This window comes from Dendrobates tinctorius, unplaced genomic scaffold, assembly GCF_039654945.1.
Source record: "Dendrobates tinctorius isolate UK_male_01 unplaced genomic scaffold, ASM3965494v1 ptg000019l, whole genome shotgun sequence".
Taxonomy (NCBI): Eukaryota; Metazoa; Chordata; class Amphibia; order Anura; family Dendrobatidae; genus Dendrobates; species Dendrobates tinctorius.
Window position 1 is genome coordinate 11,520,032 of NW_027361687.1, and position 72,089 is coordinate 11,592,120.

The following is a 72,089-nucleotide window of genomic DNA, read 5'->3' on the forward strand; positions in this document are numbered from 1 at the left end:
TGATGTCATAATCATTGGATGATGTCGTAATCATTTTGTTGATGTCATAATCATTTGATGATGCCATAATCATTTGATGATGTCATAATCATTAGATGATGTCATAATCAGTTTGTTGATGTCATAATCATTTGATGATGTCATAATCATTTTGTTGATGTCATAATCATTTGATGATGTCATCATCATTAGATGATGTCATAATCATTTTGTTGATGTCATAATCATTTGATGATGTCATAATCATTTTGTTGATGTCATAATCATTTTGTTGATGTCATAATGATTTGATGATGTCATAATCATTTGATGTCATAATCGTTGGATGATGTCATAATCATTTGATGATGTCATAATCATTTGATGTCATAATCATTGGATGATGTCATAATCATTTTGTTGATGTCATAATCATTCGATGATGTCATAATCATTTTGTTGATGTCATAATCATTTGATGATGTCATAATCATTTGATGTCATAATCATTGGATGATGTCATAATCATTAGATGATGTCATAATCATTTTGTTGATGTCAGAATCATTTGATGATGTCATAATCATTTTGTTGATGTCAGAATCATTTGATGATGTCATAATCATTTTGTTGATGTCTTAATCATTTTGTTGATGTCATATGATTTCATGATGTCATAATCATTTGATGTCATAATCATTGGATGATGTCATAATCATTTTGTTGATGTCATAATCATTTGATGATGTCATAATCATTAGATGATGTCATAATCATTTTGTTGATGTCATAATCATTTGGTTATGTCATAATCATTAGATGATGTCATAATCATTTTGTTGATGTCATAATCATTTGATGATGTCATAATCATTTTGTTGATGTCATAATCATTTGATGATATCATAATCATTTGATGTCACAATCATTGGATGATGTCATAATCATTTTGTTGATGTCATAATCATTAGATGATGTCATAATCATTTGATGTCATGATCATTGGATGATGACATAATCATTTTGTTGATGTCATAATCATTTGATGATGTCATAATCATTTTTTTGATGTCATAATCATTTTGTTGATGTCGTAATGATTTGATGATGTCATAATGATTTGAGGTCATAATCATTGGATGATGTCATAATCATTTTGTTGATGTCATAATCATTTGATGATGCCATAATCATTTGATGATGTCATGATCATTAGATGATGTCATAATCATTTTGTTGATGTCATAATCATTGGATGATGTCATAATCATTTTGTTGATGTCATAATCATTTGATGATGTCATAATCATTAGATGATGTCATAATCATTTTGTTCATGTCATAATCATTTGATGATGTCATAATCATTTGATGTCATAATCATTGGATGATGTCATAATCATTTTGTTGATGTCATAATCATTTGATGATGTCATAATGATTAGATGATGTCATAATCATTTTGTTGATGTCATAATCATTTGATGATGCCATAATCATTTGATGATGTCATAATCATTAGATGATGTCATAATCATTTTGTTGATGTCATAATCATTTGATGATGTCATAATCATTTTGTTGATGTCATAATCATTTGATGATGTCATCATCATTAGATGTTGTCATAATCATTTTGTTGATGTCATAATCATTTGATGATGTCATAATCATTTTGTTGATGTCATAATCATTTTGTTGATGTCATAATGATTTGATGATGTCATAATCATTTGATGTCATAATCGTTGGATGATGTCATAATCATTTTGTTGATGTCATAATCATTTGATGATGTCATAATCATTTGATGTCATAATCATTGGATGATGTCATAATCATTTTGTTGATGTCATAATCATTTGATGATGTCATAATCATTTTGTTGATGTCATAATCATTTGATGATGTCATAATCATTTGATGTCATAATCATTGGATGATGTCATAATCATTTTGTTGATGTCATAATCATTTGATGATGTCATAATCATTAGATGATGTCATAATCATTTTTTTGATGTCATAATCATTTGATGATGTCATAATCATTTAATGATGTCATAATCATTTTGTTGATGTCATAATCATTTGATGATGTCATAATCATTTTGTTGATGTCATAATGATTTGATGATGTCATAATCATTTGATGTCATAATCATTGGATGATGTCATAATCATTTGATGATGTCATAATCATTTGATGTCATAATCATTTTGTTGATGTCATAATCATTTGATGATGTCATAATCATTTGATGTCATAATCATTGGATGATGTCATAATCATTTTGTAGATGTCATAATCATTTGATGATGTCATAATCATTGAATGATGTCATAATCATTTTGTTGATGTCATAATCATTTGATGATGTCATAATCATTAGATGATGTCATAATCATTTTGTTGATGTCATAATCATTTGATGATGTCATAATCATTTTGTTGATGTCATAATCATTTGATGATGTCATAGTCATTTTGTTGATGTCATAATCATTTTGTTGATGTCATAATGATTTGATGATGTCATAATCATTTGATGTCATAATCATTGGATGATGTCGTAATCATTTTGTTGATGTCATAATCATTTGATGATGCCATAATCATTTGATGATGTCATAATCATTAGATGATGTCATAATCATTTTGTTGATGTCATAATCATTTGATGATGTCATAATCATTTTGTTGATGTCATAATCATTTGATGATGTCATCATCATTTGATGATGTCATAATCATTTTGTTGATGTCATAATCATTTGATGATGTCATAATCATTTTGTTGATGTCATAATCATTTTGTTGATGTCATAATGATTTGATGATGTCATAATCATTTGATGTCATAATCGTTGGATGATGTCATAATCATTTGATGATGTCATAATCATTTGATGTCATAATCATTGGATGATGTCATAATCATTTTGTTGATGTCATAATCATTTGATGATGTCATAATCATTTTGTTGATGTCATAATCATTTGATGATGTCATAATCATTTGATGTCATAATCATTGGATGATGTCATAATCATTTTGTTGATGTCATAATCATTTGATGATGTCATAATCATTAGATGATGTCATAATCATTTTGTTGATGTCAGAATCATTTGATGATGTCATAATCATTTTGTTGATGTCAGAATCATTTGATGATGTCATAATCATTTTGTTGATGTCATAATCATTTTGTTGATGTCATATGATTTCATGATGTCATAATCATTTGATGTCATAATCATTGGATGATGTCATAATCATTTTGTTGATGTCATAATCATTTGATGATGTCATAATCATTAGATGATGTCAGAATCATTTTGTTGATGTCATAATCATTTGGTTATGTCATAATCATTAGATGATATCATAATCATTTTGTTGATGTCATAATCATTTGATGATGTCATAATCATTTTGTTGATGTCATAATCATTTGATGATGTCATAATCATTTGATGTCATAATCATTGGATGATGTCATAATCATTTTGTTGATGTCATAATCATTTGATGATGTCATAATCATTAGATGATGTCATAATCATTTTTTTGATGTCATAATCATTTGATGATGTCATAATCATTTAATGATGTCATAATCATTTTGTTGATGTCATAATCATTTGATGATGTCATAATCATTTTGTTGATGTCATAATGATTTGATGATGTCATAATCATTTGATGTCATAATCATTGACTGATGTCATAATCATTTGATGATGTCATAATCATTTGATGTCATAATCATTTTGTTGATGTCATAATCATTTGATGATGTCATAATCATTTGATGTCATAATCATTGGATGATGTCATAATCATTTTATAGATGTCATAATCATTTGATGATGTCATAATCATTGAATGATGTCATAATCATTTTGTTGATGTCATAATCATTTGATGATGTCATAATCATTAGATGATGTCATAATCATTTTGTTGATGTCATAATCATTTGATGATGTCATAATCATTTTGTTGATGTCATAATCATTTGATGATGTCATAGTCATTTTGTTGATGTCATAATCATTTTGTTGATGTCATAATGATTTGATGATGTCATAATCATTTGATGTCATAATCATTGGATGATGACGTAATCATTTTGTTGATGTCATAATCATTTGATGATGCCATAATCATTTGATGATGTCATAATCATTTGATGATGTCATAATCATTTTGTTGATGTCATAATCATTTGATGATGTCATCATCATTTGATGATGTCATAATCATTTTGTTGATGTCATAATCATTTGATGATGTCATAATCATTTTGTTGATGTCACAATCATTTTGTTGATGTCATAATGATTTGATGATGTCATAATCATTTGATGTCATAATCGTTGGATGATGTCATAATCATTTGATGATGTCATAATCATTTGATGTCATAATCATTGGATGATGTCATAATCATTTTGTTGATGTCATAATCATTTGATGATGTCATAATCATTTTGTTGATGTCATAATCATTTGATGATGTCATAATCATTTGATGTCATAATCATTGGATGATGTCATAATCATTTTGTTGATGTCATAATCATTTGATGATGTCATAATCATTAGATGATGTCATAATCATTTTGTTGATGTCAGAATCATTTGATGATGTCATAATCATTTTGTTGATGTCAGAATCATTTGATGATGTCATAATCTTTTTGTTGATGTCATAATCATTTTGTTGATGTCATATGATTTCATGATGTCATAATCATTTGATGTCATAATCATTGGATGATGTCATAATCATTTTGTTGATGTCATAATCATTTGATGATGTCATAATCGTTAGATGATGTCAGAATCATTTTGTTGATGTCATAATCATTTGGTTATGTCATAATCATTAGATGATATCATAATAATTTTGTTGATGTCATAATCATTTGATGATGTCATAATCATTTTGTTGATGTCATAATCATTTGATGATATCATAATCATTTGATGTCACAATCATTGGATGATGTCATAATCATTTTGTTGATGTCATAATCATTTGATGATGTCATAATCATTAGATGATGTCATAATCATTTGATGTCATGATCATTGGATGATGACATAATCATTTTGTTGATGTCATAATCATTTGATGATGTCATAATCATTTTTTGATGTAATAATCATTTTGTTGATGTCATAATGATTTGATGATGTCATAATGATTTGAGGTCATAATCATTGGATGATGTCATAATCATTTTGTTATTGTCATAATCATTTGATGATGCCATAATCATTTGATGATGTCATGATCATTAGATGATGTCATAATCATTTTGTTGATGTCATAATCATTTGATGATGTCATAATCATTTTGTTGATGTCATAATCATTTGATGATGTCATCATCATTAGATAATGTCATAATCATTTTGTTGATGTCATAATCATTTGATGATGTCGTAATCATTTTGTTGATGTCATAATCATTTTGTTGATGTCATAATGATTTGATGATGTCATAATCATTTGATGTCATAATCATTGGATGATGTCATAATCATTTTGTTGATGTCATAATCATTTGATGATGTCATAATCATTTGATGTCATAATCATTGGATGATGTCATAATCATTTTGTTGATGTCATAATCATTTGATGATGTCATAATCATTAGATGATGCCATAATCATTTTGTTCATGTCATAATCATTTGATGATGTCATAATCATTTGATGTCATAATCATTGGATGATGTCATAATCATTTTGTTGATGTCATAAACATTTGATGATGTCATAATCATTAGATGATGTCATAATCATTTTGTTGATGTCATAATCATATGATGATGTCATAATCATTTTGTTGATGTCAGAATCATTTGATGATGTCATAATCATTTTGTTGATGTCAGAATCATTTGATGATGTCATAATCATTTTGTTGATGTCATAATAATTTTGTTGATGTCATATGATTTGATGATGTCATAATCATTTGATGTCATAATCATTGGATGATGTCATAATCATTTTGTTGATGTCATAATCATTTGATGATGTTATAATCATTAGATGATGTCATAATCATTTTGTTGATGTCATAATCATTTGATGATGTCATAATCATTTTGTTGATGTCATAATCATTTGATGATGTCATAATCATTTGATGTCATAATCATTGGATGATGTCATAATCATTTGATGATGTCATAATCATTTGATGTCACAATCATTGGATGATGACATAATCATTTTGTTGATGTCATAATCATTTGATGATGTCATAATCATTTTGTTGATGTGATAATCATTTTGTTGATGTCATAATGATTTGATGATATCATAATCATTTGATGTCATAATCATTGGATGATGTCATAATCATTTTGTTGATGTCATAATCATTTGATGATGCCATAAATATTTGATGATGTCATAATCATTAGATGATGTCATAATCATTTTGTTGATGTCATAATCATTTTGATGATGTAATAATCATTTGATGATGTCATCATCATTAGATGATGTCATAATCATTTTGTTGATGTCATAATCATTTGATGATGTCATAATCATTTTGTTGATGTCATAATCATTTTGTTGATGTCATAATGATTTGATGATGTCATAATCATTTGATGTCATAATCGTTGGATGATGTCATAATCATTTTGTTGATGTCATAATCATTTGATGTTGTCATAATCATTTGATGTCATAATCATTGGATGATGTCTTAATCATTTTGTTGATGTCATAATCATTTGATGATGTCATAATCATTTTGTTGATGTCATAATCATTTGATGATGTCATAATCATTTGATGTCATAATCATTGGATGATGTCATAATCATTTTGTTGATGTCATAATCATTTGATGATGTCATAATCATTAGATGATGTCATAATCATTTTTTGATGTCATAATCATTTGATGATGTCATAATCATTTAATGATGTCATAATCATTTTGTTGATGTCATAATCATTTGATGATGTCATAATCATTTTGTTGATGTCATAATGATTTGATGATGTCATAATCATTTGATGTCATAATCATTGGATGATGTCATAATCATTTTGTTGATGTCATAATCATTTGATGATGTCATAATCATTAGATGATGTCATAATCATTTTGTTGATGTCATAATCATTTTGTTGATGTCATAATCATTTGATGATGTCATAATCGTTTGATGTCATTATCATTTGATGATGTCATAATCATTTTGTTGATGTCATAATCATTTTGTTGATGTCATAATGATTTGATGATGTCATAACCATTTGATGTCATAATCATTGGATGATGTCATAATCATTTTGTTGATGTCATAATCATTTGATGATGTCATAATCATTTTGTTGATGTCATAATCATTTGATGTCATTATCATTTGATGATGTCATAATCATTTTGTTGATGTCATAATCATTTTGTTGATGTCATAATGATTTGATGATGTCATAACCATTTGATGTCATAATCATTGGATGATGTCATAATCATTTTGTTGATGTCATAATCATTTGATGATGTCATAATCATTTGATGTCATAATCATTGGATGATGTCATAATCATTTGATGATGTCATAATCATTTGATGTCATAATCATTTTGTTGATGTCATAATCATTTGATGATGTCATAATCATTTGATGTCATAATCATTGGATGATGTCATAATCATTTTGTAGATGTCATAATCATTTGATGATGTCATAATCATTTGATGATGTCATAATCATTTTGTTGATGTCATAATCATTTGATGATGTCATAATCATTTTGTTGATGTCATAATCATTTTGTTGATGTCATAATGATTTGATGATGTCATAATCATTTGATGTCATAATCATTGGATGATGTCATAATCATTTTGTTGATGTCATAATCATTTGATGATGCCATAATCATTTGATGATGTCATAATCATTAGATGATGTCATAATCATTTTGTTGATGTCATAATCATTTGATGATGTCATAATCATTTTGTTGATGTCATAATCATTTGATGATGTCATCATCATTAGATGATGTCATAATCATTTTGTTGATGTCATAATCATTTGATGATGTCATAATCATTTTGTTGATGTCATAATCATTTTGTTGATGTCATAATGATTTGATGATGTCATAATCATTTGATGTCATAATCGTTGGATGATGTCATAATCATTTGATGATGTCATAATCATTTGATGTCTTAATCATTGGATGATGTCATAATCATTTTGTTGATGTCATAATCATTTGATGATGTCAAAATCATTTTGTTGATGTCATAATCATTTGATGATGTCATAATCATTTGATGTCATAATCATTGGATGATGTCATAATCATTTTGTTGATGTCATAATCATTTGATGATGTCATAATCATTAGATGATGTCATAATCATTTTGTTGATGTCAGAATCATTTGATGATATCATAATCATTTTGTTGATGTCAGAATCATTTGATGATGTCATAATCATTTTTTTGATGTCATAATCATTTTGTTGATGTCATATGATTTCATGATGTCATAATCATTTGATGTCATAATCATTGGATGATGTCATAATCATTTTGTTGATGTCATAATCATTTGATGATGTCATAATCATTAGATGATGTCATAATCATTTTGTTGATGTCATAATCATTTGGTTATGTCATAATCATTAGATGATGTCATAATCATTTTGTTGATGTCATAATCATTTGATGATGTCATAATCATTTTGTTGATGTCATAATCATTAGATGATGTCATAATCATTTGATGTCATGATCATTGGATGATGACATAATCATTTTGTTGATGTCATAATCATTTGATGATGTCATAATCATTTTTTTGATGTCATAATCATTTTGTTGATGTCATAATGATTTGATGATGTCATAATGATTTGAGGTCATAATCATTGGATGATGTCATAATCATTTTGTTGATGTCATAATCATTTGATGATGCCATAATCATTTGATGATGTCATGATCATTAGATGATGTCATAATCATTTTGTTGATGTCATAATCATTTGATGATGTCATAATCATTTTGTTGATGTCATAATCATTTGATGATGTCATCATCATTAGATGATGTCATAATCATTTTGTTGATGTCATAATCATTTGATGATGTCGTAATCATTTTGTTGATGTCATAATCATTTTGTTGATGTCATAATGATTTGATGATGTCATAATCATTTGATGTCATAATCATTGGATGATGTCATAATCATTTTGTTGATGTCATAATCATTTGATGATGTCATAATCATTTGATGTCATAATCATTGGATGATGTCATAATCATTTTGTTGATGTCATAATCATTTGATGATGTCATAATCATTAGATGATGTCATAATCATTTTGTTCATGTCATAATCATTTGATGATGTCATAATCATTTGATGTCATAATCATTGGATGATGTCATAATCATTTTGTTGATGTCATAATCATTTGATGATGTCATAATCATTAGATGATGTCATAATCATTTTGTTGATGTCATAATCATTTGATGATGCCATGATCATTTGATGATGTCATAATCATTAGATGATGTCATAATCATTTTGTTGATGTCATAATCATTTGATGATGTCATAATCATTTTGTTGATGTCATAATCATTTGATGATGTCATCATCATTAGATGATGTCATAATCATTTTGTTGATGTCATAATCATTTGATGATGTCATAATCATTTTGTTGATGTCATAATCATTTTGTTGATGTCATAATGATTTGATGATGTCATAATCATTTGATGTCATAATCGTTGGATGATGTCATAATCATTTTGTTGATGTCATAATCATTTGATGAAGTCATAATCATTTGATGTCATAATCATTGGATGATGTCATAATCATTTTGTTGATGTCATAATCATTTGATGATGTCATAATCATTTTGTTGATGTCATAATCATTTGATGATGTCATAATTATTTGATGTCATAATCATTGGATGATGTCATAATCATTTTGTTGATGTCATAATCATTTGATGATGTCATAATCATTAGATGATGTCATAATCATTTTTTTGATGTCATAATCATTTGATGATGTCATAATCATTTAATGATGTCATAATCATTTTGTTGATGTCATAATCATTTGATGATGTCATAATCATTTTGTTGATGTCATAATCATTTGATGATGTCATCATCATTAGATGATGTCATAATCATTTTGTTGATGTCATAATCATTTGATGATGTCATAATCATTTTGTTGATGTCATAATCATTTTGTTGATGTCATAATGATTTGATGATGTCATAATCATTTGATGTCATAATCGTTGGATGATGTCATAATCATTTGATGATGTCATAATCATTTGATGTCTTAATCATTGGATGATGTCATAATCATTTTGTTGATGTCATAATCATTTGATGATGTCAAAATCATTTTGTTGATGTCATAATCATTTGATGATGTCATAATCATTTGATGTCATAATCATTGGATGATGTCATAATCATTTTGTTGATGTCATAATCATTTGATGATGTCATAATCATTAGATGATGTCATAATCATTTTGTTGATGTCAGAATCATTTGATGATATCATAATCATTTTGTTGATGTCAGAATCATTTGATGATGTCATAATCATTTTGTTGATGTCATAATCATTTTGTTGATGTCATATGATTTCATGATGTCATAATCATTTGATGTCATAATCATTGGATGATGTCATAATCATTTTGTTGATGTCATAATCATTTGATGATGTCATAATCATTAGATGATGTCATAATCATTTTGTTGATGTCATAATCATTTGGTTATGTCATAATCATTAGATGATGTCATAATCATTTTGTTGATGTCATAATCATTTGATGATGTCATAATCATTTTGTTGATGTCATAATCATTAGATGATGTCATAATCATTTGATGTCATGATCATTGGATGATGACATAATCATTTTGTTGATGTCATAATCATTTGATGATGTCATAATCATTTTTTTGATGTCATAATCATTTTGTTGATGTCATAATGATTTGATGATGTCATAATGATTTGAGGTCATAATCATTGGATGATGTCATAATCATTTTGTTGATGTCATAATCATTTGATGATGCCATAATCATTTGATGATGTCATGATCATTAGATGATGTCATAATCATTTTGTTGATGTCATAATCATTTGATGATGTCATAATCATTTTGTTGATGTCATAATCATTTGATGATGTCATCATCATTAGATGATGTCATAATCATTTTGTTGATGTCATAATCATTTGATGATGTCGTAATCATTTTGTTGATGTCATAATCATTTTGTTGATGTCATAATGATTTGATGATGTCATAATCATTTGATGTCATAATCATTGGATGATGTCATAATCATTTTGTTGATGTCATAATCATTTGATGATGTCATAATCATTTGATGTCATAATCATTGGATGATGTCATAATCATTTTGTTGATGTCATAATCATTTGATGATGTCATAATCATTAGATGATGTCATAATCATTTTGTTCATGTCATAATCATTTGATGATGTCATAATCATTTGATGTCATAATCATTGGATGATGTCATAATCATTTTGTTGATGTCATAATCATTTGATGATGTCATAATCATTAGATGATGTCATAATCATTTTGTTGATGTCATAATCATTTGATGATGCCATGATCATTTGATGATGTCATAATCATTAGATGATGTCATAATCATTTTGTTGATGTCATAATCATTTGATGATGTCATAATCATTTTGTTGATGTCATAATCATTTGATGATGTCATCATCATTAGATGATGTCATAATCATTTTGTTGATGTCATAATCATTTGATGATGTCATAATCATTTTGTTGATGTCATAATCATTTTGTTGATGTCATAATGATTTGATGATGTCATAATCATTTGATGTCATAATCGTTGGATGATGTCATAATCATTTTGTTGATGTCATAATCATTTGATGAAGTCATAATCATTTGATGTCATAATCATTGGATGATGTCATAATCATTTTGTTGATGTCATAATCATTTGATGATGTCATAATCATTAGATGATGTCATAATCATTTTTTTGATGTCATAATCATTTGATGATGTCATAATCATTTTGTTGATGTCATAATGATTTGATGATGTCATAATCATTTGATGTCATAATCATTGGATGATGTCATAATCATTTTGCAGATGTCATAATCATTTGATGATGTCATAATCATTGGATGATGTCATAATCATTTTGTTGATGTCATAATCATTTGATGATGTCATAATCATTTTGTTGATGTCATAATCATTTTGTTGATGTCATAATCATTTGATGATGCCATAATCATTTGATGATGTCATAATCATTAGATGATGTCATAATCATTTTGTTGATGTCATAATCATTTGATGATGTCATAATCATTTTGTTGATGTCATAATCATTTGATGATGTCATCATCATTAGATGATGTCATAATCATTTTGTTGATGTCATAATCATTTGATGATGTCATAATCATTTTGTTGATGTCATAATCATTTTGTTGATGTCATAATGATTTGATGATGTCATAATCATTTGATGTCATAATCGTTGGATGATGTCATAATCATTTGATGATGTCATAATCATTTGATGTCATAATCATTGGATGATGTCATAATCATTTTGTTGATGTCATAATCATTTGATGATGTCATAATCATTTTGTTGATGTCATAATCATTTGATGATGTCATAATCATTTGATGTCATAATCATTGGATGATGTCATAATCATTTTGTTGATGTCATAATCATTTGATGATGTCATAATCATTAGATGATGTCATAATCATTTTGTTGATGTCAGAATCATTTGATGATGTCATAATCATTTTGTTGATGTCAGAATCATTTGATGATGTCATAATCATTTTGTTGATGTAAGAATCATTTTGTTGATGTCATATGATTTCATGATGTCATAATCATTTGATGTCATAATCATTGGATGATGTCATAATCATTTTGTTGATGTCATAATCATTTGATGATGTCATAATCATTAGATGATGTCATAATCATTTTGTTGATGTCATAATCATTTGGTTATGTCATAATCATTAGATGATGTCATAATCATTTTGTTGATGTCATAATCATTTGATGATGTCATAATCATTAGATTATGTCATAATCATTTGATGTCACAATCATTGGATGATGACATAATCATTTTGTTGATGTCATAATCATTTGATGATGTCATAATCATTTTTTGATGTAATAATCATTTTGTTGATATCATAATGATTTGATGATGTCATAATGATTTGAGGTCATAATCATTGGATGATGTCATAATCATTTTGTTGATGTCATAATCATTTGATGATGCCATAATCATTTGATGATGTCATGATCATTAGATGATGTCATAATCATTTTGTTGATGTCATAATCATTTGATGATGTCATAATCATTTTGTTGATGTCATAATCATTTGATGATGTCATCATCTTTAGATGATGTCATAATCATTTTGTTGATGTCATAATCATTTGATGATGTCGTAATCATTTTGTTGATGTCATAATCATTTTGTTGATGTCATAATGATTTGATGATGTCATAATCATCTGATGTCATAATCATTGGATGATGTCATAATCATTTTGTTGATGTCATAATCATTTGATGATGTCATAATCATTTGATGTCATAATCATTGGATGATGTCATAATCATTTTGTTGATGTCATAATCATTTGATGATGTCATAATCATTAGATGATGTCATAATCATTTTGTTGATGTCATAATCATTTGATGATGTCATAATCATTTGATGTCATAATCATTGGATGATGTCATAATCATTTTGTTGATGTCATAATCATTTGATGATGTCATAATCATTAGATGATGTCATAATCATTTTGTTGATGTCATAATCATTTGATGATGTCATAATCATTTTGTTGATGTCATAATCATTTGATGATGTCATAATCATTTGATGTCATAATCATTGGATGATGTCATAATCATTTTGTTGATGTCATAATCATTTGATGATGTCATAATCATTAGATGATGTCATAATCATTTTGTTGATGTCATAATCATTTGATGATGCCATAATCATTTGATGATGTCATAATCATTGGATGATGTCATAATAATTTTGTTGATGTCATAATCATTTGATGATGTCATAATCATTGGATGATGTCATAATCATTTTGTTGATGTCATAATCATTTGATGATGTCATAATCATTTTGTTGATGTCAGAATCATTTGATGATGTCATAATCATTTGATGATGTCATAATCATTGGATGATGTCATAATAATTTTGTTGATGTCATAATCATTTGATGATGTCATAATCATTAGATGATGTCATAATCATTTTGTTGATGTCATAATCATTTGATGATGTCATAATCATTTTGTTGATGTCATAATGATTTGATGATGTCATAATCATGTGATGTCATAATCACTGGATGATGTCATAATCATTTGATGACGTCATAATCATTTGATGTCATAATCATTTTGTTGATGTCATAATCATTTGATGATGTCATAATCATTTGATGTCATGATCGTTGGATGATGTCATAATCATTTTGTTGATGTCTTAATCATTTGATGATGTCATAATCATTTGATGTCATAATCATTGGATGATGTCATAATCATTTTGTTGATGTCATATGATTTCATGATGTCATAATCATTTGATGGCATAATCATTGGATGATGTCATAATCATTTTGTTGATGTCATAATCATTTGATGATGTCATTATCATTAGATGATGTCATAATCATTTTGTTGATGTCATAATCATTTGGTTATGTCATAATCATTAGATGATGTCATAATCATTTTGTTGATGTCATAATCATTTGATGATGTCATAATCATTTTGTTGATGTCATAATCATTTGATGATATCATAATCATTTGATGTCACAATCATTGGATGATGTCATAATCATTTTGTTGATGTCATAATCATTTGATGATGTCATAATCATTTTGTTGATGTCATAATCATTTGATGATGTCATAATCATTGGATGATGTCATAATAATTTTGTTGATGTCATAATCATTTGATGATGTCATAATCATTAGATGATGTCATAATCATTTTGTTGATGTCATAATCATTTGATGATGTCATAATCATTTTGTTGATGTCATAATCATTTGATGATGTCATAATCATTAGATGATGTCATAATCATTTTGTTGATGTCATAATCATTTGATGATGTCATAATCATTTTGTTGATGTCATAATGATTTGATGATGTCATAATCATGTGATGTCATAATCATTGGATGATGTCATAATCATTTGATGATGTCATAATCATTTGATGTCATAATCATTTTGTTGATGTCATAATCATTTGATGATGTCATAATCATTTGATGTCATAATCGTTGGATGATGTCATAATCATTTTGTTGATGTCATAATAATTTGATGATGTCATAATCATTTGATGATGTCATAATCATTAGATGATGTCATAATCATTTTGTTGATGTCATAATCATTTGATGATGTCATAATCATTTTGTTGATGTCAGAATCATTTGATGATGTCATAATCATTTGATGATGTCATAATCATTGGATGATGTCATAATAATTTTGTTGATGTCATAATCATTTGATGATGTCATAATCATTAGATGAAGTCATAATCATTTTGTTGATGTCATAATCATTTGATGATGTCAGAATCATTTGATGATGTCATAATCATTTGATGATGTCATAATCATTTGATGATGTCATAATCATTGGATGATGTCATAATCATTGGATGATGTCATAATAATTTTGTTGATGTCATAATCATTTGATGATGTCATAATCATTAGATGATGTCATAATCATTTTGTTGATGTCATAATCATTTGGTTATGTCATAATCATTAGATGATGTCATAATCATTTTGTTGATGTCAGAATCATTTGATGATGTCATAATCATTTGATGATGTCATAATCATTGGATGATGTCATAATCATTTTGTTGATGTCATAATGATTTGATGATGTCATAATCATTTGATGTCATAATCATTGGATGATGTCATAATCATTTGATGATGTCATAATCATTTGATGTCATAATCATTTTGTTGATGTCATAATCATTTGATGATGTCATAATCATTTGATGTCATAATCGTTGGATGATGTCATAATCATTTTGTTGATTTCATAATCATTTGATGATGTCATAATCATTTGATGTCATAATCATTGGATAATGTCATAATCATTTTGTTGATGTCATAATCATTTGATGATGTCATAATCATTTTGTTGATGTCATAATCATTTGATGATGTCATAATCATTTGATGTCATAATCATTTTGTTGATGTCATAAGGATTTGATGATGTCATAATCATTTGATGTCATAATCATTGGATGATGTCATAATCATTTGATGATGTCATAATCATTTGATGTCATAATCATTTTGTTGATGTCATAATCATTTGATGATGTCATAATCATTTGATGTCATAATCATTGGATGATGTCATAATCATTTTGTTGATGTCATATGATTTCATGATGTCATAATCATTTGATGTCATAATCATTGGATGATGTCATAATCATTTTGTTGATGTCATAATCATTTGATGATGTCATAATCATTAGATGATGTCATAATCATTTTGTTGATGTCATAATCATTAGATGATGTCATAATAATTTTGTTGATGTCATAATCATTTGATGATGTCATAATCATTTTGTTGATGTCATAATCATTTGATGATATCATAATCATTTGATGTCACAATCATTGGATGATGTCATAATCATTTTGTTGATGTCATAATCATTTGATGATGTCATAATCATTAGATGAGTTCATAATCATTTGATGATGTCATAATAATTTTGTTGATGTCATAATCATTTGATGATGTCATAATCATTGGATGATGTCATAATAATTTTGTTGATGTCATAATCATTTGATGATGTCATAATCATTAGATGATGTCATAATCATTTTGTTGATGTCATAATCATTTGATGATGTCATAATCATTTTGTTGATGTCATAATCATTTGATGATGTCATAATCATTAGATGATGTCATAATCATTTTGTTGATGTCATAATCATTTGATGATGTCATAATCATTTTGTTGATGTCATAATGATTTGATGATGTCATAATCATTTGATGTCATAATCATTGGATGATGTCATAATCATTTGATGATGTCATAATCATTTGATGTCATAATCATTTTGTTGATGTCATAATGATTTGATGATGTCATAATCATTTGATGTCATAATCATTGGATGATGTCATAATCATTTGATGATGTCATAATCATTTGATGTCATAATCATTTTGTTGATGTCATAATCATTGGATGATGTCATAATAATTTTGTTGATGTCATAATCATTTGATGATGTCATAATCATTAGATGATGTCATAATCATTTTGTTGATGTCATAATCATTTGATGATGTCATAATCATTTTGTAGATGTCATAATCATTTGATGATGTCATAATCATTAGATGATGTCATAATCATTTTGTTGATGTCATAATCATTTGGTTATGTCATAATCATTAGATGATGTCATAATCATTTTGTTGATGTCATAATCATTTGATGATGTCATAATCATTAGATGATGTCATAATGATTTGATGATGTCATAATCATTTGATGTCATAATCATTGGATGATGTCATAATCATTTGATGATGTCATAATCATTTGATGTCATAATCATTTTGTTGATGTCATAATCATTTGATGATGTCATAATCATTTGATGTCATAATCGTTGGATGATGTCATAATCATTTGATGTCATAATCATTTGATGATGTCATAATCATTTGATGTCATAATCATTGGATGATGTCATAATCATTTTGTTGATGTCATAATCATTTGATGATGTCATAATCATTTTGTTGATGTCATAATCATTTGATGATGTCATAATCATTTGATGTCATAATCATTTTGTTGATGTCATAATGATTTGATGATGTCATAATCATTTGATGTCATAATCGTTGGATGATGTCATAATCATTTTGTTGATGTCATAATCATTTGATGATGTCATAATCATTTGATGTCATAATCATTGGATGATGTCATAATCATTTTGTTGATGTCATATGATTTCATGATGTCATAATCATTTGATGTCATAATCATTTGATGTCATAATCATTTTGTTGATGTCATAATGATTTGATGATGTCATAATCATTTGATGTCATAATCGTTGGATGATGTCATAATCATTTTGTTGATGTCATAATCATTTGATGATGTCATAATCATTTGATGTCATAATCATTGGATGATGTCATAATCATTTTGTTGATGTCATATGATTTCATGATGTCATAATCATTTGATGTCATAATCATTGGATGATGTCATAATCATTTTGTTGATGTCATAATCATTTGATGATGTCATAATCATTAGATGATGTCATAATCATTTTGTTGATGTCATAATCATTTGGTTATGTCATAATCATTAGATGATGTCATAATCATTTTGTTGATGTCATAATCATTTGATGATGTCAACATCATTTTGTTGATGTCATAATCATTTGATGATATCATAATCATTTGATGTCACAATCATTGGATGATGTCATAATCATTTTGTTGATGTCATAATCATTTGATGATGTCATAATCATTAGATGATGTCATAATCATTTGATGATGTCATAATCATTTTGTTGATGTCATAATCATTTGATGATGTCATAATCATTTTGTTGATGTCATAATCATTTGATGATGTCATAATCATTAGATGATGTCATAATCATTTTGTTGATGTCATAATCATTTGATGATGTCATAATCATTTTGTTGATGTCATAATCATTTGATGATGTCATAATCATTTGATGATGTCATAATCATTTGATGATGTCATAATCATTAGATGATGTCATAATCATTTTGTTGATGTCATAATCATTTGATGATGTCATAATCATTTTGTTGATGTCATAATCATTTGATGATGTCATAATCATTAGATGATGTAATAATCATTTTGTTGATGTCATAATCATTTGTTGATGTCATAATCATTTTGTTGATGTCATAATGATTTGATGATGTCATAATCATTTGATGTCATAATCATTGGATGATATCATAATCATTTGATGATGTCATAATCATTTGATGTCATAATCATTTTGTTGATGTCATAATCATTTGATGATGTCATAATCATTTGATGCCATAATCGTTGGATGATGTCATAATCATTTTGTTGATGTCATAATCATTTGATGATGTCATAATCATTTGATGTCATAATCATTGGATGATGTCATAATCATTTTGTTGATGTCATAATCATTTGATGATGTCATAATCATTTTGTTGATGTCATAATCATTTGATGATGTCATAATCATTTGATGTCATAATCATTTTGTTGATGTCATAATGATTTGATGATGTCATAATCATTTGATGTCATAATCGTTGGATGATGTCATAATCATTTTGTTGATGTCATAATCATTTGATGATGTCATAATCATTTGATGTCATAATCATTGGATGATGTCATAATCATTTTGTTGATGTCATATGATTTCATGATGTCATAATCATTTGATGTCATAATCATTGGATGATGTCATAATCATATTGTTGATGTCATAATCATTTGATGATGTCATAATCATTAGATGATGTCATAATCATTTTGTTGATGTCATAATCATTTGGTTATGTCATAATCATTAGATGATGTCATAATCATTTTGTTGATGTCATAATCATTTGATGATGTCATAATCATTTTGTTGATGTCATAATCATTTGATGATATCATAATCATTTGATGTCACAATCATTGGATGATGTCATAATAATTTTGTTGATGTCATAATCATTTGATGATGTCATAATCATTAGATGAAGTCATAATCATTTTGTTGATGTCATAATCATTTGATGATGTCAGAATCATTTGATGATGTCATAATCATTTGATGATGTCATAATCATTTGATGATGTCATAATCATTGGATGATGTCATAATCATTGGATGATGTCATAATAATTTTGTTGATGTCATAATCATTTGATGATGTCATAATCATTAGATGATGTCATAATCATTTTGTTGATGTCATAATCATTTGGTTATGTCATAATCATTAGATGATGTCATAATCATTTTGTTGATGTCATAAGGATTTGATGATGTCATAATCATTTGATGTCATAATCATTGGATGATGTCATAATCATTTGATGATGTCATAATCATTTGATGTCATAATCATTTTGTTGATGTCATAATCATTTGATGATGTCATAATCATTTGATGTCATAATCATTGGATGATGTCATAATCATTTTGTTGATGTCATATGATTTCATGATGTCATAATCATTTGATGTCATAATCATTGGATGATGTCATAATCATTTTGTTGATGTCATAATCATTTGATGATGTCATAATCATTAGATGATGTCATAATCATTTTGTTGATGTCATAATCATTAGATGATGTCATAATAATTTTGTTGATTTCATAATCATTTGATGATGTCATAATCATTTTGTTGATGTCATAATCATTTGATGATATCATAATCATTTGATGTCACAATCATTGGATGATGTCATAATCATTTTGTTGATGTCATAATCATTTGATGATGTCATAATCATTAGATGAGTTCATAATCATTTGATGATGTCATAATAATTTTGTTGATGTCATAATCATTTGATGATGTCATAATCATTTGATGTCATAATCGTTGGATGATGTCATAATCATTTGATGATGTCATAATCATTTGATGTCATAATCATTGGATGATGTCATAATCATTTTGTTGATGTCATAATCATTTGATGATGTCATAATCATTTTGTTGATGTCATAATCATTTGATGATGTCATAATCATTTGATGTCATAATCATTGGATGATGTCATAATCATTTTGTTGATGTCATAATCATTTGATGATGTCATAATCATTAGATGATGTCATAATCATTTTGTTGATGTCAGAATCATTTGATGATGTCATAATCATTTTGTTGATGTCAGAATCATTTGATGATGTCATAATCATTTTGTTGATGTAAGAATCATTTTGTTGATGTCATATGATTTCATGATGTCATAATCATTTGATGTCATAATCATTGGATGATGTCATAATCATTTTGTTGATGTCATAATCATTTGATGATGTCATAATCATTAGATGATGTCATAATCATTTTGTTGATGTCATAATCATTTGGTTATGTCATAATCATTAGATGATGTCATAATCATTTTGTTGATGTCATAATCATTTGATGATGTCATAATCATTAGATTATGTCATAATCATTTGATGTCACAATCATTGGATGATGACATAATCATTTTGTTGATGTCATAATCATTTGATGATGTCATAATCATTTTTTGATGTAATAATCATTTTGTTGATATCATAATGATTTGATGATGTCATAATGATTTGAGGTCATAATCATTGGATGATGTCATAATCATTTTGTTGATGTCATAATCATTTGATGATGCCATAATCATTTGATGATGTCATGATCATTAGATGATGTCGTAATCATTTTGTTGATGTCATAATCATTTTGTTGATGTCATAATGATTTGATGATGTCATAATCATCTGATGTCATAATCATTGGATGATGTCATAATCATTTTGTTGATGTCATAATCATTTGATGATGTCATAATCATTTGATGTCATAATCATTGGATGATGTCATAATCATTTTGTTGATGTCATAATCATTTGATGATGTCATAATCATTAGATGATGTCATAATCATTTTGTTGATGTCATAATCATTTGATGATGTCATAATCATTTGATGTCATAATCATTGGATGATGTCATAATCATTTTGTTGATGTCATAATCATTTGATGATGTCATAATCATTAGATGATGTCATAATCATTTTGTTGATGTCATAATCATTTGATGATGTCATAATCATTTTGTTGATGTCATAATCATTTGATGATGTCATAATCATTTGATGTCATAATCATTGGATGATGTCATAATCATTTTGTTGATGTCATAATCATTTGATGATGTCATAATCATTAGATGATGTCATAATCATTTTGTTGATGTCATAATCATTTGATGATGCCATAATCATTTGATGATGTCATAATCATTGGATGATGTCATAATAATTTTGTTGATGTCATAATCATTTGATGATGTCATAATCATTGGATGATGTCATAATCATTTTGTTGATGTCATAATCATTTGATGATGTCATAATCATTTTGTTGATGTCAGAATCATTTGATGATGTCATAATCATTTGATGATGTCATAATCATTTGATGATGTCATAATCATTGGATGATGTCATAATAATTTTGTTGATGTCATAATCATTTGATGATGTCATAATCATTAGATGATGTCATAATCATTTTGTTGATGTCATAATCATTTGATGATGTCATAATCATTTTGTTGATGTCATAATGATTTGATGATGTCATAATCATGTGATGTCATAATCACTGGATGATGTCATAATCATTTGATGACGTCATAATCATTTGATGTCATAATCATTTTGTTGATGTCATAATCATTTGATGATGTCATAATCATTTGATGTCATAATCATTGGATGATGTCATAATCATTTGATGATGTCATAATCATTTGATGTCATAATCATTTTGTTGATGTCATAATGATTTGATGATGTCATAATCATTTGATGTCATAATCATTGGATGATGTCATAATCATTTGATGATGTCATAATCATTTGATGTCATAATCATTTTGTTGATGTCATAATCATTGGATGATGTCATAATAATTTTGTTGATGTCATAATCATTTGATGATGTCATAATCATTTTGTTGATGTCATAATCATTTGATGATGTCATAATCATTTTGTAGATGTCATAATCATTTGATGATGTCATAATCATTAGATGATGTCATAATCATTTTGTTGATGTCATAATCATTTGGTTATGTCATAATCATTAGATGATGTCATAATCATTTTGTTGATGTCATAATCATTTGATGATGTCATAATCATTAGATGATGTCATAATGATTTGATGATGTCATAATCATTTGATGTCATAATCATTGGATGATGTCATAATCATTTGATGATGTCATAATCATTTGATGTCATAATCATTTTGTTGATGTCATAATCATTTGATGATGTCATAATCATTTGATGTCATAATCGTTGGATGATGTCATAATCATTTGATGTCATAATCATTTGATGATGTCATAATCATTTGATGTCATAATCATTGGATGATGTCATAATCATTTTGTTGATGTCATAATCATTTGATGATGTCATAATCATTTTGTTGATGTCATAATCATTTGATGATGTCATAATCATTTGATGTCATAATCATTTTGTTGATGTCATAATGATTTGATGATGTCATAATCATTTGATGTCATAATCGTTGGATGATGTCATAATCATTTTGTTGATGTCATAATCATTTGATGATGTCATAATCATTTGATGTCATAATCATTGGATGATGTCATAATCATTTTGTTGATGTCATATGATTTCATGATGTCATAATCATTTGATGTCATAATCATTTGATGTCATAATCATTTTGTTGATGTCATAATGATTTGATGATGTCATAATCATTTGATGTCATAATCATTTGATGATGTCATAATCATTTTGTTGATGTCATAATCATTTGATGATGTCATAATCATTTGATGTCATAATCATTTTGTTGATGTCATAATGATTTGATGATGTCATAATCATTTGATGTCATAATCGTTGGATGATGTCATAATCATTTTGTTGATGTCATAATCATTTGATGATGTCATAATCATTTGATGTCATAATCATTGGATGATGTCATAATCATTTTGTTGATGTCATATGATTTCATGATGTCATAATCATTTGATGTCATAATCATTGGATGATGTCATAATCATATTGTTGATGTCATAATCATTTGATGATGTCATAATCATTAGATGATGTCATAATCATTTTGTTGATGTCATAATCATTTGGTTATGTCATAATCATTAGATGATGTCATAATCATTTTGTTGATGTCATAATCATTTGATGATGTCATAATCATTTTGTTGATGTCATAATCATTTGATGATATCATAATCATTTGATGTCACAATCATTGGATGATGTCATAATCATTTTGTTGATGTCATAATCATTTGATGATGTCATAATCATTAGATGATGTCATAATCATTTGATGATGTCATAATCATTTTGTTGATGTCATAATCATTTGATGATGTCATAATCATTGGATGATGTCATAATAATTTTGTTGATGTCATAATCATTTGATGATGTCATAATCATTGGATGATGTCATAATCATTTTGTTGATGTCATAATCATTTGATGATGTCATAATCATTAGATGATGTCATAATCATTTTGTTGATGTCATAATCATTTGATGATGTCATAATCATTTTGTTGATGTCATAATCATTTGATGATGTCATAATCATTTGATGTCATAATCATTGGATGATGTCATAATCATTTTGTTGATGTCATAATCATTTGATGATGTCATAATCATTAGATGATGTCATAATCATTTTGTTGATGTCATAATCATTTGATGATGCCATAATCATTTGATGATGTCATAATCATTGGATGATGTCATAATAATTTTGTTGATGTCATAATCATTTGATGATGTCATAATCATTGGATGATGTCATAATCATTTTGTTGATGTCATAATCATTTGATGATGTCATAATCATTTTGTTGATGTCAGAATCATTTGATGATGTCATAATCATTTGATGATGTCATAATCATTTGATGATGTCATAATCATTGGATGATGTCATAATAATTTTGTTGATGTCATAATCATTTGATGATGTCATAATCATTAGATGATGTCATAATCATTTTGTTGATGTCATAATCATTTGATGATGTCATAATCATTTTGTTGATGTCATAATGATTTGATGATGTCATAATCATGTGATGTCATAATCACTGGATGATGTCATAATCATTTGATGACGTCATAATCATTTGATGTCATAATCATTTTGTTGATGTCATAATCATTTGATGATGTCATAATCATTTGATGTCATAATCATTGGATGATGTCATAATCATTTGATGATGTCATAATCATTTGATGTCATAATCATTTTGTTGATGTCATAATGATTTGATGATGTCATAATCATTTGATGTCATAATCATTGGATGATGTCATAATCATTTGATGATGTCATAATCATTTGATGTCATAATCATTTTGTTGATGTCATAATCATTGGATGATGTCATAATAATTTTGTTGATGTCATAATCATTTGATGATGTCATAATCATTTTGTTGATGTCATAATCATTTGATGATGTCATAATCATTTTGTAGATGTCATAATCATTTGATGATGTCATAATCATTAGATGATGTCATAATCATTTTGTTGATGTCATAATCATTTGGTTATGTCATAATCATTAGATGATGTCATAATCATTTTGTTGATGTCATAATCATTTGATGATGTCATAATCATTAGATGATGTCATAATGATTTGATGATGTCATAATCATTTGATGTCATAATCATTGGATGATGTCATAATCATTTGATGATGTCATAATCATTTGATGTCATAATCATTTTGTTGATGTCATAATCATTTGATGATGTCATAATCATTTGATGTCATAATCGTTGGATGATGTCATAATCATTTGATGTCATAATCATTTGATGATGTCATAATCATTTGATGTCATAATCATTGGATGATGTCATAATCATTTTGTTGATGTCATAATCATTTGATGATGTCATAATCATTTTGTTGATGTCATAATCATTTGATGATGTCATAATCATTTGATGTCATAATCATTTTGTTGATGTCATAATGATTTGATGATGTCATAATCATTTGATGTCATAATCGTTGGATGATGTCATAATCATTTTGTTGATGTCATAATCATTTGATGATGTCATAATCATTTGATGTCATAATCATTGGATGATGTCATAATCATTTTGTTGATGTCATATGATTTCATGATGTCATAATCATTTGATGTCATAATCATTTGATGTCATAATCATTTTGTTGATGTCATAATGATTTGATGATGTCATAATCATTTGATGTCATAATCATTTGATGATGTCATAATCATTTTGTTGATGTCATAATCATTTGATGATGTCATAATCATTTGATGTCATAATCATTTTGTTGATGTCATAATGATTTGATGATGTCATAATCATTTGATGTCATAATCGTTGGATGATGTCATAATCATTTTGTTGATGTCATAATCATTTGATGATGTCATAATCATTTGATGTCATAATCATTGGATGATGTCATAATCATTTTGTTGATGTCATATGATTTCATGATGTCATAATCATTTGATGTCATAATCATTGGATGATGTCATAATCATATTGTTGATGTCATAATCATTTGATGATGTCATAATCATTAGATGATGTCATAATCATTTTGTTGATGTCATAATCATTTGGTTATGTCATAATCATTAGATGATGTCATAATCATTTTGTTGATGTCATAATCATTTGATGATGTCATAATCATTTTGTTGATGTCATAATCATTTGATGATATCATAATCATTTGATGTCACAATCATTGGATGATGTCATAATCATTTTGTTGATGTCATAATCATTTGATGATGTCATAATCATTAGATGATGTCATAATCATTTGATGATGTCATAATCATTTTGTTGATGTCATAATCATTTGATGATGTCATAATCATTGGATGATGTCATAATAATTTTGTTGATGTCATAATCATTTGATGATGTCATAATCATTAGATGATGTCATAATCATTTTGTTGATGTCATAATCATTTGATGATGTCATAATCATTTTGTTGATGTCATAATCATTTGATGATGTCATAATCATTTTGTTGATGTCATAATGATTTGATGATGTCATAATCATTTGATGTCATAATCATTGGATGATGTCATAATCATTTGATGATGTCATAATCATTTGATGTCATAATCATTTTGTTGATGTCATAATCATTTGATGATGTCATAATCATTTGATGTCATAATCGTTGGATGATGTCATAATCATTTTGTTGATGTCATAATCATTTGATGATGTCATAATCATTTGATGTCATAATCGTTGGATGATGTCATAATCATTTTGTTGATGTCATAATCATTTGATGATGTCATAATCATTTGATGTCATAATCATTGGATGATATCATAATCATTTTGTTGATGTCATAATCATTTGATGATGTCATAATCATTTTGTTGATGTCATAATGATTTGATGATGTCATAATCATTTGATGATGTCATAATCGTTGGATGATGTCATAATAATTTTGTTGATGTCATAATCATTTGATGATGTCATAATCATTAGATGATGTCATAATCATTTTGTTGATGTCATAATCATTTGATGATGTCATAATCATTTTGTTGATGTCATAATCATTTGATGATGTCATAATCATTAGATGATGTCATGATCATTTTGTTGATGTCATAATCATTTGATGATGTCATAATCATTTTGTTGATGTCATAATCATTTGATGATGTCATAATCATTTGATGTCATAATCATTGGATGATGTCATAATCATTTGATGATGTCATAATCATTTGATGTCATAATCATTTTGTTGATGTCATAATCATTGGATGATGTCATAATAATTTTGTTGATGTCATAATCATTTGATGATGTCATAATCATTAGATGATGTCATAATCATTTTGTTGATGTCATAATCATTTGATGATGTCATAATCATTTTGTAGATGTCATAATCATTTGATGATGTCATAATCATTGGATGATGTCATAATAATTTTGTTGATGTCATAATCATTTGATGATGTCATAATCATTAGATGATGTCATAATCATTTTGTTGATGTCATAATCATTTGATGATGTCATAATCATTTTGTTGATGTCATAATCATTTGATGATGTCATAATCATTAGATGATGTCATAATCATTTTGTTGATGTCATAATCATTTGATGATGTCATAATCATTTTGTTGATGTCATAATGATTTGATGATGTCATAATCATTTGATGTCATAATCATTGGATGATGTCATAATCATTTGATGATGTCATAATCATTTGATGTCATAATTATTTTGTTGATGTCATAATCATTTGATGATGTCATAATCATTGGATGATGTCATTATCATTTTGTAGATGTCATTATCATTTGATGATGTCATAATCATTTGATGATGTCATAATCATTTTGTTGATGTCATAATCATTTTGTTGATGTCATAATGATTTGATGATGTCATAATCATTTGATGTCATAATCATTGGATGATGTCATAATCATTTTGTTGATGTCATTATCATTTGATGATGCCATAATCATTTGATGATGTCATAATCATTAGATGATGTCATAATCATTTTGTTGATGTCATAATCATTTGATGATGTCATAATCATTTTGTTGATGTCATAATCATTTGATGATGTCATCATCATTAGATGATGTCATAATCATTTTGTTGATGTCATAATCATTTGATGATGTCATAATCATTTTGTTGATGTCATAATCATTTTGTTGATGTCATAATGATTTGATGATGTCATAATCATTTGATGTCATAATCGTTGGATGATGTCATAATCATTTGATGATGTCATAATCATTTGATGTCATAATCATTGGATGATGTCATAATCATTTTGTCGATGTCATAATCATTTGATGATGTCATAATCATTTTGTTGATGTCATAATCATTTGATGATGTCATAATCATTTGATGTCATAATCATTGGATGATGTCATAATCATTTTGTTGATGTCATAATCATTTGATGATGTCATAATCATTAGATGATGTCATAATCATTTTGTTGATGTCAGAATCATTTGATGATGTCATAATCATTTTGTTGATGTCAGAATCATTTGATGATGTCATAATCATTTTGTTGATGTCATAATCATTTTGTTGATGTCATATGATTTCATGATGTCATAATCATTTGATGTCATAATCATTGGATGATGTCATAATCATTTTGTTGATGTCATAATCATTTGATGATGTCATAATCATTAGATGATGTCATAATCATTTTGTTGATGTCATAATCATTTGATTATGTCATAATCTTTAGATGATGTCATAATCATTTTGTTGATGTCATAATCATTTGATGATGTCATAATCATTTTGTTGATGTCATAATCATTTGATGATATCATAATCATTTGATGTCACAATCATTGGATGATGTCATAATCATTTTGTTAATGTCATAATCATTAGATGATGTCATAATCATTTGATGTCATGATCATTGGATGATGACATAATCATTTTGTTGATGTCATAATCATTTGATGATGTCATAATCATTTTTTTGATGTCATAATCATTTTGTTGATGTCATAATCATTTGATGATGCCATAATCATTTGATGATGTCATGATCATTAGATGATGTCATAATCATTTTGTTGATGTCATAATCATTTGATGATGTCATAATCATTTTGTTGATGTCATAATCATTTGATGATGTCATCATCATTAGATGATGTCATAATCATTTTGTTGATGTCATAATCATTTGATGATGTCGTAATCATTTTGTTGATGTCATAATCATTTTGTTGATGTCATAATGATTTGATGATGTCATAATCATTTGATGTCATAATCATTGGATGATGTCTAGAGTTGAGCGATACCAGCCGATACTTGAAAATATCGGATCGGAATGGATCGGCCGATCTTTAAAAAAAGTATCGGTATCGCCGATTCCGATACCGGGAACCAATGCAAGTCAATGGGGCCAAAATATCGGAATTAAAAAAAACCCTTTCTTTCCTTGTAGGTTAATTCTACATGAAGAAAAACAACTAAGAATAATGTAGAATGTATTGTGGGAGGTGGAGGAGACATTAAAGCCATAGAGGTTTAGCCCAATCAAATGGAATAGCAGGAATTAAACTTTTTTTTTTAAAGATGTTAGGAGTTACAAAGATATTGACTATGTTAGCCTCATTTATATTTTGCCAGACATGTATGTCTTCTTCTTCTACTTCCTTTTTTTACATTCTTCTTCTTCTTCTTCTTCTACTTCCTTTTTTTACATTCTTCTTCTTCTTCTTCTACTTCCTTTTTTTACATTCTTCTTCTTCTTCTTCTACTTCCTTTTTTTACATTCTTCTTCTTATTCCTTTTTTTACATTCTTCTTCTTCTTCTTCTACTTCCTTTTTTTACATTCTTCTTCTTCTTCTTCTACTTCCTTTTTTTACATTCTTCTTCTTCTTCTTCTACTTCCTTTTTTTACATTCTTCTTCTTCTTCTTCTACTTCCTTTTTTTACATTCTTCTTCTTCTTCTTCTACTTCCTTTTTTTACATTCTTCTTCTTCTTCTTCTTCTTCTTCTTCTTCCTTTTCTTACATTCTTCATATTCTTCTTATTCAACAATTATTATTCTACATATTCAGCTTCTTCATCTTCTTCCTATTCTTCTTCATCATATTCTTGTTTGTGTCAGGCATTCCTGTAGTTGTTATCTAGAAAAGTTAGAAGTTTACACCTTCCGTTCTGCCTGTCACAAAAGATTTACAACAGGATTTGTCCGCGTTCAGTTTGGCCTGCAGAAGCAGGCCTTTTCCAGGGGCACCACGAGGAGGAACGGACTCACCCCCATACACTGCTTAGTCTTCTTCTGCTTATAAATAAGATAATATCATTTGCTCAGAGTATTAGTCTTATGCTTAATGTTCTTCTGCTTTGTTTTTTTTATGCTTCTTTGTCTTCTCTCTCTTGTTGTTCTGCATCTTGGTGGTTGTCTTCCTGTTCTTTGTCCTCTTGAACCAGCTGACGGTACTGGCACCCGGAGGGGCAGCAGAAGGAACAAGAGCCAATGGCACTACCGAGGACCAGCTGACGGTGCTGGAACCCGGTTACTAAGCAGGAGGTACCTGTGCTACAAAGCACTACCAAGGACCAGCAGACGTTGCCGGAACTCGGATACCGAGATGGAGGCACCTAGGCCAAAGGCTCTGACGAGAACCAGCTGACGGTGCTGGAACCCGGAGGGGTAGCATAAGCTGCAAGAGCAAATGGAAATAGCGAGGACCAGCTGACAGTGCTGGCACCCGGAGGGGCAGCAGAAGGAATAAGAGCCAATGGCACAACCGAGGACCAGCTGACGGTGCTGGAACCCGGTTACTAAGCAGGAGGTACCTGTGCTACAAAGCACTACCAAGGACCAGCAGACGTTGCCGGAACTCGGATACCGAGATGGAGGCACCTAGGCCAAAGGCTCTGACGAGAACCAGCTGACGGTGCTGGAACCCGGAGGGGTAGCATAAGCTGCAAGAGCAAATGGAAATAGCGAGGACCAGCTGACAGTGCTGGCACCCGGAGGGGCAGCAGAAGGAATAAGAGCCAATGGCACAACCGAGGACCAGCTGACGGTGCTGGAACCCGGTTACTAAGCAGGAGGTACCTGTGCTACAAAGCACTACCAAGGACCAGCAGACGTTGCCGGAACTCGGATACCGAGATGGAGGCACCTAGGCCAAAGGCTCTGATGAGAACCAGCTGACGGTGCTGGAACCCGGAGGGGTATCAGAAGTTACCCCTGAAAAGCAAAGTTGGCATGCCGCAAGCTGGCCGCAGTTACCGAATCACACAGTCCTACAGGGGGTGCTTGTCCTACTGGCACTATGGAACAAACCTTTCTTACCAGAACCCGCAGTCCACATAGGAAGCACCTATACTGCTGGCACCCTAGCCTCGGCTAACCCAACCGCAACACGACATGGCAACTTGGGGTGGCAAACTGACATTGACACTTCCCGGAAACAGCAGGCAGGGCTGGAACCAAGCTGGGCAGGAGGGAGTACCCGTGCCAAAGTCAGTTATGAGCAGCAACTGGCGATGTTGGAGCCCAGGACAAGCACTTAGCAGGCTGAGGCCTGATGTGCTGTCAATTGGGAGGCAGCAGGACAGATTGCCATCAAAACAGCAGGGGAACAGCTGACGTTACTGAACCCCACAAACACAGGAGCTAGTGTTTTACTCTGTGAAGACGGCACTTCCGAGCAACAACTGGCTGTGTTGAAGCCCAGGGACAAGCACGGAGCAGGCTTAGGCTGCATTGAAGAAATTTTAAGATCGGTTGTAGACTACTAATTTGAACCAAGCTCCACTTAGGCCTGTGGCTTCACTGATTTTCGTATTTCCCCTGTCCTCCAACCCCGCCAGTTACAGCTCCGAAGTGGCGTCTGCACAATCCACACTTGTTCCTGTGTTACAGGTGTTCAGTCCGGTCAGTTAATCCCCTGATGTGTGTCCGGCAATGTCGCCTGCTCTGTCCACATTCCGATAATGGGAATGTGGACAGAGCAGGCGACATTGCCGGACACACATCAGGGGATTAACTGACCGGACTGAACACCTGTAACACAGGAACAAGTGTGGATTGTGCAGACGCCACTTCGGAGCTGTAACTGGCGGGGTTGGAGGACAGGGGAAATACGAGAGACAGTGTAGCCACAGGCCTAATTGGAGCACGGTTAAAAATCAGTAGTGGTACGACTGTGTAGGCAGCAGGAGACTTTGCCATCCACACAGCAGGGGATCAGCTGACATTACTGAACCCCACTGAGACACGGGAGCAAGTGTCTCTTTCCGTGTGGACGGCACTTCCGAACTACAACTGGCTGTGTTGAAGCCCAGGAAATAGGAGGGTGTAGGCAGAGGCCTACTGTATTTTGAATGAGTTTACAGCAGGAGAGACTGCCATCCACACAGCAGGGGATCAGCTGACGTTACTGAACCCCACTGAGACACGGGAGCAAGTATCTCTTTCCGTGTGGACGGCACTTCCGAACTACAACTGGCTGTGTTGAAGCCCAGGAAATAGGAGGGTGTAGGCAGAGGCCTACTGTATTTTGAATGAGTTTACAGCAGGAGAGACTGCCATCCACACAGCAGGGGATCAGCTGACGTTACTGAACCCCACTGAGACACGGGAGCAAGTGTCTCTTTCCGTGTGGACGGCACTTCCGAACTACAACTGGCTGTGTTGAAGCCCAGGAAATAGGAGGGTGTAGGCAGAGGCCTACTGTATTTTGAATGAGGTGACAGCAGGAGAGACTGCCATCCACACAGCAGGGGATCAGCTGACATTACTGAACCCCACTGAGACACGGGAGCAAGTATCTCTTTCCGTGTGGACGGCACTTCCGAACTACAACTGGCTGTGTTGAAGCCCAGGAAATAGGAGGGTGTAGGCAGAGGCCTACTGAATTTTGAATGAGTTTACAGCAGGAGAGACTGCCATCCACACAGCAGGGGATCAGCTGACGTTACTGAACCCCACTGAGACACGGGAGCAAGTGTCTCTTTCCGTGTGGACGGCACTTCCGAACTACAACTGGCTGTTTTGAAGCCCAGGAAATAGGAGGGTGTAGGCAGAGGCCTACTGAATTTTGAATGAGGTGACAGCAGGAGAGACTGCCATCCACACAGCAGGGGATCAGCTGACGTTACTGAACCCCACTGAGACACGGGAGCAAGTGTCTCTTTCCGTGTGGACGGCACTTCCGAACTACAACTGGCTGTGTTGAAGCCCAGGAAATAGGAGGGTGTAGGCAGAGGCCTACTGAATTTTGAATGAGGTGACAGCAGGAGAGACTGCCATCCACACAGCAGGGGATCAGCTGACGTTACTGAACCCCACTGAGACACGGGAGCAAGTATCTCTTTCCGTGTGGACGGCACTTCCGAACTACAACTGGCTGTGTTGAAGCCCAGGAAATAGGAGGGTGTAGGCAGAGGCCTACTGAATTTTGAATGAGGTGACAGCAGGAGAGACTGCCATCCACACAGCAGGGGATCAGCTGACGTTACTGAACCCCACTGAGACACGGGAGCAAGTATCTCTTTCCGTGTGGACGGCACTTCCGAACTACAACTGGCTGTGTTGAAGCCCAGGAAATAGGAGGGTGTAGGCAGAGGCCTACTGTATTTTGAATGAGTTTACAGCAGGAGAGACTGCCATCCACACAGCAGGGGATCAGCTGACGTTACTGAACCCCACTGAGACACGGGAGCAAGTGTCTCTTTCCGTGTGGACGGCACTTCCGAACTACAACTGGCTGTGTTGAAGCCCAGGAAATAGGAGGGTGTAGGCAGAGGCCTACTGTATTTTGAATGAGTTTACAACAGGAGAGACTGCCATCCACACAGCAGGGGATCAGCTGACGTTACTGAACCCCACTGAGACACGGGAGCAAGTATCTCTTTCCGTGTGGACGGCACTTCCGAACTACAACTGGCTGTGTTGAAGCACAGGAAATAGGAGGGTGTAGGCAGAGGCCTACTGTCTTTGTAATGCGGAGACAGCAGGAGAGACTGCCATCTCCACAGCAGGGGAACAGCTGGCAGTGCTGAACCCCACTAACACTTGAACGAATGTGTTTGGCTCTGTGGAGACGACACTTCTGAACACCAACTGACGTTGTTGGAGCCCAGGATTAGGCGAGGAGCAGGCTGGGGCCTACTGGATTTTGGCAGGTGAATGCAGCAGGAGACTTGCCATCTCCACAGCAGGGGAACAGCTGGCAGTGCTGAACCCCACTAACACTTGAACGAATGTGTTTGGCTCTGTGGAGACGACACTTCTGAACACCAACTGACGTTGTTGGAGCCCAGGATTAGGCGAGGAGCAGGCTGGGGCCTACTGGATTTTGGCAGGTGAATGCAGCAGGAGACTTGCCATCTCCACAGCAGGGGAACAGCTGGCAGTGCTGAACCCCACTAACACTTGAACAAATGTGTTTGGCTCTGTGGAGACGACACTTCTGAACACCAACTGACGTTGTTGGAGCCCAGGATTAGGCGAGGAGCAGGCTGGGGCCTACTGGATTTTGGCAGGTGAATGCAGCAGGAGACTTGCCATCTCCACAGCAGGGGAACAGCTGGCAGTGCTGAACCCCACTAACACTTGAACGAATGTGTTTGGCTCTGTGGAGATGACACTTCTGAACACCAACTGACGTTGTTGGAGCCCAGGATTAGGCGAGGAGCAGGCTGGGGCCTACTGGATTTTGGCAGGTGAATGCAGCAGGAGACTTGCCATCTCCACAGCAGGGGAACAGCTGGCAGTGCTGAACCCCACTAACACTTGAACGAATGTGTTTGGCTCTGTGGAGACGACACTTCTGAACACCAACTGACGTTGTTGGAGCCCAGGATTAGGCGAGGAGCAGGCTGGGGCCTACTGGATTTTGGCAGGTGAATGCAGCAGGAGACTTGCCATCTCCACAGCAGGGGAACAGCTGGCAGTGCTGAACCCCACTAACACTTGAACGAATGTGTTTGGCTCTGTGGAGACGACACTTCTGAACACCAACTGACGCTGTTGGAGCCCAGGATTAGGCGAGGAGCAGGCTGGGGCCTACTGCATTTTGGCAGGTGAATGCAGCAGGAGACTTGCCATCTCCACAGCAGGGGAACAGCTGGCAGTGCTGAACCCCACTAACACTTGAACGAATGTGTTTGGCTCTGTGGAGACGACACTTCTGAACACCAACTGACGCTGTTGGAGCCCAGGATTAGGCGAGGAGCAGGCTGGGGCCTACTGGATTTTGGCAGGTGAATGCAGCAGGAGACTTGTCATCTCCACAGCAAGGGAACAGCTGGCAGTGCTGAACCCCACTAACACTTGAACGAATGTGTTTGGCTCTGTGGAGACGACACTTCTGAACACCAACTGACGCTGTTGGAGCCCAGGATTAGGCGAGGAGCAGGCTGGGGCCTACTGGATTTTGGCAGGTGAATGCAGCAGGAGACTTGCCATCTCCACAGCAGGGGAACAGCTGGCAGTGCTGAACCCCACTAACACTTGAACGAATGTGTTTGGCTCTGTGGAGACGACACTTCTGAACACCAACTGACGCTGTTGGAGCCCAGGATTACGCATGCCGCATGCAGAGGCCAATGGGCATCGGTTTTTATGGAGGTTGTGGACTACTACTGATTCTAACCATGCTCCACTTAGGCCTCTGGCTCCACTGTCTCTACTATTTACCCTGGCCTCCAACCCCGCCAGCTACATCTCTGAAGTGGCGTCAGCACAATCTACACTTGTTCCTGTGTTACTGGTGCTCAGTCCCATCAGTTGATCCCCTGATGTTTGTCAGGCAAGTTCGCCAGCTCTGTCCTCATTCCCACTACTGGTTATGGGAATGTGGACAGAGCAGGAGACCTTGCCGGACACACATCAGGGGATAAACTGATGGGACTGAGCCACAGGAACACAGGAACAAGTGTAGATTGTGCTGACGCCACTTCAGAGATGTAGATGGCGGGGTTGGAGGTCAGGGGAAATAGTAGAGACAGTGGAGCCAGAGACCTAAGTTGGGCACGGTTAAAAATCAGTAGTGGTTTGAATGTTGATGGAGCTGGTGACTCTGCCGTCCACACAGCAGGGGATCAGCTGGCATTACTGAACCCCAGTAACACAGGAGCTAGTGTGTTTCTCTGTGCAGACGACACATCTGAGCGACAACTGGCTGTGTTGAAGCACAGGGATTATAGTTCAGGTGGTAGAAAAATGAACACACCAGCAGACCTGGATACAGTTGCCAACCACTAATTTAGTCTGTAAGAGGAATGGCAAAGTCTTTGGAGATCCAGGCCTTGTTCATTTTCAGAAAAGTCAGCCGGTCAACATTATCGGAAGATAGTCGCGTGCGACGGTCTGTTAGTACACCACCTGCGGCACTAAAGACACGTTCCGATAATACACTGGCAGCAGGGCAAGCCAGCACCTCCAATGCATAATGGCTAAGCTCTGGCCATGTATCCAGCTTAGAGACCCAAAACTTGAAGGGGGAAGAGCCATCTGGGAGTACAGCGACAGGGCAAGACATGTAGTCTGACACCATCTGACGGAAGCGTTGCCTCCTGCTGACTCGAGGCGTCGCTGATGGTGTAGACAATTGTGGTGGACACACAAAACTTTGCCACATTTGGGCCATAGTGGTCTTGCCTTGTGCTGCGGCACTGCCTCTGCTCCCTCTTTGTGCAGAGTTTCCTCCACTGCCTCGACGCACAGAGCTGCTTTGTAAAGCACTAGCAACAATGCTGTCGGGTGGAATGGAAAACATTATGGACTGCACCAGTGACTCTTCGTACTCCCGCATTTTACGCTCCCGGTTCAACGTTGGTATGAGCCTTTGTACGCTGTCCCGGTAGCGAGGATCTAGGAGGGTGTACACCCAATAATCAGCCGAGACGAGAATGTGGGCGATGCGGCGGTCGTTTCTCAGGCACTGCAGCATGAAATCAACCATGTGCTGCAGACTCCCAACTGCCAAAGAACCGCTGTCCCCTGTTTGAGGCGTGACCTCGACCTGCTCTGCATCACCCCACCCTCGCTGTACATACTGAGTAGAGGTTTGTGTACCTCCCTCCTCTGGAGAGATGTCTTCCTCCTCCATCGACTCCTCCTCATCCTCCTCACAAAGTGTCCCCTGCCTAGGCCTTTGTGAGGAAACACGTAGCGCAGACTGTCCAGAAGCAGATGGCATTTGGGACTCCTCATCCTCCACCTCTTCTGAAACCTCATCCCTTAGTGCTTGCAGTGTTTGTTGAAGCAGGCAGATAAGGGGGACAGTCATGCTGACTAGTGCATCATCTGCACTCGCCATCCGCGTGGATTCATCGAAGGCACGCAAAACGAGGCAGATGTCCTTCATAGAGGCCCACTCAATGGTGCTGAAGTGTGAACGGCGCACAGTGCGACTTGTTTGCGCCTGATGCAGCTGGTACTCCATGACTGCTGCCTGCTGCTCACACAACCGCTCCAACATATGTAACGTTGAATTCCACCGGGTGGGTAGGTCACATATGATGCGATGTTCCGGAAGGCCAAATCGTCGCTGCAGAGCAGCGAGGCGCGATCTTGCCGTGCTGGAACGTCGCAAGTGAGCGCACTCTATGCGGACCTTGTGTAACAGTGCAGCAAGATCCGGATAGTCCCTCAGAAAGCTCTGCACGACCAAGTTAAGAACATGTGCCAGACATGGGATGTGTGTGAGGTTGCCTAGGCCAAGAGCTGCCACCAGATTTCGGCCATTGTCACACACTACCAAGCCCGGCTGGAGATTCGCTGGCCCAAACCACACATCGCTCTCCAGCTTGATAGCATTCCAGAGCTCCTGCGCTGTGTGGCTTCGATTCCCCAAAGAAATTAATTTGAGTACAGCCTGTTGACGTTTGGCCACGGCTGTGCTCATATCGGTCGTAACAGGCTCCTGCTCTGCTGTTTCTGAGGAACTTGAGTAGGAGGAGGAGTCTATGTGTACAGACTGGAGTCCTGCAATCCGTGGCGTTGGAAGAACACGTACAGCGCCACTCTCCAGATCCGTACCCGGCTCCACAACATTGACCCAGTGGGCAGTGAGGGAAAGGTATCGTCCCTGTCCATGGTTACTGGTCCACGCATCGGTGGTCAGGTGGACCTTGCTACTAACGGCGTTTAGTAGCGCATGTTTTATTTTGCCCTCAACATGTTTCTGCAGGGCAGGGACGGCTCGCCTGCTGAAATAAAAGCGGCTGGGCACGTTGTATTGGGGGACTGCCAATGCCATTAAGTCCCGGAAGGTGTCAGTGTCCACCAGCCTGAATGACAGCACTTCAACTGCCAGAAGTTTGGCAATGCCAGCATTCAGAGACTGTGCTCGGGGATGGTTTGCCGAGTAAGGGCGCCTTTTATCCCATGCCTGTGCTACCGATGGCTGTGATGGATGGGAACGTGCTGTTATGGGTGGAATCTGACAGGGTCTCCGAACAACAGTGGCAGAGGTTCTTCCTTGGCGATCCTGTGAGGAAGCCGAACCAGCAGTGTGTGAGCTGGAGGAAGAGGGCCCAACACGAACTGAAGAGGTGGTAGGTGGTGCTGTACGTTGGCCTACGTCTTCAGGGTGTCTCTGCAACTCCAACTCGTGCTTGGTGCGCACATGTTTCCACATATTTGTGGTATTGAGGTTGCTGACATTTCTCCCTCTTTTGACTCTCTGATGACACAGCTTGCATTTGACAAAGCAAATGTCATCTGCAACTGTGTCAAAAAAGGACCACGCACTGCAACTCTTGTGAGCGCCCGGTTTGCCTTTGGAAGGAGGAATGCTCCTAACGGGTGCCGAAGTGGAGGGTACAGGCAACCAAGTCTTCCCCCTCCCTCTGCCTCCTGTTTTGGCCGGTAGGGGAATCTCTTCCTCCGAGCTGCTCCCACCACCTTCCTGTTGCTCACGCCATGATAGGTCAAGGACCTCATCATCTTCCCTCCCCTCTTCAAACAGCTGCTTCTCCGGGGTTGTCTCGCCAGCACCGTACGCACCAGAAAGTGGCAACTGAGTCTCGTCATCATCTGATGCGTACTGAGGTGTGCTGACCATAGGCACTGGCCCACTCGCCTCTTCAGATTCAGAGGGACAAAGAAGTTGCGCATCACTGCATACTCCCTCTTCTTCACATTCAGGAATGCTGCTTGGCTGGCCCCCTCTTTCCAAGCCAACAGATTCCGAGAACAGAAGTAGAGACTGTGATGGCTCCTGTCCATGTCTCTCTGACTGCCTGGGCACTTTGGCAGGTGGTGAAGAGACAGATGGTTGCTCTTCGGTGCTCTGACCCTGAGAGGATGCGGAAGTAATTGAAGTCGATGCGTTAGCTGCCATCCATCCGACAACGGCTTCAATTTGTTCCTCCCGCAGCAGTGGGGTACGTTGAGGTCCTACAAAGCTGCGCATAAAGGACTGTTGCCTGCTAAAACTGGGGGATGCTGATCCACTGGTGCCCGCAGCAGGCCCAGAATCCCCACGTCCTCTACCTGTAGAATCCCCACGTCCTCTCCCTGCAGAATCCCCACGTCCTCTCCCTGCTGAAACTCCACGCCCACGTCCACGCCCCCGCGCCTTACTCCCTGCCTTCTTCATCTTGCAAGACTGCTTAAGATAGGCAAAAAAGGACAAAGGGGGGCCTTAGTGTGCTTATTCCTGAACAGCTGGTTACAGGTACAAGAAACACTAATTTTATGAAGTGTGTGTGTGTGGACTAGACTTTAATAGGAGCTGATGTGGCCTACACAAGTTCAAAATGTAGTGTTTGGTGAACTTTTTATGTGGTTTCTTTGTTTGAAACAAACTCAAAGTATGAGAACAAAGAATTGAAACTGATAGTATCACCAACTTTTTGGAGCTATTACAATGCAGGCAGGTAACCTACAATGCAAAAGATGAGGCTCCAAAAAAATTGGGTAATACTAATCTGGCTGCGCCGGCAGGGCACAAGCCAGAAAAAAGGCTCCTCTATCTACTCCTATATAGTGTTTGCAACCAACCAATGTTGATGGATACGGATGGATGCACACTAATAGGAGAAGAAAAAATGAGCTGCACTCAGAGACAAATATGTGTGAGGCAGTGACGCACGTTGAGCGTCCTACAACCAGACGTAGCTGCAGGACACTCTACTCAGCGTGAGCTGCACTCACACACAGTCAGAGACCTCTCAGACAGCCGTCAACAGTGCAGCTAAGTGGGCACTGGCACTGACAGGCTGCATAAAGGCTCCGCTGTGTTCTCCTATATAGTGTTTGCAACCACCGTAGATGGAGACGGATGGATGCACACTAATAGAAGAAAAAATGAGCTGCACTCAAATAAAAATATGTGTGAGGCAGTGACGCACGCTGAGCGTCCTACAGCCAGACGTAGCTGCAGGACACACTACTCAGCGTGAGCTGCACTCACACACAGTCAGAGACCTCTCAGACAGCCGTGAACAGTGCAGCAAAGTGGACACTAGCACTGAAAGGCTGCAGAAAGGCTCCGCTGTCTACTACTAGTGTTTGCAACCAACGTATATGGATACGGATGGAAGCACACTAGATTGAAATTATTTAAAAAATGCAGCTCAAAAAATAAAAGATGTATGAGGCAGCAGTGATCACACTGGGTGGCCTACAGCCTGACGTGGCTGCAGGACCCACTCCACAGCGTGAGCTGCACTCACACAGCCCTTGCAGACAGCTGTGAACACTGCTGCTAGGGCAAAGAAGGCTACAGTGGTGGTTTATGTAGCCTGGGTAAAGCACTAGATGTTTGGTGGAATCGCTATTTCTAACTGTCCCTCACAGTCTTCTACAGCAGCCTGTCCCTAACTGAATTCACAGCAGAGTGACCAGAATTGGCGGCTGCGGTGGCTTTTATAGTGCATCATGACATCATTTCGGCAGCCAATCACAGCCATGCCAATAGTTAACATGCCTACATGCCTAACAGGATGTGCCCACACTTCGGAGGATTCCCATTGGCTTAATCAAAGCAAGCAGGCTCATAGCATGATGGGAACTTCCTATTCCGATTCCGATCCCGGAATCCGATATGAAAAAAGTATCGGAATTAAGTATCGGAATTCCGATACCGCTAATATCGGCCGATACCCGATACTTGCGGTATCGGAATGCTCAACACTAATGATGTCATAATCATTTTGTTGATGTCATAATCATTTGATGATGTCATAATCATTTGATGTCATAATCATTGGATGATGTCATAATCATTTTGTTGATGTCATAATCATTTGATGATGTCATAATCATTAGATGATGTCATAATCATTTTGTTCATGTCATAATCATTTGATGATGTCATAATCATTTGATGTCATAATCATTGGATGATGTCATAATCATTTGATGATGTCATAATCATTTGATGTCATAATTATTTTGTTGATGTCATAATCATTTGATGATGTCATAATCATTGGATGATGTCATTATCATTTTGTAGATGTCATTATCATTTGATGATGTCATAATCATTTGATGATGTCATAATCATTTTGTTGATGTCATAATCATTTTGTTGATGTCATAATGATTTGATGATGTCATAATCATTTGATGTCATAATCATTGGATGATGTCATAATCATTTTGTTGATGTCATAATCATTTGATGATGCCATAATCATTTGATGATGTCATAATCATTAGATGATGTCATAATCATTTTGTTGATGTCATAATCATTTGATGATGTCATAATCATTTTGTTGATGTCATAATCATTTGATGATGTCATCATCATTAGATGATGTCATAATCATTTTGTTGATGTCATAATCATTTGATGATGTCATAATCATTTTGTTGATGTCATAATCATTTTGTTGATGTTATAATGATTTGATGATGTCATAATCATTTGATGTCATAATCGTTGGATGATGTCATAATCATTTGATGATGTCATAATCATTTGATGTCATAATCATTGGATGATGTCATAATCATTTTGTTGATGTCATAATCATTTGATGATGTCATAATCATTTTGTTGATGTCATAATCATTTGATGATGTCATAATCATTTGATGTCATAATCATTGGATGATGTCATAATCATTTTGTTGATGTCATAATCATTTGATGATGTCATAATCATTAGATGATGTCATAATCATTTTGTTGATGTCAGAATCATTTGATGATGTCATAATCATTTTGTTGATGTCAGAATCATTTGATGATGTCATAATCATTTTGTTGATGTCATAATCATTTTGTTGATGTCATATGATTTCATGATGTCATAATCATTTGATGTCATAATCATTGGATGATGTCATAATCATTTTGTTGATGTCATAATCATTTGATGATGTCATAATCATTAGATGATGTCATAATCATTTTGTTGATGTCATAATCATTTGATTATGTCATAATCATTAGATGATGTCATAATCATTTTGTTGATGTCATAATCATTTGATGATGTCATAATCATTTTGTTGATGTCATAATCATTTGATGATATCATAATCATTTGATGTCACAATCATTGGATGATGTCATAATCATTTTGTTAATGTCATAATCATTAGATGATGTCATAATCATTTGATGTCATGATCATTGGATGATGACATAATCATTTTGTTGATGTCATAATCATTTGATGATGTCATAATCATTTTTTTGATGTCATAATCATTTTGTTGATGTCATAATCATTTGATGATGCATTAATCATTTGATGATGTCATGATCATTAGATGATGTCATAATCATTTTGTTGATGTCATAATCATTTGATGATGTCATAATCATTTTGTTGATGTCATAATCATTTGATGATGTCATCATCATTAGATGATGTCATAATCATTTTGTTGATGTCATAATCATTTGATGATGTCGTAATCATTTTGTTGATGTCATAATCATTTTGTTGATGTCATAATGATTTGATGATGTCATAATCATTTGATGTCATAATCATTGGATGATGTCATAATCATTTTGTTGATGTCATAATCATTTGATGATGTCATAATCATTTGATGTCATAATCATTGGATGATGTCATAATCATTTTGTTGATGTCATAATCATTTGATGATGTCATAATCATTAGATGATGTCATAATCATTTTGTTCATGTCATAATCATTTGATGATGTCATAATCATTTGATGTCATAATCATTGGATGATGTCATAATCATTTTGTTGATGTCATAATCATTTGATGATGTCATAATCATTAGATGATGTCATAATCATTTTGTTGATGTCATAATCATTTGATGATGCCATAATCATTTGATGATGTCATAATCATTAGATGATGTCATAATCATTTTGTTGATGTCATAATCATTTGATGAGGTCATAATCATTTTGTTGATGTCATAATCATTTGATGATGTCATCATCATTAGATGATGTCATAATCATTTTGTTGATGTCATAATCATTTGATGATGTCATAATCATTTTGATGATGTCATAATCGTTGGATGATGTCATAATCATTTTGTTGATGTCATAATCATTTGATGTCATAATCGTTGGATGATGTCATAATCATTTTGTTGATGTCATAATCATTTGATGATGTCATAATCATTTGATGTCATAATCATTGGATGATGTCATAATCATTTTGTTGATGTCATAATCATTTGATGATGTCATAATCATTTTGTTGATGTCATAATCATTTGATGATGTCATAATCATTTGATGTCATAATCATTGGATGATGTCATAATCATTTTGTTGATGTCATAATCATTTGATGATGTCATAATCATTAGATGATGTCATAATCATTTTTTTGATGTCATGATCATTTGATGATGTCATAATCATTTGATGATGTCATAATCATTTAATGATGTCATAATCATTTTGTAGATGTCATAATCATTTGATGATGTCATAATCATTGGATGATGTCATAATCATTTTGTTGATGTCATAATCATTTGATGATGTCATAATCATTAGATGATGTCATAATCATTTTGTTGATGTCATAATCATTTGATGATTTCATAATCATTTTGTTGATGTCATAATCATTTGATGATGTCATAATCATTTTGTTGATGTCATAATCATTTTGTTGATGTCATAATGATTTGATGATGTCATAATCATTTGATGTCATAATCATTGGATGATGTCGTAATCATTTTGTTGATGTCATAATCATTTGATGATGCCATAATCATTTGATGATGTCATAATCATTTTGTTGATGTCATAATCATTTGATGATGTCATAATCATTTTGTTGATGTCATAATCATTTGATGATGTCTTAATCATTTTGTTGATGTCATAATCATTTGATGATGTCATAATCATTTTGTTGATGTCATAATCATTTTGTTGATGTCATAATGATTTGATGATGTCATAATCATTTGATGTCATAATCGTTGGATGATGTCATAATCATTTGATGATGTCATAATCATTTGATGTCATAATCATTGGATGATGTCATAATCATTTTGTTGATGTCATAATCATTCGATGATGTCATAATCATTTTGTTGATGTCATAATCATTTGATGATGTCATAATCATTTGATGTCATAATCATTGGATGATGTCATAATCATTTTGTTGATGTCATAATCATTTGATGATGTCATAATCATTAGATGATGTCATAATCATTTTGTTGATGTCAGAATCATTTGATGATGTCATAATAATTTTGTTGATGTCAGAATCATTTGATGATGTCATAATCATTTTGTTGATGTCATAATCATTTTGTTGATGTCATATGATTTCATGATGTCATAATCATTTGATGTCATAATCATTGGATGATGTCATAATCATTTTGTTGATGTCATAATCATTTGATGATGTCATAATCATTAGATGATGTCATAATCATTTTGTTGATGTCATAATCATTTGGTTATGTCATAATCATTAGATGATGTCATAATCATTTTGTTGATGTCATAATCATTTGATGATGCCATAATCATTTGATGATGTCATAATCATTTGATGATGTCATAATCATTTTTTGATGTAATAATCATTTTGTTGATGTCATAATGATTTGATGATGTCATAATGATTTGAGGTCATAATCATTGGATGATGTCATAATCATTTTGTTGATGTCATAATCATTTGATGATGCCATAATCATTTGATGATGTCATGATCATTAGATGATGTCATAATCATTTTGTTGATGTCATAATCATTTGATGATGTCATAATCATTTTGTTGATGTCATAATCATTTGATGATGTCACCATCATTAGATGATGTCATAATCATTTTGTTTATGTCATAATCATTTGATGATGTCGTAATCATTTTGTTGATGTCATAATCATTTTGTTGATGTCATAATGATTTGATGATGTCATAATCATTTGATGTCATAATCATTGGATGATGTCATAATCATTTTGTTGATGTCATAATCATTTGATGATGTCATAATCATTTGATGTCATAATCATTGGATGATGTCATAATCATTTTGTTGATGTCATAATCATTTGATGATGTCATAATCATTAGATGATGTCATAATCATTAGATGATGTCATAATCATTTTGTTCATGTCATAATCATTTGACGATGTCATAATCATTTGATGTCATAATCATTGGATGATGTCATAATCATTTTGTTGATGTCATAATCATTTGATGATGTCATAATCATTTTGTTGATGTCATAATCATTTTGTTGATGTCATATGATTTGATGATGTCATAATCATTTGATGTCATAATCATTGGATGATGTCATAATCATTTTGTTGATGTCATAATCATTTGATGATGTTATAATCATTAGATGATGTCATAATCATTTTGTTGATGTCATAATCATTTGATTATGTCATAATCATTAGATGATGTCATAATCATTTTGTTGATGTCATAATCATTTAATGATGTCATAATCATTTTGTTGATGTCATAATCATTTGATGATGTCATAATCATTTGATGTCATAATCATTGGATGATGTCATAATCATTTTGTTGATGTCATAATCATTTGATGATGTCATAATCATTAGATGATGTCATAATCATTTTGTTGATGTCATAATCATTTGATGATGTCATAATCATTTGATGTCACAATCATTGGATGATGACATAATCATTTTGTTGATGTCATAATCATTTGATGATGTCATAATCATTTTGTTGATGTATTAATCATTTTGTTGATGTCATAATGATTTGATGATATCATAATCATTTGATGTCATAATCGTTGGATGATGTCATAATCATTTTGTTGATGTCATAATCATTTGATGATGTCATAATCATTTGATGTCATAATCATTGGATGATGTCATAATCATTTTGTTGATGTCATAATCATTTGATGATGTCATAATCATTTTGTTGATGTCATAATCATTTGATGATGTCATAATCATTTGATGTCATAATCATTTTGTTGATGTCATAATGATTTGATGATGTCATAATCATTTGATATCATAATCGTTGGATGATGTCATAATCATTTTGTTGATGTCATAATCATTTGATGATGTCATAATCATTTGATGTCATAATCATTGGATGATGTCATAATCATTTTGTTGATGTCATATGATTTCATGATGTCATAATCATTTGATGTCATAATCATTGGATGATGTCATAATCATATTGTTGATGTCATAATCATTTGATGATGTCATAATCATTAGATGATGTCATAATCATTTTGTTGATGTCATAATCATTTGGTTATGTCATAATCATTAGATGATGTCATAATCATTTTGTTGATGTCATAATCATTTGATGATGTCATAATCATTTTATTGATGTCATAATCATTTGATGATATCATAATCATTTGATGTCACAATCATTGGATGATGTCATAATCATTTTGTTGATGTCATAATCATTAGATGATGTCACAATCATTTGATGATGTCATAATCATTTTGTTGATGTCATAATCATTTGATGATGTCATAATCATTTTGTTGATGTCATAATCATTTGATGATGTCATAATCATTAGATGATGTCATAATCATTTTGTTGATGTCATAATCATTTGATGATGTCATAATCATTTTGTTGATGTCATAATCATTTGATGATGTCATAATCATTAGATGATGTCATAATCATTTTGTTGATGTCATAATCATTTGATGATGTCATAATCATTTTGTTGATGTCATAATGATTTGATGATGTCATAATCATTTGATGTCATAATCATTGGATGATGTCATAATCATTTGATGATGTCATAATCATTTGATGTCATAATCATTTTGTTGATGTCATAATCATTTGATGATGTCATAATCATTTGATGTCATAATCGTTGGATGATGTCATAATCATTTTGTTGATGCCATAATCATTTGATGATGTCATAATCATTTTGTTGATGTCATAATCATTTGATGATGTCATAATCATTTGATGTCATAATCATTTTGTTGATGTCATAATGATTTGATGATGTCATAATCATTTGATGATGTCATAATCGTTGGATGATGTCATAATAATTTTGTTGATGTCATAATCATTTGATGATGTCATAATCATTAGATGATGTCATAATCATTTTGTTGATGTCATAATCATTTGATGATGTCATAATCATTTTGTTGATGTCATAATCATTTGATGATGTCATAATCATTAGATGATGTCATAATCATTTTGTTGATGTCATAATCATTTGATGATGTCATAATCATTTTGTTGATGTCATAATGATTTGATGATGTCATAATCATTTGATGTCATAATCATTGGATGATGTCATAATCATTTGATGATGTCATAATCATTTGATGTCATAATCATTTTGTTGATGTCATAATCATTTGATGATGTCATAATCATTGGATGATGTCATTATCATTTTGTAGATGTCATAATCATTTCATGATGTCATAATCATTTGATGATGTCATAATCATTTTGTTGATGTCATAATCATTTTGTTGATGTCATAATGATTTGATGATGTCATAATCATTTGATGTCATAATCATTGGATGATGTCATAATCATTTTGTTGATGTCATAATCATTTGATGATGCCATAATCATTTGATGATGTCATAATCATTAGATGATGTCATAATCATTTTGTTGATGTCATAATCATTTGATGATGTCATAATCATTTTGTTGATGTCATAATCATTTGATGATGTCATCATCATTAGATGATGTCATAATCATTTTGTTGATGTCATAATCATTTGATGATGTCATAATCATTTTGTTGATGTCATAATCATTTTGTTGATGTCATAATGATTTGATGATGTCATAATCATTTGATGTCATAATCGTTGGATGATGTCATAATCATTTGATGATGTCATAATCATTTGATGTCATAATCATTGGATGATGTCTTAATCATTTTGTTGATGTCATAATCATTTTGTTGATGTCATAATCATTTGATGATGTCATAATCATTTGATGTCATAATCATTGGATGATGTCATAATCATTTTGTTGATGTCATAATCATTTGATGATGTCATAATCATTAGATGATGTCATAATCATTTTGTTGATGTCAGAATCATTTGATGATGTCATAATCATTTTGTTGATGTCAGAATCATTTGATGATGTCATAATCATTTTGTTGATGTCATAATCATTTTGTTGATGTCATATGATTTCATGATGTCATAATCATTTGATGTCATAATCATTGGATGATGTCATAATCATTTTGTTGATGTCATAATCATTTGATGATGTCATAATCATTAGATGATGTCATAATCATGTTGTTGATGTCATAATCATTTGATTATGTCATAATCATTAGATGATGTCATAATCATTTTGTTGATGTCATAATCATTTGATGATGTCATAATCATTTTGTTGATGTCATAATCATTTGATGATATCATAATCATTTGATGTCACAATCATTGGATGATGTCATAATCATTTTGTTGATGTCATAATCATTAGATGATGTCATAATCATTTGATGTCATGATCATTGGATGATGACATAATCATTTTGTTGATGTCATAATCATTTGATGATGTCATAATCATTTTTTTGATGTCATAATCATTTTGTTGATGTCATAATCATTGGATGATGCCATAATCATTTTGTTGATGTCATAATCATTTTGTTGATGTCATAATCATTTGATGATGTCATAATCACTTTGTTGATGTCATAATCATTTGATGATGTCATCATCATTAGATGATGTCATAATCATTTTGTTGATGTCATAATCATTTGATGATGTCGTAATCATTTTGTTGATGTCATAATCATTTTGTTGATGTCATAATGATTTGATGATGTCATAATCATTTGATGTCATAATCATTGGATGATGTCATAATCATTTTGTTGATGTCATAATCATTTGATGATGTCATAATCATTTGATGTCATAATCATTGGATGATGTCATAATCATTTTGTTGATGTCATAATCATTTGATGATGTCATAATCATTAGATGATGTCATAATCATTTTGTTCATGTCATAATCATTTGATGATGTCATAATCATTTTATGTCATAATCATTGGATGATGTCATAATCATTTTGTTGATGTCATAATCATTTGATGATGTCATAATCATTAGATGATGTCATAATCATTTTGTTGATGTCATAATCATTTGATGATGCCATAATCATTTGATGATGTCATAATCATTAGATGATGTCATAATCATTTTGTTGATGTCATAATCATTTGATGATGTCATAATCATTTTGTTGATGTCATAATCATTTGATGATGTCATCATCATTAGATGATGTCATAATCATTTTGTTGATGTCATAATCATTTGATGATGTCATAATCATTTTGATGATGTCATAATCATTTTGTTGATGTCATAATGATTTGATGATGTCATAATCATTTGATGTCATAATCGTTGGATGATGTCATAATCATTTTGTTGATGTCATAATCATTTGATGATGTCATAATCATTTGATGTCATAATCATTGGATGATGTCATAATCATTTTGTTGATGTCATAATCATTTGATGATGTCATAATGATTTTGTTGATGTCATAATCATTTGATGATGTCATAATCATTTGATGTCATAATCATTGGATGATGTCATAATCATTTTGTTGATGTCATAATCATTTGATGATGTCATAATCATTAGATGATGTCATAATCATTTTTTTGATGTCATGATCATTTGATGATGTCATAATCATTTAATGATGTCATAACCATTTTGTTGATGTCATAATCATTTGATGATGTCATAATCATTTTGTTGATGTCATAATGATTTGATGATGTCATAATCATTTGATGTCATAATCATTGGATGATGTCATAGTCATTTTGTAGATGTCATAATCATTTGATGATGTCATAATCATTGGATGATGTCATAATCATTTTGTTGATGTCATAATCATTTGATGATGTCATAATCATTAGATGATGTCATAATCATTTTATTGATGTCATAATCATTTGATGATGTCATAATCATTTTGTTGATGTCATAATCATTTGATGATGTCATAATCATTTTGTTGATGTCATAATCATTTTGTTGATGTCATAATGATTTGATGATGTCATAATCATTTGATGTCATAATCATTGGATGATGTCGTAATCATTTTGTTGATGTCATAATCATTTGATGATGCCATAATCATTTGATGATGTCATAATCATTAGATGATGTCATAATCATTTTGTTGATGTCATAATCATTTGATGATGTCATAATCATTTTGTTGATGTCATAATCATTTGATTATGTCATAATCATTTTGTTGATGTCATAATCATTTGATGATGTCATAATCATTTTGTTGATGTCATAATCATTTTGTTGATGTCATAATGATTTGATGATGTCATAATCATTTGATGTCATAATCGTTGGATGATGTCATAATCATTTGATGATGTCATAATCATTTGATGTCATAATCATTGGATGATGTCATAATCATTTTGTTGATGTCATAATCATTCGATGATGTCATAATCATTTTGTTGATGTCATAATCATTTGATGATGTCATAATCATTTGATGTCACAATCATTGGATGATGACATAATCATTTTGTTGATGTCATAATCATTTGATGATGTCATAATCATTTTGTTGATGTAATAATCATTTTGTTGATGTCATAATGATTTGATGATATCATAATCATTTGATGTCATAATCGTTGGATGATGTCATAATCATTTTGTTGATGTCATAATCATTTGATGATGTCATAATCATTTGATGTCATAATCATTGGATGATGTCATAATCATTTTGTTGATGTCATAATCATTTGATGATGTCATAATCATTTTGTTGATGTCATAATCATTTGATGATGTCATAATCATTTGATGTCATAATCATTTTGTTGATGTCATAATGATTTGATGATGTCATAATCATTTGATGTCATAATCGTTGGATGATGTCATAATCATTTTGTTGATGTCATAATCATTTGATGATGTCATAATCATTTGATGTCATAATCATTGGATGATGTCATAATCATTTTGTTGATGTCATATGATTTCATGATGTCATAATCATTTGATGTCATAATCATTGGATGATGTCATAATCATTTTGTTGATGTCATAATCATTTGGTTATGTCATAATCATTAGATGATGTCATAATCATTTTGTTGATGTCATAATCATTTGATGATGTCATAATCATTTTGTTGATGTAATAATCATTTTGTTGATGTCATAATGATTTGATGATATCATAATCATTTGATGTCATAATCATTGGATGATGTCATAATCATTTTGTTGATGTCATAATCATTTGATGATGCCATAATCATTTGATGATGTCATAATCATTAGATGATGTCATAATCATTTTGTTGATGTCATAATGATTTGATGATGTCATAATCATTTTGTTGATGTCATAATCATTTGTTGATGTCATCATCATTAGATGATGTCATAATCATTTTGTTGATGTCATAATCATTTGATGATGTCATAATCATTTTGTTGATGTCATAATCATTTTGTTGATGTCATAATGATTTGATGATGTCATAATCATTTGATTTCATAATTGTTGGATGATGTCATAATCATTTTGTTGATGTCATAATCATTTGATGATGTCATAATCATTTGATGTCATAATCATTGGATGATGTCATAATCATTTTGTTGATGTCATAATCATTTTATGATGTCATAATCATTTTGTTGATGTCATAATCATTTGATGATGTCATAATCATTTGATGTCATAATCATTGGATGATGTCATAATCATTTTGTTGATGTCATGATCATTTGATGATGTCATAATCATTTGATGATGTCATAATCATTTAATCATGTCATAATCATTTTGTTGATGTCATAATCATTTGATGATGTCATAATCATTTTGTTGATGTCATAATGATTTGATGATGTCATAATCATTTGATGTCATAATCATTGGATGATGTCATAATCATTTTGTTGATGTCATAATCATTTGATGATGTCATAATCATTAGATGATGTCATAATCATTTTGTTGATGTCATAATCATTTTGTTGATGTCATAATCATTTGATGATGTCATAATCGTTTGATGTCATAATCATTAGATGATGTCATAATCATTTTGTTGATGTCATAATCATTTGATGTCATTATCATTTGATGATGTCATAATCATTTTGTTGATGTCATAATCATTTTGTTGATGTCATAATGATTTGATGATGTCATAACCATTTGATGTCATAATCATTGGATGATGTCATAATCATTTTGTTGATGTCATAATCATTTGATGATGTCATAATCATGTGATGTCATAATCATTGGATGATGTCATAATCATTTGATGATGTCATAATCATTTGATGTCATAATCATTTTGTTGATGTCATAATCATTTGATGATGTCATAATCATTTGATGTCATAATCATTGGATGATATCATAATCATTTTGTAGATGTCATAATCATTTGATGATGTCATAATCATTGGATGATGTCATAATCATTTTGTTGATGTCATAATCATTTGATGATGTCATAATCATTAGATGATGTCATAATCATTTTGTTGATGTCATAATCATTTGATGATGTCATAATCATTTTGTTGATGTCATAATCATTTGATGATGTCATAATCATTTTGTTGATGTCATAATCATTTTGTTGATGTCATAATGATTTGATGATGTCATAATCATTTGATGTCATAATCATTGGATGATGTCATAATCATTTTGTTGATGTCATAATCATTTGATGATGCCATAATCATTTGATGATGTCATGATCATTAGATGATGTCATAATCATTTTGTTGATGTCATAATCATTTGATGATGTCATAATCATTTTGTTGATGTCATAATCATTTGATGATGTCATCATCATTAGATGATGTCATAATCATTTTGTTGATGTCATAATCATTTGATGATGTCGTAATCATTTTGTTGATGTCATAATCATTTTGTTGATGTCATAATGATTTGATGATGTCATAATCATTTGATGTCATAATCATTGGATGATGTCATAATCATTTTGTTGATGTCATAATCATTTGATGATGTCATAATCATTTGATGTCATAATCATTGGATGATGTCATAATCATTTTGTTGATGTCATAATCATTTGATGATGTCATAATCATTAGATGATGTCATAATCATTTTGTTCATGTCATAATCATTTGATGATGTCATAATCATTTGATGTCATAATCATTGGATGATGTCATAATCATTTTGTTGATGTCATAATCATTTGATGATGTCATAATCATTAGATGATGTCATAATCATTTTGTTGATGTCATAATCATTTGATGATGTCATAATCATTTTGTTGATGTCAGAATCATTTGATGATGTCATAATCATTTTGTTGATGTCATAATCATTTGTTGATGTCATCATCATTAGATGATGTCATAATCATTTTGTTCTTCTTCTTCTTCTTCTACTTCCTTTTTTTACATTCTTCTTCTTCTTCTTCTACTTCCTTTTTTTACATTCTTCTTCTTCTTCTTCTACTTCCTTTTTTTACATTCTTCTTCTTCTTCTTCTACTTCCTTTTTTTACATTCTTCTTCTTCCTCTTCTACTTCCTTTTTTACATTCTTCTTCTTCTTCTTCTTCTTCTTCTTCTTCCTTTTCTTACATTCTTCATATTCTTCTTATTCAACAATTATTATTCTACATATTCAGCTTCTTCATCTTCTTCCTATTCTTCTTCATCATATTCTTGTTTGTGTCAGGCATTCCTGTAGTTGTTATCTAGAAAAGTTAGAAGTTTACACCTTCCGTTCTGCCTGTCACAAAAGATTTACAACAGGATTTGTCCGCGTTCAGTTTGGCCTGCAGAAGCAGGCCTTTTCCAGGGGCACCACGAGGAGGAACGGACTCACCCCCATACACTGCTTAGTCTTCTTCTGCTTATAAATAAGATAATATCATTTGCTCAGAGTATTAGTCTTATGCTTAATGTTCTTCTGCTTTGTTTTTTTTATGCTTCTTTGTCTTCTCTCTCTTGTTGTTCTGCATCTTGGTGGTTGTCTTCCTGTTCTTTGTCCTCTTGAACCAGCTGACGGTACTGGCACCCGGAGGGGCAGCAGAAGGAACAAGAGCCAATGGCACTACCGAGGACCAGCTGACGGTGCTGGAACCCGGTTACTAAGCAGGAGGTACCTGTGCTACAAAGCACTACCAAGGACCAGCAGACGTTGCCGGAACTCGGATACCGAGATGGAGGCACCTAGGCCAAAGGCTCTGACGAGAACCAGCTGACGATGCTGGAACCCGGAGGGGTAGCATAAGCTGCAAGAGCAAATGGAAATAGCGAGGACCAGCTGACAGTGCTGGCACCCGGAGGGGCAGCAGAAGGAATAAGAGCCAATGGCACAACCGAGGACCAGCTGACGGTGCTGGAACCCGGTTACTAAGCAGGAGGTACCTGTGCTACAACGCACTACCAAGGACCAGCAGACGTTGCCGGAACTCGGATACCGAGATGGAGGCACCTAGGCCAAAGGCTCTGACGAGAACCAGCTGACGGTGCTGGAACCCGGAGGGGTAGCATAAGCTGCAAGAGCAAATGGAAATAGCGAGGACCAGCTGACAGTGCTGGCACCCGGAGGGGCAGCAGAAGGAATAAGAGCCAATGGCACAACCGAGGACCAGCTGACGGTGCTGGAACCCGGTTACTAAGCAGGAGGTACCTGTGCTACAAAGCACTACCAAGGACCAGCAGACGTTGCCGGAACTCGGATACCGAGATGGAGGCACCTAGGCCAAAGGCTCTGATGAGAACCAGCTGACGGTGCTGGAACCCGAAAGGGGTATCAGAAGTTACCCCTGAAAAGCAAAGTTGGCATGCCGCAAGCTGGCCGCAGTTACCGAATCACACAGTCCTACAGGGGGTGCTTGTCCTACTGGCACTATGGAACAAACCTTTCTTACCAGAACCCGCAGTCCACATAGGAAGCACCTAAACTGCTGGCACCCTAGCCTCGGCTAACCCAACCGCAACACGACATGGCAACTTGGGGTGGCAAACTGACATTGACACTTCCCGGAAACAGCAGGCAGGGCTGGAACCAAGCTGGGCAGGAGGGAGTACCCGTGCCAAAGTCAGTTATGAGCAGCAACTGGCGATGTTGGAGCCCAGGACAAGCACTTAGCAGGCTGAGGCCTGATGTGCTGTCAATTGGGAGGCAGCAGGACAGATTGCCATCAAAACAGCAGGGGAACAGCTGACGTTACTGAACCCCACAAACACAGGAGCTAGTGTTTTACTCTGTGAAGACGGCACTTCCGAGCAACAACTGGCTGTGTTGAAGCCCAGGGACAAGCACGGAGCAGGCTTAGGCTGCATTGAAGAAATTTTAAGATCGGTTGTAGACTACTAATTTGAACCAAGCTCCACTTAGGCCTGTGGCTTCACTGATTCACATTCCGATAATGGGAATGTGGACAGAGCAGGCGACATTGCCGGACACACATCAGGGGATTAACTGACCGGACTGAACACCTGTAACACAGGAACAAGTGTGGATTGTGCAGACGCCACTTCGGAGCTGTAACTGGCGGGGTTGGAGGACAGGGGAAATACGAGAGACAGTGTAGCCACAGGCCTAATTGGAGCACGGTTAAAAATCAGTAGTGGTACGACTGTGTAGGCAGCAGGAGACTTTGCCATCCACACAGCAGGGGATCAGCTGACATTACTGAACCCCACTGAGACACGGGAGCAAGTGTCTCTTTCCGTGTGGACGGCACTTCCGAACTACAACTGGCTGTGTTGAAGCCCAGGAAATAGGAGGGTGTAGGCAGAGGCCTACTGTATTTTGAATGAGTTTACAGCAGGAGAGACTGCCATCCACACAGCAGGGGATCAGCTGACGTTACTGAACCCCACTGAGACACGGGAGCAAGTATCTCTTTCCGTGTGGACGGCACTTCCGAACTACAACTGGCTGTGTTGAAGACCAGGAAATAGGAGGGTGTAGGCAGAGGCCTACTGTATTTTGAATGAGTTTACAGCAGGAGAGACTGCCATCCACACAGCAGGGGATCAGCTGACGTTACTGAACCCCACTGAGACACGGGAGCAAGTGTCTCTTTCCGTGTGGACGGCACTTCCGAACTACAACTGGCTGTGTTGAAGCCCAGGAAATAGGAGGGTGTAGGCAGAGGCCTACTGTATTTTGAATGAGGTGACAGCAGGAGAGACTGCCATCCACACAGCAGGGGATCAGCTGACATTACTGAACCCCACTGAGACACGGGAGCAAGTATCTCTTTCCGTGTGGACGGCACTTCCGAACTACAACTGGCTGTGTTGAAGCCCAGGAAATAGGAGGGTGTAGGCAGAGGCCTACTGAATTTTGAATGAGTTTACAGCAGGAGAGACTGCCATCCACACAGCAGGGGATCAGCTGACGTTACTGAACCCCACTGAGACACGGGAGCAAGTATTTTGTTGATGTCATAATGATTTGATGATGTCATAATCATTTGATGTCATAATCGTTGGATGATGTCATAATCATTTGATGATGTCATAATCATTTGATGTCATAATCATTGGATGATGTCATAATCATTTTGTTGATGTCATAACCATTTGATGATGTCATAATCATTTTGTTGATGTCATAATCATTTGATGATGTCATAATCATTTGATGTCATAATCATTGGATGATGTCATAATCATTTTGTTGATGTCATAATCATTTTATGATGTCATAATCATTAGATGATGTCATAATCATTTTGTTGATGTCAGAGTCATTTGATGATGTCATAATAATTTTGTTGATGTCAGAATCATTTGATGATGTCATAATCATTTTGTTGATGTCATAATCATTTTGTTGATGTCATATGATTTCATGATGTCATAATCATTTGATGTCATAATCATTGGATGATGTCATAATCATTTTGTTGATGTCATAATCATTTGATGATGTCATAATCATTAGATGATGTCATAATCATTTTGTTGATGTCATAATCATTTGATTATGTCATAATCATTAGATGATGTCATAATCATTTTGTTGATGTCATAATCATTTGATGATGTCATAATCATTTTGTTGATGTCATAATCATTTGATGATATCATAATCATTTGATGTCACAATCATTGGATGATGTCATAATCATTTTGTTGATGTCATAATCATTAGATGATGTCATAATCATTTGATGTCATGATCATTGGATGATGACATAATCATTTTGTTGATGTCATAATCATTTGATGATGTCATAATCATTTTTTTGATGTAATAATCATTTTGTTGATGTCATAATGATTTGATGATGTCATAATGATTTGAGGTCATAATCATTGGATGATGTCATAATCATTTTGTTGATGTCATAATCATTTGATGATGCCATAATCATTTGATGATGTCATGATCATTAGATGATGTCATAGTCATTTTGTTGATGTCATAATCATTTGATGATGTCATAATCATTTTGTTGATGTCATAATCATTTGATGATGTCATCATCATTAGATGATGTCATAATCATTTTGTTGATGTCATAATCATTTGATGATGTCGTAATCATTTTGTTGATGTCATAATCATTTTGTTGATGTCATAATGATTTGATGATGTCATAATCATTTGATGTCATAATCATTGGATGATGTCATAATCATTTTGTTGATGTCATAATCATTTGATGATGTCATAATCATTTGATGTCATAATCATTGGATGATGTCATAATCATTTTGTTGATGTCATAATCATTTGATGATGTCATAATCATTAGATGATGTCATAATCATTTTGTTCATGTCATAATCATTTGATGATGTCATAATCATTTGATGTCATAATCATTGGATGATGTCATAATCATTTTGTTGATGTCATAATCATTTGATGATGTCATAATCATTAGATGATGTCATAATCATTTTGTTGATGTCATAATCATTTGATGATGCCATAATCATTTGATGATGTCATAATCATTAGATGATGTCATAATCATTTTGTTGATGTCATAATCATTTGATGATGTCATAATCATTTTGTTGATGTCATAATCATTTGATGATGTCATCATCATTAGATGATGTCATAATCATTTTGTTGATGTCATAATCATTTGATGATGTCATAATCATTTTGTTGATGTCATAATCATTTTGTTGATGTCATAATGATTTGATGATGTCATAATCATTTTGTTGATGTCATAATCATTTGAAGATGTCATAATCATTTTGTTGATGTCATAATCATTTGATGATATCATAATCATTTGATGTCACAATCATTGGATGATGTCATAATCATTTTGTTAATGTCATAATCATTAGATGATGTCATAATCATTTGATGTCATGATCATTGGATGATGACATAATCATTTTGTTGATGTCATAATCATTTGATGATGTCATAATCATTTTTTTGATATCATAATCATTTTGTTGATGTCATAATCATTTGATGATGCCATAATCATTTGATGATGTCATGATCATTAGATGATGTCATAATCATTTTGTTGATGTCATAATCATTTGATGATGTCATAATCATTTTGTTGATGTCATAATCATTTGATGATATCATCATCATTAGATGATGTCATAATCATTTTGTTGATGTCATAATCATTTGATGATGTCGTAATCATTTTGTTGATGTCATAATCATTTGATGTCATAATCATTGGATGATGTCATAATCATTTTGTTGATGTCATATGATTTCATGATGTCATAATCATTTGATGTCATAATCATTGGATGATGTCATAATCATTTTGTTGATGTCATAATCATTTGATGATGTCATAATCATTAGATGATGTCATAATCATTTGATGATGTCATAATCATTTTGTTGATGTCATAATCATTTGATGATGTCATAATCATTTTGTTGATGTCATAATCATTTGATGATGTCATAATCATTAGATGATGTCATAATCATTTTGTTGATGTCATAATCATTTGATGATGTCATAATCATTTTGTTGATGTCATAATCATTTGATGATGTCATAATCATTAGATGATGTAATAATCATTTTGTTGATGTCATAATCATTTGTTGATGTCATAATCATTTTGTTGATGTCATAATGATTTGATGATGTCATAATCATTTGATGTCATAATCATTGGATGATGTCATAATCATTTGATGATGTCATAATCATTTGATGTCATAATCATTTTGTTGATGTCATAATCATTTGATGATGTCATAATCATTTTGTTGATGTCATAATCATTTGATGATATCATAATCATTTGATGTCACAATCATTGGATGATGTCATAATCATTTTGTTGATGTCATAATCATTTGATGATGTCATAATCATTAGATGATGTCATAATCATTTGATGATGTCATAATCATTTTGTTGATGTCATAATCATTTGATGATGTCATAATCATTGGATGATGTCATAATAATTTTGTTGATGTCATAATCATTTGATGATGTCATAATCATTAGATGATGTCATAATCATTTTGTTGATGTCATAATCATTTGATGATGTCATAATCATTTTGTTGATGTCATAATCATTTGATGATGTCATAATCATTTTGTTGATGTCATAATCATTTGATGATGTCATAATCATTTTGTTGATGTCATAATGATTTGATGATGTCATAATCATTTGATGTCATAATCATTGGATGATGTCATAATCATTTGATGATGTCATAATCATTTGATGTCATAATCATTTTGTTGATGTCATAATCATTTGATGATGTCATAATCATTTGATGTCATAATCGTTGGATGATGTCATAATAATTTTGTTGATGTCATAATCATTTGATGATGTCATAATCATTTTGTTGATGTCATAATCATTTGATGATGTCATAATCATTTTGTTGATGTCATAATCATTAGATGATGTCATAATCATTTTATTGATGTCATAATCATTTGATGATGTCATAATCATTTTGTTGATGTCATAATCATTTGATGATGTCATAATCATTTGATGTCATAATCATTGGATGATGTCATAATCATTTGATGATGTCATAATCATTTGATGTCATAATCATTTTGTTGATGTCATAATCATTGGATGATGTCATAATAATTTTGTTGATGTCATAATCATTTGATGATGTCATAATCGTTAGATGATGTCATAATCATTTTGTTGATGTCATAATCATTTGATGATGTCATAATCATTTTGTAGATGTCATAATCATTTGATGATGTCATAATCATTGGATGATGTCATAATAATTTTGTTGATGTCATAATCATTTGATGATGTCATAATAATTTTGTTGATGTCATAATCATTTGATGATGTCATAATCGTTAGATGATGTCATAATCATTTTGTTGATGTCATAATCATTTTGTAGATGTCATAATCATTTGATGATGTCATAATCATTAGATGATGTCATAGTCATTTTGTTGATGTCATAATCATTTGATGATGTCATAATCATTTTGTTGATGTCATAATCATTTGATGATGTCATAATCATTTTGTAGATGTCATAATCATTTGATGATGTCATAATCATTAGATGATGTCATAGTCATTTTGTTGATGTCATAATCATTTGATGATGTCATAATCATTTTGTTGATGTCATAATCATTTGATGATGTCATCATCATTAGATGATGTCATAATCATTTTGTTGATGTCATAATCATTTGATGGTGTCGTAATCATTTTGTTGATGTCATAATCATTTTGTTGATGTCATAATGATTTGATGATGTCATAATCATTTGATGTCATAATCATTTGATGATGTCATAATCATTTTGTTGATGTCATAATCATTTGATGATATCATCATCATTAGATGATGTCATAATCATTTTGTTGATGTCATAATCATTTGATGATGTCGTAATCATTTTGTTGATGTCATAATCATTTGATGTCATAATCATTGGATGATGTCATAATCATTTTGTTGATGTCATATGATTTCATGATGTCATAATCATTTGATGTCATAATCATTGGATGATGTCATAATCATTTTGTTGATGTCATAATCATTTGATGATGTCATAATCATTAGATGATGTCATAATCATTTGATGATGTCATAATCATTTTGTTGATGTCATAATCATTTGATGATGTCATAATCATTTTGTTGATGTCATAATCATTTGATGATGTCATAATCATTAGATGATGTCATAATCATTTTGTTGATGTCATAATCATTTGATGATGTCATAATCATTTTGTTGATGTCATAATCATTTGATGATGTCATAATCATTAGATGATGTAATAATCATTTTGTTGATGTCATAATCATTTGTTGATGTCATAATCATTTTGTTGATGTCATAATGATTTGATGATGTCATAATCATTTGATGTCATAATCATTGGATGATATCATAATCATTTGATGATGTCATAATCATTTGATGTCATAATCATTTTGTTGATGTCATAATCATTTGATGATGTCATAATCATTTTGTTGATGTCATAATCATTTGATGATATCATAATCATTTGATGTCACAATCATTGGATGATGTCATAATCATTTTGTTGATGTCATAATCATTTGATGATGTCATAATCATTAGATGATGTCATAATCATTTGATGATGTCATAATCATTTTGTTGATGTCATAATCATTTGATGATGTCATAATCATTGGATGATGTCATAATAATTTTGTTGATGTCATAATCATTTGATGATGTCATAATCATTAGATGATGTCATAATCATTTTGTTGATGTCATAATGATTTGATGATGTCATAATCATTTGATGTCATAATCATTGGATGATGTCATAGTCATTTTGTAGATGTCATAATCATTTGATGATGTCATAATCATTGGATGATGTCATAATCATTTTGTTGATGTCATAATCATTTGATGATGTCATAATCATTAGATGATGTCATAATCATTTTATTGATGTCATAATCATTTGATGATGTCATAATCATTTTGTTGATGTCATAATCATTTGATGATGTCATAATCATTTTGTTGATGTCATAATCATTTTGTTGATGTCATAATGATTTGATGATGTCATAATCATTTGATGTCATAATCATTGGATGATGTCGTAATCATTTTGTTGATGTCATAATCATTTGATGATGCCATAATCATTTGATGATGTCATAATCATTAGATGATGTCATAATCATTTTGTTGATGTCATAATCATTTGATGATGTCATAATCATTTTGTTGATGTCATAATCATTTGATTATGTCATAATCATTTTGTTGATGTCATAATCATTTGATGATGTCATAATCATTTTGTTGATGTCATAATCATTTTGTTGATGTCATAATGATTTGATGATGTCATAATCATTTGATGTCATAATCGTTGGATGATGTCATAATCATTTGATGATGTCATAATCATTTGATGTCATAATCATTGGATGATGTCATAATCATTTTGTTGATGTCATAATCATTCGATGATGTCATAATCATTTTGTTGATGTCATAATCATTTGATGATGTCATAATCATTTGATGTCACAATCATTGGATGATGACATAATCATTTTGTTGATGTCATAATCATTTGATGATGTCATAATCATTTTGTTGATGTAATAATCATTTTGTTGATGTCATAATGATTTGATGATATCATAATCATTTGATGTCATAATCGTTGGATGATGTCATAATCATTTTGTTGATGTCATAATCATTTGATGATGTCATAATCATTTGATGTCATAATCATTGGATGATGTCATAATCATTTTGTTGATGTCATAATCATTTGATGATGTCATAATCATTTTGTTGATGTCATAATCATTTGATGATGTCATAATCATTTGATGTCATAATCATTTTGTTGATGTCATAATGATTTGATGATGTCATAATCATTTGATGTCATAATCGTTGGATGATGTCATAATCATTTTGTTGATGTCATAATCATTTGATGATGTCATAATCATTTGATGTCATAATCATTGGATGATGTCATAATCATTTTGTTGATGTCATATGATTTCATGATGTCATAATCATTTGATGTCATAATCATTGGATGATGTCATAATCATTTTGTTGATGTCATAATCATTTGGTTATGTCATAATCATTAGATGATGTCATAATCATTTTGTTGATGTCATAATCATTTGATGATGTCATAATCATTTTGTTGATGTAATAATCATTTTGTTGATGTCATAATGATTTGATGATATCATAATCATTTGATGTCATAATCATTGGATGATGTCATAATCATTTTGTTGATGTCATAATCATTTGATGATGCCATAATCATTTGATGATGTCATAATCATTAGATGATGTCATAATCATTTTGTTGATGTCATAATGATTTGATGATGTCATAATCATTTTGTTGATGTCATAATCATTTGTTGATGTCATCATCATTAGATGATGTCATAATCATTTTGTTGATGTCATAATCATTTGATGATGTCATAATCATTTTGTTGATGTCATAATCATTTTGTTGATGTCATAATGATTTGATGATGTCATAATCATTTGATTTCATAATTGTTGGATGATGTCATAATCATTTTGTTGATGTCATAATCATTTGATGATGTCATAATCATTTGATGTCATAATCATTGGATGATGTCATAATCATTTTGTTGATGTCATAATCATTTTATGATGTCATAATCATTTTGTTGATGTCATAATCATTTGATGATGTCATAATCATTTGATGTCATAATCATTGGATGATGTCATAATCATTTTGTTGATGTCATGATCATTTGATGATGTCATAATCATTTGATGATGTCATAATCATTTAATCATGTCATAATCATTTTGTTGATGTCATAATCATTTTGTTGATGTCATAATGATTTGATGATGTCATAATCATTTGATGTCATAATCATTGGATGATGTCATAATCATTTTGTTGATGTCATAATCATTTGATGATGTCATAATCATTAGATGATGTCATAATCATTTTGTTGATGTCATAATCATTTTGTTGATGTCATAATCATTTGATGATGTCATAATCGTTTGATGTCATAATCATTAGATGATGTCATAATCATTTTGTTGATGTCATAATCATTTGATGTCATTATCATTTGATGATGTCATAATCATTTTGTTGATGTCATAATCATTTTGTTGATGTCATAATGATTTGATGATGTCATAACCATTTGATGTCATAATCATTGGATGATGTCATAATCATTTTGTTGATGTCATAATCATTTGATGATGTCATAATCATGTGATGTCATAATCATTGGATGATGTCATAATCATTTGATGATGTCATAATCATTTGATGTCATAATCATTTTGTTGATGTCATAATCATTTGATGATGTCATAATCATTTGATGTCATAATCATTGGATGATATCATAATCATTTTGTAGATGTCATAATCATTTGATGATGTCATAATCATTGGATGATGTCATAATCATTTTGTTGATGTCATAATCATTTGATGATGTCATAATCATTAGATGATGTCATAATCATTTTGTTGATGTCATAATCATTTGATGATGTCATAATCATTTTGTTGATGTCATAATCATTTGATGATGTCATAATCATTTTGTTGATGTCATAATCATTTTGTTGATGTCATAATGATTTGATGATGTCATAATCATTTGATGTCATAATCATTGGATGATGTCATAATCATTTTGTTGATGTCATAATCATTTGATGATGCCATAATCATTTGATGATGTCATGATCATTAGATGATGTCATAATCATTTTGTTGATGTCATAATCATTTGATGATGTCATAATCATTTTGTTGATGTCATAATCATTTGATGATGTCATCATCATTAGATGATGTCATAATCATTTTGTTGATGTCATAATCATTTGATGATGTCGTAATCATTTTGTTGATGTCATAATCATTTTGTTGATGTCATAATGATTTGATGATGTCATAATCATTTGATGTCATAATCATTGGATGATGTCATAATCATTTTGTTGATGTCATAATCATTTGATGATGTCATAATCATTTGATGTCATAATCATTGGATGATGTCATAATCATTTTGTTGATGTCATAATCATTTGATGATGTCATAATCATTAGATGATGTCATAATCATTTTGTTCATGTCATAATCATTTGATGATGTCATAATCATTTGATGTCATAATCATTGGATGATGTCATAATCATTTTGTTGATGTCATAATCATTTGATGATGTCATAATCATTAGATGATGTCATAATCATTTTGTTGATGTCATAATCATTTGATGATGTCATAATCATTTTGTTGATGTCAGAATCATTTGATGATGTCATAATCATTTTGTTGATGTCATAATCATTTGTTGATGTCATCATCATTAGATGATGTCATAATCATTTTGTTCTTCTTCTTCTTCTTCTACTTCCTTTTTTTACATTCTTCTTCTTCTTCTTCTACTTCCTTTTTTTACATTCTTCTTCTTCTTCTTCTACTTCCTTTTTTTACATTCTTCTTCTTCTTCTTCTACTTCCTTTTTTTACATTCTTCTTCTTCCTCTTCTACTTCCTTTTTTACATTCTTCTTCTTCTTCTTCTTCTTCTTCTTCTTCCTTTTCTTACATTCTTCATATTCTTCTTATTCAACAATTATTATTCTACATATTCAGCTTCTTCATCTTCTTCCTATTCTTCTTCATCATATTCTTGTTTGTGTCAGGCATTCCTGTAGTTGTTATCTAGAAAAGTTAGAAGTTTACACCTTCCGTTCTGCCTGTCACAAAAGATTTACAACAGGATTTGTCCGCGTTCAGTTTGGCCTGCAGAAGCAGGCCTTTTCCAGGGGCACCACGAGGAGGAACGGACTCACCCCCATACACTGCTTAGTCTTCTTCTGCTTATAAATAAGATAATATCATTTGCTCAGAGTATTAGTCTTATGCTTAATGTTCTTCTGCTTTGTTTTTTTTATGCTTCTTTGTCTTCTCTCTCTTGTTGTTCTGCATCTTGGTGGTTGTCTTCCTGTTCTTTGTCCTCTTGAACCAGCTGACGGTACTGGCACCCGGAGGGGCAGCAGAAGGAACAAGAGCCAATGGCACTACCGAGGACCAGCTGACGGTGCTGGAACCCGGTTACTAAGCAGGAGGTACCTGTGCTACAAAGCACTACCAAGGACCAGCAGACGTTGCCGGAACTCGGATACCGAGATGGAGGCACCTAGGCCAAAGGCTCTGACGAGAACCAGCTGACGATGCTGGAACCCGGAGGGGTAGCATAAGCTGCAAGAGCAAATGGAAATAGCGAGGACCAGCTGACAGTGCTGGCACCCGGAGGGGCAGCAGAAGGAATAAGAGCCAATGGCACAACCGAGGACCAGCTGACGGTGCTGGAACCCGGTTACTAAGCAGGAGGTACCTGTGCTACAACGCACTACCAAGGACCAGCAGACGTTGCCGGAACTCGGATACCGAGATGGAGGCACCTAGGCCAAAGGCTCTGACGAGAACCAGCTGACGGTGCTGGAACCCGGAGGGGTAGCATAAGCTGCAAGAGCAAATGGAAATAGCGAGGACCAGCTGACAGTGCTGGCACCCGGAGGGGCAGCAGAAGGAATAAGAGCCAATGGCACAACCGAGGACCAGCTGACGGTGCTGGAACCCGGTTACTAAGCAGGAGGTACCTGTGCTACAAAGCACTACCAAGGACCAGCAGACGTTGCCGGAACTCGGATACCGAGATGGAGGCACCTAGGCCAAAGGCTCTGATGAGAACCAGCTGACGGTGCTGGAACCCGAAAGGGGTATCAGAAGTTACCCCTGAAAAGCAAAGTTGGCATGCCGCAAGCTGGCCGCAGTTACCGAATCACACAGTCCTACAGGGGGTGCTTGTCCTACTGGCACTATGGAACAAACCTTTCTTACCAGAACCCGCAGTCCACATAGGAAGCACCTAAACTGCTGGCACCCTAGCCTCGGCTAACCCAACCGCAACACGACATGGCAACTTGGGGTGGCAAACTGACATTGACACTTCCCGGAAACAGCAGGCAGGGCTGGAACCAAGCTGGGCAGGAGGGAGTACCCGTGCCAAAGTCAGTTATGAGCAGCAACTGGCGATGTTGGAGCCCAGGACAAGCACTTAGCAGGCTGAGGCCTGATGTGCTGTCAATTGGGAGGCAGCAGGACAGATTGCCATCAAAACAGCAGGGGAACAGCTGACGTTACTGAACCCCACAAACACAGGAGCTAGTGTTTTACTCTGTGAAGACGGCACTTCCGAGCAACAACTGGCTGTGTTGAAGCCCAGGGACAAGCACGGAGCAGGCTTAGGCTGCATTGAAGAAATTTTAAGATCGGTTGTAGACTACTAATTTGAACCAAGCTCCACTTAGGCCTGTGGCTTCACTGATTCACATTCCGATAATGGGAATGTGGACAGAGCAGGCGACATTGCCGGACACACATCAGGGGATTAACTGACCGGACTGAACACCTGTAACACAGGAACAAGTGTGGATTGTGCAGACGCCACTTCGGAGCTGTAACTGGCGGGGTTGGAGGACAGGGGAAATACGAGAGACAGTGTAGCCACAGGCCTAATTGGAGCACGGTTAAAAATCAGTAGTGGTACGACTGTGTAGGCAGCAGGAGACTTTGCCATCCACACAGCAGGGGATCAGCTGACATTACTGAACCCCACTGAGACACGGGAGCAAGTGTCTCTTTCCGTGTGGACGGCACTTCCGAACTACAACTGGCTGTGTTGAAGCCCAGGAAATAGGAGGGTGTAGGCAGAGGCCTACTGTATTTTGAATGAGTTTACAGCAGGAGAGACTGCCATCCACACAGCAGGGGATCAGCTGACGTTACTGAACCCCACTGAGACACGGGAGCAAGTATCTCTTTCCGTGTGGACGGCACTTCCGAACTACAACTGGCTGTGTTGAAGACCAGGAAATAGGAGGGTGTAGGCAGAGGCCTACTGTATTTTGAATGAGTTTACAGCAGGAGAGACTGCCATCCACACAGCAGGGGATCAGCTGACGTTACTGAACCCCACTGAGACACGGGAGCAAGTGTCTCTTTCCGTGTGGACGGCACTTCCGAACTACAACTGGCTGTGTTGAAGCCCAGGAAATAGGAGGGTGTAGGCAGAGGCCTACTGTATTTTGAATGAGGTGACAGCAGGAGAGACTGCCATCCACACAGCAGGGGATCAGCTGACATTACTGAACCCCACTGAGACACGGGAGCAAGTATCTCTTTCCGTGTGGACGGCACTTCCGAACTACAACTGGCTGTGTTGAAGCCCAGGAAATAGGAGGGTGTAGGCAGAGGCCTACTGAATTTTGAATGAGTTTACAGCAGGAGAGACTGCCATCCACACAGCAGGGGATCAGCTGACGTTACTGAACCCCACTGAGACACGGGAGCAAGTATTTTGTTGATGTCATAATGATTTGATGATGTCATAATCATTTGATGTCATAATCGTTGGATGATGTCATAATCATTTGATGATGTCATAATCATTTGATGTCATAATCATTGGATGATGTCATAATCATTTTGTTGATGTCATAACCATTTGATGATGTCATAATCATTTTGTTGATGTCATAATCATTTGATGATGTCATAATCATTTGATGTCATAATCATTGGATGATGTCATAATCATTTTGTTGATGTCATAATCATTTTATGATGTCATAATCATTAGATGATGTCATAATCATTTTGTTGATGTCAGAGTCATTTGATGATGTCATAATAATTTTGTTGATGTCAGAATCATTTGATGATGTCATAATCATTTTGTTGATGTCATAATCATTTTGTTGATGTCATATGATTTCATGATGTCATAATCATTTGATGTCATAATCATTGGATGATGTCATAATCATTTTGTTGATGTCATAATCATTTGATGATGTCATAATCATTAGATGATGTCATAATCATTTTGTTGATGTCATAATCATTTGATTATGTCATAATCATTAGATGATGTCATAATCATTTTGTTGATGTCATAATCATTTGATGATGTCATAATCATTTTGTTGATGTCATAATCATTTGATGATATCATAATCATTTGATGTCACAATCATTGGATGATGTCATAATCATTTTGTTGATGTCATAATCATTAGATGATGTCATAATCATTTGATGTCATGATCATTGGATGATGACATAATCATTTTGTTGATGTCATAATCATTTGATGATGTCATAATCATTTTTTTGATGTAATAATCATTTTGTTGATGTCATAATGATTTGATGATGTCATAATGATTTGAGGTCATAATCATTGGATGATGTCATAATCATTTTGTTGATGTCATAATCATTTGATGATGCCATAATCATTTGATGATGTCATGATCATTAGATGATGTCATAGTCATTTTGTTGATGTCATAATCATTTGATGATGTCATAATCATTTTGTTGATGTCATAATCATTTGATGATGTCATCATCATTAGATGATGTCATAATCATTTTGTTGATGTCATAATCATTTGATGATGTCGTAATCATTTTGTTGATGTCATAATCATTTTGTTGATGTCATAATGATTTGATGATGTCATAATCATTTGATGTCATAATCATTGGATGATGTCATAATCATTTTGTTGATGTCATAATCATTTGATGATGTCATAATCATTTGATGTCATAATCATTGGATGATGTCATAATCATTTTGTTGATGTCATAATCATTTGATGATGTCATAATCATTAGATGATGTCATAATCATTTTGTTCATGTCATAATCATTTGATGATGTCATAATCATTTGATGTCATAATCATTGGATGATGTCATAATCATTTTGTTGATGTCATAATCATTTGATGATGTCATAATCATTAGATGATGTCATAATCATTTTGTTGATGTCATAATCATTTGATGATGCCATAATCATTTGATGATGTCATAATCATTAGATGATGTCATAATCATTTTGTTGATGTCATAATCATTTGATGATGTCATAATCATTTTGTTGATGTCATAATCATTTGATGATGTCATCATCATTAGATGATGTCATAATCATTTTGTTGATGTCATAATCATTTGATGATGTCATAATCATTTTGTTGATGTCATAATCATTTTGTTGATGTCATAATGATTTGATGATGTCATAATCATTTTGTTGATGTCATAATCATTTGAAGATGTCATAATCATTTTGTTGATGTCATAATCATTTGATGATATCATAATCATTTGATGTCACAATCATTGGATGATGTCATAATCATTTTGTTAATGTCATAATCATTAGATGATGTCATAATCATTTGATGTCATGATCATTGGATGATGACATAATCATTTTGTTGATGTCATAATCATTTGATGATGTCATAATCATTTTTTTGATATCATAATCATTTTGTTGATGTCATAATCATTTGATGATGCCATAATCATTTGATGATGTCATGATCATTAGATGATGTCATAATCATTTTGTTGATGTCATAATCATTTGATGATGTCATAATCATTTTGTTGATGTCATAATCATTTGATGATATCATCATCATTAGATGATGTCATAATCATTTTGTTGATGTCATAATCATTTGATGATGTCGTAATCATTTTGTTGATGTCATAATCATTTGATGTCATAATCATTGGATGATGTCATAATCATTTTGTTGATGTCATATGATTTCATGATGTCATAATCATTTGATGTCATAATCATTGGATGATGT